The sequence below is a fragment of the Primulina tabacum genome, chromosome 2 (genome assembly GCF_025594145.1).
Source record: "Primulina tabacum isolate GXHZ01 chromosome 2, ASM2559414v2, whole genome shotgun sequence".
NCBI lineage: Eukaryota > Viridiplantae > Streptophyta > Magnoliopsida > Lamiales > Gesneriaceae > Primulina > Primulina tabacum.
Genome location: NC_134551.1, coordinates 6,339,169 through 6,411,257, shown reverse-complemented (window position 1 = coordinate 6,411,257; position 72,089 = coordinate 6,339,169). Strand labels below are relative to the sequence as shown.

The following is a 72,089-nucleotide window of genomic DNA, read 5'->3' as shown; positions in this document are numbered from 1 at the left end:
AATTCCTTTTATTTCTCTCTCGTGCCAGTTTTTGTGACATATGGCTGTGGAAATCTATATTATAACTGTGTCTGAAAAATAGGTGCTGTGTCTGATAAACAGGTGCTGCTTCACATGCTTTATGCTTATATTCGTAAATTGTGTTTTATATGATACTGAAGCCATTTTTGGGGGAAAAGAGTCATTAAAGGAAGCAAGTTTTACAAGTTTGTGTTTGGCTGTCTCTTCTTAGACGAGACAACTCATGTATCCCCCTTGTAACTTGTGAAGATTGGAGGTTGGTTGGTAGGTTTTGTTTGCCTGCATGATTTTTTTGGTTTCTTCTCTAATTTTTGCTGTCATCATCAGGGACTACATGGTCTCTGTTGCATTAAAGGATCAACAAGTTCGATACCATATTTTTACTCAAACGTATTCATACGAGACCAACTCCAATTAGGGAACCCGAAACACAATTATCAAAAATATCAACTCGCATAATTCGGCGTATCAACGTATAACATTTGATCCAAAAAACAACGAAAATTTATCCAATGATTCACCAAGTGATACGAACGATCGCCCCTAAGTTCAAGTAGGGGAATCTTACAGGCTGTTTTCGTCAGGAGATGCATACCGCGAGGTAGAACTCCTGTCTGCGGACATTTTCTAGAGGATTTTCCCTTTCAATATAATCCTCTAGCGAGTTCATAGTTTGTCACAGTGGCGCTTTGCCTGTGAGAAAATTAGGATTACGAAGCAAAAACTTTACTGTTAACTCTCAGTATGTTCACGCGTTTCTAGACAATTATATCGAAAAGCAAATCGAAGTTGAAAGTTACGTTTCCACTTAGTGAATGTGACTGAGGGTGAGTGTTGTGTGTATTAGAATGTACGTGTTATGCGTAGGTGTTGTAACACCCACGACAACATGCAGCGAAAATTATAGTTTAGCACACTAACACGCAACTTGAATGATAACAATACGAGATACGAGAGATGAATTATGCACAAGTATAAAATACTTGTGCGGTGCCTCAGGGCAAAATAATTCACTAGAAAAACTTGTAAGTTTACAAAAACCAATACTAGTGAAAGAATAAAACAACTCCCTTATTAAGGCGAGTAACAAATTGCATCCTAAACCTCTAACAAATCGTATAACCAAAATACATAGGATGCATCAACTGAGAAGTGAAAAAGTCTTCAAAAATCAGCGCACTAATCAAAACAGTGATTAGGTGTTGTCTTCAGATGTTGTCAGCACTTCACAGCAACACTTTATCAACGACGCGAGATTGCTTCAATCAGAAAATATTTTCTTCGTACAAATGCATCTCTGTCTCTCCGAAAGTTTTATGCTCTATATCGTCCCTCTCTATCGTTTCTTCTCCTTTAAAATCTATTGGATTTTTATGAAGGAAAAATTCATGATACCTTTTTAAAGCCCGTGAACACTTTATATGATTGAACCTAATATTGCAAATCAATTATTTAAAATTTCCTACCTCCTCTCACAATCCCGTCGGGCTGGGGGTGAGGGGCGCCTAAGGTGAGCGATTTCACCTTTTTGGAGCAATGATTTAAAATTTCCATGTATTATTGTTGTTCTTGCAAGTTGCAAAGGTAGAGCCTCTTATAATTAAATTTGTAACTAAAACCTCCATCACTATAAATTGTTGCATGATTTTTCAAGCGTTTATACATTGAATTACATCGAAAAAAAATCTTATAATTGAAAAAAAAAAAAAACTATATCTTGGATTAAATAAAATTATATTTCTTTAATTACTCAATTTTGACATATTTTTTTACCTAATTTTGACAAATTTCATTGCAGAACATACTTGAAACTTTTATTGGGCTACACAATCAAAGAAGTAAAGATCATTATGTATACTAACACAGTTATCGACTATATAGATGATTTTAACTTCGATATAATTTTATATATAAATGGCTAAAATCATAGTTTACCACGAAATTACGACAAAATTGGTAGGTAGGATGTGTGTGTTTGAAGGATTAAAAATTGGCTAATCGCATCAATATCCCTGATAAAAAGAATTAAAAAATTAATAATACTATATAAAATAAATAGTATTTTTGACCATGTGATTTAAATCAGTCATAAAACCGTCTACAATGACATAAATGTGCCTAAAATTTTATAACATATGGGTGAAATATGTTTAATTTTTAAAAAATGAACGATTTATTAGCTTATTTTCAAAGAAGTTTATATTTTTTAGACTTTTCACAAAGGGTTTGATGCAACAGCCCGATTAAAGACGAATTTATATATCTAATATGATTATATTAAAGTTGAGACATCTATTGGTTCACGATATGACCATCTCATATCATCCCTATCGATTTTTATGACTACCATATTACCTCTATTTTTATTTAAACTACATAATTATTTTTATTCTATAATCTAATTACAAAAATTGATTCTATAACCTAATCTAAAAAGTTGATGATGACAAAAATAAATTAGAAACAAAATCAAGATTGAATAGAATAGTCTTATGACTTAAACTTGAATTTACTATCCTCATTAATTCATATAAAAAAACACACAAAAACTCTTGTGAGACGATCTCACGGATCAATTTCGTGGGTCGAATATCTTATTTGGGTCATCCATGAAAAAGTATTACATTTTATGCTAAAAGTATTACTTTTTATTGTGAATATCGATAGGGTTGACACGTTTCACAGATAAAAATTCGTGAGATCGTCTCACAAGAGACTTACTCTAAAAAAAGATTAAAAGATAGAATTTTTCAATCAGGGGTTTGGTTAAACTCCACTAACATGGTAAAGGTAGTTCAAGTTTGATTAATTGGCTGATCCTAATTTTTGAAATTTGCTACACTAATCAATAAAATTCAACAGAATTAGTTATTGGCACTTATAAATGTGAATGAGAAATATCATTGTATGATATATATGTCTACAAGTCTCTTCGATGAGATTAATTTTTATAAATTAAATTTGTAAAACAGGGTGAAAACGAAGTAAATCGAGCCAAACAATAGACATTTCTTGTAATCAAGATCGATCTCAAAAATTTAAAGCTGGTTCGAAGCTCGAAAAATGAACTTAACTAGGCTAAACTCGTCTCCGCCTAAAGTTCTACTTTGAGTCAACTTGATTTGTTTGGTGCAAACTTAATGTTGAACTTTTATTAAGCATACGTTAAAATCCAAGTTTGAATATGTGGTTAACATAGTTTTTGGTATATTCATAACATAATAATTAAAATATCAAAATATTTGATGAGATATCGATCAAAATAATTTAAGTTTAAATTTATCTAAAAGGGTTTTTATTGGAGTCTAAACATCAAGAAACTATATAAAAGTAATTTTTTAAGAAAATATTATCAATTTATAAAAGATTGGAATTACGGTTCATGGTCCTTACACATCAATTTAATTACTTCAAGCCATTAAAAAAAAAAACCAAAGAAAAGGCACTATAAAAAGTATTAACAAATAAATATTTTGATAAATCACTTTGAATCCAACCAACTCATATTTACAATAATAAATTTTTTCTATATAAAAGTAATAATTTTTCATGAATGATCAAATAAAAGATTTGTCTCACAAAATTTACTTGCGAGACCGTCCAACAAAAATTTTTGTGAATATAATAATGGCTTTATGTTATAATATTATTTTTTAAAAAATAGCTTCTACATGTAAGTAAATCATTTTTATAGGTGAGTAGGTTTTTTTTGAGACGGTCTCACGAATCTTTATCTGTGAGACGGTTCAACCCTACCGATATTCAGCATAAAAAATAATACTCTTAGCATAAAAACTAATATTTTTTATGGATGACTCAAATAAGATATACGTCTCACAAAATACGACTCGTAAGATCGTCTCACAGAAGTTTTTGACTTGATATATTTGATTTTAATTTTTAAATCTCAGTTGCCGGATGAGATATCTGGATTAATGGGGCCATACGTTATCTGGATGGATCAACAAGAATCAAAAGTTAGCATGAAAATTTTCAATAACGAAGAAATATACATCCAATTATTATTTACAATCTTGAAATTTCGGACATCAATACTTTTTAAAATATAATACATATTAATGCCCGATTTTTCAAGATCGTAATATGTGTGTGTGTGTATATATATATACATATATATACATATATATATATATATCTGATACACAAATACTCATGTGAGATAATCTTTTGACCCAGTTATATAAGACGGCTCCGGCTTGGCTTGACACATGAAAAATATTAATAATCCAAAAAAAGTTTCACTGCAAAAGTATCGTTTTTTTGTTAATTATGTGACGAAAAAATATTGTGTAAGATATGTTTTAAATGAAAAATATTATTTTTTATGTCAATTTTTTTTGTATGCAATATATTTTCATTTGAGTGAAAAAAATATTATTTTTCACTATAGTTATGATTTGAGTCCACTCGTCTTACGAATATAAATATACAAGACTGCTGCATAAAATACATACTTGTTATTTTTATTATTATTATTAGAGTTCTAGCACACCTACGAGGCTACAACCAGCTTTGCAAGATAACCTAAGACCTCCTCAAGGTAACCGCAGTCCAGAACCTATAAATCAAACTTTGCTGTGAGACCTAGAGTCACATTATTGTCACTTCCAAAGTTAAAATCTTATCACTTTTATAAACCTATTAACATGATCACAAATTTTAAAAAATAACTTTTTATTAGATCTCACTAATTAAAACATCAATATATTTTTTATGGCAAAAATTTGTGTGAAACGGTCTCATGGGTCGTATTTTGTGAGACAGATCTATTATTTGAGTCATCAACGAAAAAGTATTACTTTTTATGATAAGAATATTACTTTTTATTGTGAATATCGGTAGGATGGACCCGTCTCATATGTAAAGATTACAAGAGACCTACTTATCTTTTATTTGGTATCTTTATTTTAATCTTTATTATATAATATAATATCATAAATATACACTCATCTTAATTAATTTACTAATGAAATGTATTATTTTTAATAAATTAATAATACGTTTTAATATAATAATTTTTTATTTTCTGTGTAGTTTTGTGTACGGAAAAAATATTTTGATGAAAATATTGCAATAAAAACAAACTAACCATTACACCATATAAAAATTAAAATAAAAAATAAAAAAAACTAAAAATTAATAGCATAAAATTTTATTAAAAAAATAAAATAGCTCTTAGGAAGAATAAGTAAAATTGTAGGAAACAACAATAAAACAAAAAAGGGAAAAAAAATCGAACAAACAAAATAAAATTAAAGTTTGATGTGTGGGCTTGAGTCCCACGCGCTCGTTCACTGTAACGTCTCAACAAGAGCCAATGCTTGGTTCAAAATTTGACCTTGCTAAATGCTAACTGTCTTTTTACAAATATTAGGGAATTTCGCAAAATAATTTTGATGAACTATTTATTTAAAAAAATAGTCTCTTTAAATATATTTGATGGAGTAATTTTTTTAAATAAACAGTTGACTAAGATTAAAAAACAAAATACCCCATTAACAATCATATTTTACATAAAAATACATTATTAAATTCGAAAATTATATTATAGTCCATACGAAATTTTACAAACTATTTAATAATTTTAAAATAAGTTGTTATTTGCACAAAATTTTACAAACTATTTAATAATTTTAAAAGAAGTTGTTATTTAGTGAAGGAGAAACTAAGCTAAGATTATAATAAAATAACAAAACAATTGCACATATATTTGTAATTCAAGGAAGAATATTATTGTTAAATCAAACTATTATCACTAGGTCACTCTTAGTAAGAACTCGACTTTATTTCTTACATTGTGACAGTACTCGTGTTAAATAACACGTGGACATGAGAAGCTACATCTACCTGAGTGTCAATGGGTTGTACTGTTAAGCTGTAGACGATGCAACACACCTGCTTACAAACGCACAGAAGATTTACTTTGTGCGACAATAAACACACCAACAATTTTACTATGCTAATGTAGGTGATACCCCTGTCAAGGTCCGGGTTAATGGTGACCCATTTCCGGGTTAATGATGACCCGGGTTATCGGTTGAATAGCCCGGATCAGAAGCCAGCTGCCCGGGCACTTCTTCTCCACCCGGTTTCTCATACAGGTACCCAGGTAACCAACTACCCAGGCCACCTCGATAATTGCACCACACTCGAGTGTGATCGATACAGGCAGTCTAATCCGTCAGAACCACTTGGGTTTGGAGTGTCCGAGAAGTCATCAGAAGCTAGTATGATAAACCGACTTAGTAGGTGATGTGGTAATCAAGGTAACTACCCATTCTTCCACTATAAATAGCAGGTATTAAAGTCATTTAATGATTCTGAAATCTTTGAACTAAAAGCACTTACATATTTCCTCTCAAATATTGCTTGTGTTCATCAAAAAGCCTGCTGACTTAAGCATCGGAGTGGCCACGCCGGACATCCCTCCGGCGCCCATTCACGAATTACTTTCTTGTTTACAGGTGTTGATCCAAGCCCTTATCTTCACTCAAATTCCCAAACATTATAAATTATTGATTTGGTCCGTTGGAGCCCCGTACCCGGCTCACCCATTTTAACGCGATCACATCATTGGCGCCGTCTGTGGGAAAACACTGAGTTCGAGACGTTGATATGGCTCGTACGAGAAGAACCAACCAGGGTAATTCTCACGCCCAGGGTGATGGGGGGCAAACTTCAAGACAAGCTGATGTTAATAACATTGGAACAAACCTCATTACCCTGACCCCGGAAGAGTTAAAGAAAATGATGGCCGATGCCGTTGTGCTAGCTATGGACAGGAAGGAGGTCTCTCACCCTGTCACACCACCCGGTGATAAGCAGGGACGTGATCATGGATTTGAGCAGGAGCAGGAGCAGGGGCAGGGAAGGAGGGATAACGAGATGGTAGGAGAAGACGAGGGATCCAGCGCTGGGTCCAAATCTCCTACCGTGGCAGAGGAATTGATGGAATTAAGGCAGAAGATGAAGGTCTTGGAAGGACAGTTGGAAAGACGGAGCGTTGCCCGGGCAGTCCCGAGAGGATGCCCGTTTTCTGATATCATCGTCCGGGAGCCTCTTCCTGGAAATTTCAAATCTGCGAAGGTGAAAGACTATGATGGCAATGCAGACCCGGAGGAACACCTGGCCAGGTTTGAAAATATGGCCATGTTGCACTGTTACACTGATAGAATCAAGTGCAAGGTGTTCTTAACAACACTGGTGGATTCAGCTCAGAGGTGGTTCGAAGGCTTGACTTCCCAAAGTATCAGTTCCTTTGGAGACTTCCAGAAGGTGTTTTTACACCATTTTAGCAGCAGTAAAAAGTACAAAAAAACTGCTTTTAGTCTTTTTGAAGTTAAGCAGAACCCAGAAGAGAGTTTAAGGGCCTATATCAGAAGATTCAACAGAGTGGCCCTAGACGTCCCTACTTGTGCCACCGAAACAAAGACTACTGCATTCACCCAGGGTTTGAGAGAGGGTGAGTTCTTCAAGTCACTGACTAAGAAGGTGCCGGGAGATTTCGAGGATCTATTGTCGCGAGCAGAAAAATATATCAATATGGAGGAGGCCCAGAAACAAAAGAGGGACGCTGTGAGAAAGGAAAAAGGAGACCGGATGTCTAAGCCCGAGGAGAGGGGACAGAAAAGAGGCAATACAGGGCACTTTTCTCACCACGTGCCTCTGAAAATTGCTCGGGAGAGGGAAGTGCAGGAGTGCAGCAGAGATTTGGCCCCGGATCATCAGTTATCCCGGCCAGAAAAGAGTGGATTTTGCTCTTTTCACAAAGTATGCCACCATAACACTGAAAAATGCAAGGCACTAAAGGGGAATTATGCCTCACCCTTCATCCCAGGACCCAGTAACAATAGCCAGAGGCCGAGAGTGCCACCTTGGACATCTCGGCCACCAGGATCCAGCGCCCGAGGAGGAAGTGTGAGGAATATCCCGAGGATTGAGCCCAATAGAAGAAGGGAGCCTGAGCCCGAGAGAAAAAAGAATTCGCTCCCTGCCACAGGAATGATCAAAATGATATTAGGAGGCTCTACTGATGGAGATTCTAACCGGGCGAGGAAGGGGAGAAGCAGGAGGGAATGTTTGGAGGTAGAAGGAGCAAGAAGGAATGAGGCGATCATTAGTTTTGGCCCGGAAGATTTGAGAGGGGTGAATCTGCCCCACAACGACGCCCTGGTGATCCAAGCCCGAGTGGCGAATTATGATATTCTACGGGTCTTTGTAGACTCAGGCAGCTCTGTAAATGTAATTTTTAAAGATGCCTTTGTACAGATGGATTTGCAGGGCTATCACCTAGAGGCTATGGAGACTGCCCTCTTTGGTTTTGCTGGCCATATGGTTTACCCGGAAGGGGAGATCATGTTGCCATTAACCTTGGGTTCTCAGGATCTTAAGAGGACGGTGATGACTTCATTCACCATAGTGGATTCCCCGTCATCATATAATATCATTTTGGGGAGACCGGCTATGAACGAATTGAGAGCCGTAGCATCCACATACTACCAAAAGATAAAATTTCCAGTAGGAGCTCGGGTGGGAGAAGTCCGAGGAGATCAACCATCCTCTCGGAAATGCTATGTGGAGGCAGTCCGGGCGGATCAGAGTAGAACAAGGAAGGAGGGGAAGAAAGCAAGGGTGGACGGGGAAAGAACGATGGGGAGAGGAGAGGTGCATTTTGTGGCAGAAGAAGAACAAGAAGAGTTGACAGGGATTTCTCCCTTGATAGCAGAACATCAATTGAACATCCTCCCGGGATCTCACCCAGTAAAACAAAAAAAAAAGAGGCACTTTGGCCCTGAAAAGGACAAAGTAATTGATGCGCAAATTAAGGAGCTTCTGAAAGCTGGCCACATTCGGGAAATTCAATTCCCCACATGGCTTTCGAATGTGGTCTTGGTACCCAAAACCACCGGGAGGTGGCACATGTGTGTAGACTTCCGCGATCTCAACAAGGCGTGCCCCAAAGATCATTATCCTCTGCCCAGGATTGATCAGCTGGTGGATTCCACCTCGGGCTATGAATTGCTAAGTTTCATGGACGCATACCAGGGGTACCATCAAATCCCTCTGCCTAAAAAGGATCAAGACAAAGCCAGCTTCATCACCTCGGGAGTTACATTTTGTTATATTGTAATGCCTTTCGGGTTGAAGAATGCAGGGGCTACTTACCAGCGTCTGATGGATAAAGTCTTTGAGAAGCAGCTGGGACGGAATGTGAAAGTCTATGTGGATGATATTCTATCCAAATCCCGAGAGGGTGCCAACTTTATTAGTGATCTAGAAGAAAATTTTGCGACTCTCATGCATTATGGAATCAAGCTTAACCCTGCCAAGTGTATTTTTGGCGTGAAGAGTGGCAAATTCTTGGGATTCATTGTGACAGAACGAGGGATCGAGGTGAATCAAGAGAAAGTCAAATCTGTGCTAAGCATGCCATCTCCCCGATCTGTCAAGGAGGTACAAAAGCTAACTGGGAGAATTGCTTCCCTTTCCAGATTTATTTTCCGATCAGCACATCGGAGTTATCCTTTTTTTCAAGTCTTAAGGAAGGCCCAACAATTCGGATGGGATGAGAAATGTGAACAGGCCTTCCAGGACTTGAAAATTCATCTTGCCGGGCTCCCGGTGTTGGTGAAACCAAAACCTGGAGAAAAATTATATGTCTACATGTCCGCTACAGAGTATGCTGTCAGCTCTGTTATAATAAAAGAGGAAGGAACTGATCAAAAACATGTCTATTATGTCAGCCATGCTCTGAGGGGGCCCGAGCTCCGGTATAGCGAAATGGAGAAAATTGCTTTGGCCCTGGTCATGACCCCCCGGAAGCTAAGACCTTACTTTCTGTCACATCAAGTTATTGTTCTTACCAATAGTCCTCTGGGTAGGATCATGACTCACTCTGAAGTATCCGGGCGAATGATAAAATGGACAGTAGAGTTGGGTGAATATGACATCGAGTACAAGCCCCGAGTGGCCATTAAAGCGCAGGCTTTGTCAGATTTCTTATCCGAAATGATCCAGCCAAGCGAGGAGGAGGTATGGAAAGTATCAGTAGATGGGGCATCTAGCCTGGTGGGGTGCGGAGTAGGGGTGGTGTTAGTGTCTCCCCTGGGAGAAAAGGTCAAATTAGCATTAAGAATTGATTCCCGGATAACCAACAATGAAGCTGAGTATGAGGCTGTTCTTGCAGGTATTCGAGCTGCCCGGGAAGTTGGAGCTTCTCGTATTATTCTATATCTTGATTCACAACTCATCACTCAACAAATAAAAGGCATTTGTGAGGCTAAGGATGACAGGATGCTTAAATATTTACGGCTCATTCGAGCCCAAGCAGAAAGCTTCATGGATTGGAGTATTGAACAAGTACCCCGGGAAGAAAACAGTGAGGCAGACGCTTTAGCTAAAATGGCTGCTTCCTTATCAGAAGTTAATACCCGGGAGGTGCTGCATATTACTCGGCTGGTTCTCTCTACGGAGGAAGAAGCATCACCCATGCCTGAATATTCATGGATGACACCGCTGATCGCGTACATTACGAACCATGAGCTCCCTGAGGATAAAGCCCGAGCTCAGAAGATCAAAAGACAAGCTCCCAGGTTTGTTCTCTTAAATAAAATTTTGTACAGAAGATCATTCCAAGGACCGCTTTTGAAGTGTTTAAATGAAAAAGAGGTGGATTATGTTCTCCGAGAGATTCATGAGGGGTGTTGTGCCGAGCACCTCGGAGGAATGTCTTTAACTCGAAAAACAATGCTTGCTGGATTTTGGTGGCCCACCTTAAAACAAGATTCTGCTCGTTTGGTCCAGATTTGTGAGGGCTGTCAGCATCATTCGAATTTCAGCTACAGCCCGGCCACTCTCATGAGGCCTATTTGGGCATCCTGCCCTTTTGATCAATGGGGCATGGACATCGTGGGTCTTTTTCCGGTTGCCCGGGCTCAGAAAAAATTCTTACTAGTAGCTGTTGACTACTTTTCCAAGTGGGTTGAAGCTGAGCCTTTAGCAAAGATCACCGAGCAGGAAGTATTGAAATTTTTGTGGAAGAACATTATGTGCCGGTTCGAAGTGCCCAGGAGAATAATCTCGGACAATGGAAAACAATTTCAAGGCAAAGGAATTACATCATGGTGCCAAGAAATGAAAATCACTCAATCTTTTACCTCTGTTGCATATCCCCAAGCCAATGGTCAAACAGAAGTTGTCAATGAGTCATTGTGCAAGCATTAAAGGCAAGACTTCAGGGTAAAGGAAAGAATTGGGTGGAGGAGTTACCTAGTGTCATATGGGCTTACAGAACTACTCCCCGGGCACCTACTCAAGAAACTCCCTTCAGTTTGGTATATGGTTCTGAAGCAGTTCTTCCAATAGAGATCGGGCAAACTTCTTCCCGGGTAGAATCTTACCCGGAGGACAATGATCAGAGCAGGGCCATGGAATTGGACTTAATAGAAGAAAAAAGGAACATGGCATTTATTCGAATGGAGGCATACATAAATCGGGTGATGAAATCATATAACAAGAAGGTCCGCATTCGAGACTTCCAAGTTGGGGATTTAGTCATGAAAAAAGTCAACCCTGCTGGGGAAGTTGGGAAGTTGGAAGCCCGATGGGAAGGACCTTACAAAATCACTCGGAGAGTCAACTCGGGATCCTTTTATTTAGAAGATGCGCAGGGACGTCCCCTCAAAAGGCCTTGGAATGTGTTTAACTTAAAGAAGTACTATGCATAATAGATGTAATTGTTTGATGGAAGAAATCAATAAAAATATATATTTTCTCAGAGTATTGCGTTTGTTATTATATCTTGGGAGCTGCTATGACCTGGTTCTTAAAAAGCCCAGGGCACTACACCCTGGCTCGAGGCACCACACCTTGACCATTCTCAAGTCCCGGGACATGATTCCCGGCCCAAGGCTCCGTACCTTGGTTTTTAAAAAGCCCAGGGCACTACACCTTGGCTCGGGGCACCACACCTCGACCATTCCCAAGTCCCGGGACATGATCCCCGGCCCAAGGCTCCGTACCTTGGTTCTTAAAAAGCCCAGGGCACTACACCCTGGCTCGGGCACCACACCTCGACCATTCCCAAGTCCCGGGACATGATCCCCGGCCCAAGGCTCCGTACCTTGGTTCTTAAAAAGCCCAGGGCACTACACCCTGGCTCGGGGCACCACACCTCGACCATTCCCAAGTCCCGGGACATGATCCCCGGCCCAAGGCTCCGTACCTTGGTTCTTAAAAAGCCCAGGGCACTACACCCTGGCTCGGGGCACCACACCTCGACCATTCCCAAGTCCCGGGACATGATCGCCGGCCCAAGGCTCCGTACCTTGGTTCTTAAAAGCTCAGGGCACTACACCCTGGTTTGTGAAATCCAAGAAATACTCCTTTTAAGTTCAAGTTTAAATCCCTACATCTGGAGTATTAGTTAAGCTACTTATTTAACGTATGGACCGGGACCCCGGGTATTCGATTGAAATTACCGTTTTCTCCTACTAAGAAATACTCATAAGTTATTGCATTACCCGGGTTGCGGAAAAATTGTCAAAAATCATATTGAAAAAAGCACAGCGACGGAAATAAATCAACATTTCCTTACAAAGTTCAAAGGCAAGAAATACAAAGGAAAAAATACAGAGTAAATTACAGGCCTATTCTAAAGTCTGCTGCCCTGATGGTTCTCCGGATTCCCCGGGAGTCTTCTCAGCCTCTTTCTCGATAGCATCATCTTTGGGAAGGGAAGCAATGGCCTTATCAATATCAGGAAAGCCCTCCTTATCTGTCGGAATCAGACCTATCTCCTCAAATTGCTCCTGGCATTTCTCAAAGCCAATCGAAAAGTCTTTGTAGGCCCTATCTTCAACAGCTGCTTGGAATTCCGCCGATTGAAGGAAAATAGTCCTCCATTCTTCATGGGTCAGCTGAAGAAGTCTGAGCTTATCTTCAGCAACTTCGGCTCGATGTTGCTGGGCACTGGCTTCATCCTCGAGATAGCTAATCCGAGATGCCAGGAACGCAGTTTGCCTCTGAGAAGCCTCCTCCCGGGATATGCTCTCATCACGAGAAAGTTGAGCCGCGGCCAGCTCTTGATTAGCTGCTTCCAAGGAAGCTTGGAGACTGGCAGTTGTCTCCTCGTGAAGCTTCTGAGCCCGGGCCATCTCTCCTTGGAGATGGTCATGAATATCCTGAGCCGCCCGGGCTTGCTTACCCTTCTTGGTTGCCACCGCTGCCACCTCTTCAAAGGCCGAAACTAGCATCTGGGCAGCCTAGACAAGAAGGAATCTTAAAAAAGAAAAGGGGGGAGGGAGAGAGAGGGAAAAGAAATAAAAAAATAAAGCTTACAGACAGAAGACGGTTGGACCCCTCCAAAAACCTCACACTAGAAGGAGTGCTTTTCAGGATAGATATCTCAGCAGGGCTGAGCACCTTCTTGAAACGCTTAACACCAACAGCGGAAGCTCCCTCGAAGAAGATGTTAGCCAGAGAAAGCTGGTCGGTTGGAGGGAGCTCTTGGCGAGGTTCTTCATTAGACTGGGTGGGGAGAGGAGGAGGTGGAGCAGATCGAAAGGCGCCTTGGTCACCCTCGGAAGGGTCTTCGAGAATAACCAGCTCGGGTTCTGCAGTAGCATTTCGTTTTCTCTGAGTGAGGGGAATGAGATCTTCAGATTCCTCCGAGTTCTCAGTCATCGCCCGGGAAGCGCCATCCTGGGGAGGTTCTTCCCGGGACACCTCAGCTCTCACGGCTGCCGCTTCTGCATCCCATTGTTTCTTTTCTTCCGCAGCTGCCCGGCGAGCCGCCATTTCCTTCTCTCGGGCTGCCTTCTCAGCTGCACGCCTTTTAGCAAAAACTGCTTGCATCTTAAAGTTATCTGCATAGAGGAGTGACAGGGTTATGATACATTAAATAAACAGGATAAAGGAATAAGGAAGCAGAGAAGATAAAGTATGTACCGAGTTGAGAGCCCGAGCCAGCCACCTCATCAATTACCCGGTCTATGGGGTCCTCAGCCCGGGCACTCAACCCGTAGGCCACTAAGTTCTCTTCTGAGATAAGAATGGAAGAGGAGTACTTGTGTCCCTCCACGAGGGTTTGACTCATGAGGAAAGGCTCCTCAAATTTATATGATGGAGGAAGGAAAGGTTGTTGGGGAAGGGAAGGGAGAAACCGGGTTAGACAGGGTAAAGGACCCGGGAGTTGGATGTAAAAAAATCTTCCTTTCCATCCCTTTTGAGAAGAAGGGATGTCATCAAGGAATCGGGCGTTTAACCGGGATTTAAGGGAAAATGCATTATCCCCGAAATGGCAAGAAAAATAATAGTGAAGGATGAGGGGGGTGATGAGAAGATTATTCATTTTAAAAAGGACATAGGCCGAGGCCATAATCCTGAAAGAATTGGGATGAAATTGATTGACAGGTACACCAAAAAATTTGGCAACATCAATATAAAAGGGATGAACGGGAAACCGAAGACCATTCCTAACCTGGTCCCGAAAGAAAGTTGTGTACCTAGGAGGAGGGTTATCGGCCCTATCAGAGGGCCCAGGTATCAAGATAGAAATGGAAGAAGGAATATTGCCCAGCGCTCGGAGTTCCTCATCTGCCCCCAAGCGTAAGGCGCTTCGCATAGAGGAGAACCAGGGAGTTCCCGGGATCTCGACCGCCCGAGGACTCGAGACCTTGGCTTTACCCTTACCCTTGTTCTTCGCAAGAGCTCGGGCCCGGGAGTGGCCAGAAGATAAAGGTTTAGAAAAAAAAGGTTTGGTTGGAAGTGCCACTGGTTTTTTAGAAGGTTGGGTGATGGAGCGACGTGAGGGAGAGGGAGGAGAATCGGAACGAAGTGCCGAAGACTCAACGCTAGGAGAGCCTCGCGCATTCGCTCCTGAGGTGGAAGAAGTGGAGTAAGACATTTTAAAAGAAGAAAACTTACGACGATATATGTGGTGGAAGGTTGCCGGAAATGATCTCGCACAAATAGAGTCTCTAGAAGAGAATTCGCAAGAGCTTCGCTGCAATTTCGAATTTGAGAGTAATTTTTGGAAAACCTGTTAGTTAGTATATATAGGCGGTGGGGGAAGATCTCAGCCGTTTATTTAAAAAGCACGCGTGGAAGACCACGATTTGCCTAGAAAATTGTACCAGGCTTACGACGGGACACACGCAATAATTAAAAATGCCAGACTTATCGGCTCCTCGAAATACGAAACGTTCCTGATCGTTGATAGAAAGGGCACGCGTTATCATGGCACCCCGTGGGTTACCCAAGATCTCATCTTAAGCCCGGGAGGTCTGAGGCCCCGGCATCTTATTTTAATCCCGGGAAAAGTAAGGCCCCGGTACTTCATTTTGAGCCCTGGGAATTTTAGGGCCCGGTTTTTTCAGTTGATCACTTATCAGTTCTGGATATTTATTCTGACTCATTTTATGGTACATATATCATGCGGTGTCAATGAAATACGGACAATAAGAGTAACTAGATAAGCATTTTTTTTTATTATTATTCCGGGAATTCTTTACCCGTTACATTAAAAAATTCCTCTTCTACAGAGGCTATCCACTTAATCACAAAACTCTTTATAGAGCTACCAGTGAACGCTTTCATAAAGCTAGCGGAGTCGGCAATCTTCTGCAGCGTCCTCCTCTCTTTATGAAGCAATAGTTGGAGGATAAAGTCGTCCTCAAAGAGGTCCTCCGTATCAGAAATCTGCAAGCGTTCCCGATACTTTGCAAGCTTGGCCACCAGTTCATGAGTGATAGCCTCCTCCCACTCGTGAAGAAGCTGAAGTCCTTGCAGCTCCTCCCAGTAATGGAGGATCTTTTGGAAGACTTCATCTTCCAATTCAGATTTCCGTTTCTCAAAAGCTGCTTGCATAAACTCTGCTGCCATGTCGGGAGCTTTCGAACCACTGGAACCCGCCATTGCACTTCTTGAGGACTGAATTGATGGAATGTTGGAGAATAGGTAAGCAGGTTACTGTACATATATATAGGAAGGAATCAGTCTCCATCGTCGATCCGAATCCAATCGGACGATCAGAGGGAATCTAGGAAATTGAGCAGGCAGATGAAAAGACGTGTACGGGTATCGAGGAAACAGGCTCATTATTACCTCGGAATACGAACAATTTTCGACGGTGTCACTGTTAACGCATGCAACATAATGACATTCATTGGATTTCCCGAGAGTACTAAACGATGAATGTTCAAAACCTGAGAGATATGGAAGCCTGACCCCTCATCACTTCTGCAGGATATTTAGAGACCCAAGGCTCTTATTCACTCTGGGATATGTTTTGGAGTAAACATGCATGACTGATCGGGACAGCGAGTCAAGCTCTAGCCCGACTATTTTTAGGATGTGTGGTGATACCCCTGTAAAGGTCCGGGTTAATGGTGACCCATTTCCGGGTTAATGATGACCCGGGTTATCGGTTGAATAGCCCGGATCAGAAGCCAGCTGCCCGAGCACTTCTTCTCCACCCGGTTTCTCATTCAGGTACCCAGGTAACCAACTACCCAGGTCACCTCGATAATTGCACCACACTCGAGTGTGATCGATAGAGGCAGTCTAATCCGTCAGAACCACTTGGGTTTGGAGTGTCCGAGAAGTCATCAGAAGCTAGTATGATAAACCGACTTAGTAGGTGATGTGGTAATCAAGGTAACTACCCATTCTTCCACTATAAATAGCAGGTATTAAATTCATTTAATGATTCTGAAATCTTTGAACTAAAAGCACTTACATACTTCCTCTCAAATATTGCTTGTGTTCATCAAAAAGCTTGCTGACTTAAGCATCGGAGTGGCCACGCCGGACATCCCTCCGGCGCACATTCACGAGTTACTTTCTTGTTTACAGGTGTTGATCCAAGCCATTATCTTCACTCAAATTCCCAAACATTATAAATTATTGATTTGGTCCGTTGGAGCCCCGTACCCGGCTCACCCATTTTAACGCGATCAGATCAGTAGGTATAGGTATAATGTATGTGTTTATAGTAAATAATCTTATCGTCCATAATATTTTATAGATTTTATCATTTTCAGAATTGGAATGTAAATCATATCATTGTTCAACCACGAGATTCTTCCTATTTATGGAAGAAACGAAGGCTAAAATTTGTCACTAATTGCTACTTTTTCAGACACACGTGTGAAAATTTGCGAAGCTTCACGTGTCTTGCGACAATTTTCTACTTCTCTATAAGCTCTCTAATTGTCTGGAACAATTAAAAATCTTCCCGCGTGAGGAAACACGTAGCTGGGAAATGCATATTTAATTAATTTGGACGTGAATATGATTTTGTTAATAAAAAAATTGTTATCAAAATCAATTTGTATCTTCTATTTTTTTTTTATTTTTATCAAAACTAAATTTTTATGGTTGGATTTCAGTTTATAGGAAATATGAAATCAAAATCGAAATTTAAGCCCTAATGAATCCTTTATTCATCAAATTGAACTTTAAAGTTATAGTGTTTTCAAAACTCTTCGACTCCCGAATTTTGAGTATCCTACTTACACGTAATTTGCATGGTTCAACAAGCAATCCATATACACGGATAACTTGATTTGCATAGTTTAAAGTACTTGGTTTGTATAATTTAAACTCAAATTCCAGTTCCATTTTCTTTTGTTTTAATAGAAAATAAATAATTATAATATTTTGTAACACAATTATAGAACTTTTTAATTTAATGATAACCGTGATGTTATTTTATTGTGACGGGTAGATTTCCGAGGAACGAAACTTCGTTCAGCCTAGAACATCACAGTTTGATTTCGATCCAATCTTTTATTATATAATAATAATAATAATAATAATAATAATAATAATTTCTTATGATTCATGAGTTAAATATAACATGAAAAATAATATTATTATATGATATAAGATTAAAAGAATATTATATTTGCTTATTTATACATGGTTAAACATGGTTTTGGGAAAAACCTACCAATTTTTTTAAAAAAAAAACCTGCCCCACACATGCAAGAAAGTCAAGAGAGATGTTCCCCATTATTATTTTTTCTTTCTCTATTTTATTTACTTCCGGCCATACGTATTCACAACATACAATTTGATCTAATATTATATTAATTAATGTGCTAGGTGGACGAGCATACACACACAAGTAATAGCTTTTATGTTACATGGCGTGTTGAATGGATAAATTCAGCGTACAATTAGGTTTAACACATCACGACTAGCGACAGTATTATAATTTCATTTCTTGAAAATGAATACTATACAGATCGATAAATTTCAGAAAATTGTAGCTTTGATTTTATATGTTCGGTTTTATTTTATATCATATGACAGAGAACTGATCTGTCGTATCAGAAAAAGATTAAAATTATAAAATACGTCTCTTGTGAGACGGTCTCACGAATCTTTATCTGTAAGACATGTTAATCCTACCGATATTCACAATAAAAAGTAATACTCTTAGCATACAAAGTAATATTTTTTCATGGAAGATCCAAATAAGATATTCGTCTCACAAAATACGATCCGCGAGACCGTCTCACACAATCTTTTGTCAAAATTAAATTAGAAAAATGTGGGAATAAGATTGCAAACAAACATTTATATGAGATAAAAATATAACTTTTCGATCATATTTATGTACATACGTGTGTATATATCAGATAAATTCTAGAATATTCATACTTTCGTATAAAGTATTATAAGAAGGAGATGCAAATATTTATATCCGTGTCCTAAAGAGAGAGAGATTAATAATTAATCTAATTTTTATTCGTGTAATGTGATGTATCTCAGTTCTTGATTTCTTCTCTCCATGTCGATTGATTTTCCGAAAACGATACACATTCTCATGATCAAGAAATAATAATAATAAAAACCCATCGTTATTTTTTCGTTTCCAGTTCAAGATCGATCCTTTCTCAATCTCACGATAACTGTGTATTAATGGCGGTTAAGAAGAAGGTGAAATGGCAAGACTATTTCCCCATCTGTTTCAAGTCCGAGGGCTCGAAGCCGGATCCGAAGAAATCAGTGCTGAAACAGCAATCTTCGTTCCTAAGGATATCGCTATCGGATTTAAGCAGTTCTACGGTTTTATCGGAGGATCTGTCGGCCTCGTTGGTGGGATCCAATCTTCATGCGTTCACTCTTCAGGAGCTGAAGGTGATCACGCAGAACTTCTCGCCCAGTAATTTTCTTGGCGAAGGCGGGTTCGGGCCTGTGCACAAGGGCTTCATTGATGATAAGATAAGGTCCGGCTTGAAAGCTCAGCCCGTTGCCGTCAAGCTCCTGGATTTGGATGGTTCTCAAGGCCATAGAGAATGGCTGGTATATATTCATTTCATCATAAGTACTGCATGAAATATTCTAATGTATACGTATAATTATAAGACATTTTTTCCCCATCAAATTTGTTTCAATTATTAGCTTTAAGTTGGTTTGAATCTACGGACTGATTTTGTTGCTCGATGAATACTGAGAATCGTCAGACCGAAGTGATTTATCTCGGGCAATTGAGACATCCGAATTTGGTAAAGTTGATTGGATATTGTTGCGAAGAAGAACACAGGCTTCTTGTCTACGAATACATGGCACGAGGAAGCCTAGAAAATCAACTATTCAGAAGTAAGTAGTTACCCACTTTTACGTTCTTTAACTTCAATAATTTACTGTTTCAATTTTATATATTATAATTTTCTTTGTGATTCTAATTCTGAAACACAACTGCATGAAAGTAGCTGTAATTGGCAGGCCATTTTAAGTCAACGACGATTGGTATTTTGAAAATGTCAATGGTGATGATGCGTTGGAAGTTGACATTTGATCTGATTAAATTGTCAATAATTTACCCAAATAAATCCACAGAACTTTCTCTTTTTTATTGACAATACAAACTTCATGGTTTTATTTATCACTTTGAATAAATCAAAGCTTTCTTCATGAACCATCGCCACTTTAGATTAATGGAGACGAGCCATACTTTTTTTTGGTCAAACAACATAATTTACATTTAAAAATCTCATTGTTTATCTTGCATTCTGGTTTAGTGTTGGTATGATTAATTGATCAAGCATATGACACTGGTAGGCGTCGAAGGGGTGAGTTGGGACGATTGTTCCATTTTTTCGACCTTGTTTTAATAAAAAAAATCATGTATAATCCGGGGACGGAGCTTTATTAGGGGCAAGAGATTGTTTACTTGAATCTGAAATCTTGGTTATACCAGGGTGATATAAGATATTTTGAGAGATCATTAATTTTTGGAATTTAGGGTTTGTTTTTTTAAAATTAAAATTTTTTTCAATTGATTCTATTGGTTTATTGGTGTTTAGTGATAGTAACAGCTCATTGGGTCTAAATGAACAGCTTAATTCTTTGATGTGATGTACATATAATTGGTTTAATCCTAAAGAACTTTATATTTCTTTGGACTGCATGTGTTCTATCTATAGTTATAATGGAAAATTTTACATTTTCTATTTTCCAAAAAAATTTGAACCAGGATTTTCAGTTTCACTTCCATGGCCAACAAGAATGAAAATTGCTATTGGCGCTGCTAGAGGACTTGCCTTTCTCCATGAAGCCGAAAAACCCGTCATATTCCGCGATTTTAAGGCTTCAAATATTCTGCTACACTCCGTAAGTGCATGTTATATATATATATGTGTGTGTGTGTATATATAGTGCCAATATATACACAAACATTTTCACGTTCATATACATCTTACAAAATCTTTAAATCCTTTTTTCAGGATTTTACTGCGAAACTCTCGGATTTCGGACTTGCAAAAGACGGTCCTGAAGGTGATGATACGCATGTTTCCACCCGAGTAATGGGCACACAAGGTTATGCTGCGCCAGAATACATCATGACAGGTGATTTAACTGCGAAATTATGGTTAATTTCTTACTTGTAACCTTTTACAAGTTGCATTTTGAATCTAATCAAGTAAAGTTTTGCAGGTCATTTGACAGCTGCTAGTGATGTATATAGTTTCGGGGTACTTCTCTTGGAGCTTCTGACAGGTCGGAAATCGTTGGACAAATCCCGTCCTCAAAGAGAACAAAATCTTGCAGAATGGGCAAGGCCTATGTTGAAAAGTCCCCGAAAATTCAGCCGCATAATCGATCCAAGACTCGAGGGGCAGTACTCGGAACTCGGGGTTCAAAAGGCAGCAGAGATTGCTTATCATTGCTTAAGCCATCGGCCAAAACTTAGGCCGATTATAAGTGAAGTGATCAAAGTTTTGGAGCCGTTGAAAGATCTTGAAGACTTGCAAATTGGTACTTTCGTTTTTGCAGTTTCCACCGATAGTGATCATTCGTCTAAAGAAATTGCTAAGAAGAAGGAGAATTCTCCGTTGTATCATCACAGGAACAGACCAAATGAAGGGTGTGAAAATGGGGCAAAATCGCCCGTTTCGTTCATTGAAAATGCACGACGACATGATCGGAGGAAAGGGTCGAATTCGCCCCTTTCGTTCACTGAAAATGCACGACAACATGATAGGAGAAAAGGGTCGAATTCGCCTGCAAATTACAGTTCAAAGAGATCATGAATTGTGGAACTATGGATCAAGAAATTGTATATATAAATATTCATCAAGAATGTTCTTGGTTTCGTGGAGTACTGACTACTCCTTATATTTAGTTTATTAGGGCAAATGTTGAACATGTGAGCATTTTTTGTCTTTCTTTTTTCTCAAATGTAATTGGAATTACACACACATTTCTCGGTTTCATTCATATATACAAACTTTGTTCTTCTGTTTGATAATCATAATAAAATTTTACCATTTTTCGCAAAACCAAAGTGCTTTTAATTTAAAAATTTTCTAAACAACTCAATTTATTGTGTTTCGAAATAACAAAACTTTATATAAAATACAAACTACATATGGCATATAAAATTCCTAAGATCATATTAGTCTCTCCGCTAAGGATCTCTTGGTCTAATGATAATGAGACGGTCTCTTGTGAGACGGTCTCACGAATCTTTATCTGGTCAACCCTACCGATATTCATGATAAAAAGTAATACTCTTAGCATAAAAAGTAATAATTTTTCATGGATGACCCAAATAAGAGATCTGTCTCACAAAATACGACCCGTGAAACCGTCTCACACAAATTTTTGCCAATAGTAATTAAGGATAAGGCTAAAAATTCATATGATCTTAGATTCAAATCCAACAGTAATTAGATTACATAAAAAATTACCCCAACTCATTATATAAAAAGAATCGACAATATTCCAGAACAACAAAATCAAATTAAATTAATATTAAGATCCCATAAAGATATCCTTTATTATTTATTGTTTCCATTTTCCTATACATGCTAGCTGGATTTTAAATAAATAATTTTCAAAATGACACCGTTGATTTTTATATATATATAAAATTGAATTCAAATCCCTCGTTTTTTTTTTAATTATTGTTTGACTTGGCTGGGTCACAATCAGCTTACCAACCCCAAAAGAATTAATATCACATATCCAAAATATTATCAAACTAATACATATTGAGTTGGAAGTGAGGTATGTTTGGTGAACAAGAAATCAGACCTTGAGAAAGAAGCAACAATCGTCTAATGATAACCACCTTTAATTTATAAAAAAAACAATTATTCGAATTCCATTTTAATTAAAATGTATAAATTTGAATAATTTACACCAAATTTAGTTTCGAGACTTTAATTTAGATAGGAAATGAAACACACACACACACACACACACACACTATATATATATATATATATATATATATATATAAACTCATCGAATGAAAAAATTCTTGCTTTGACTATGAAAAACTTGGTAAGCATATGAAGAAAACTTCGTTTCAATAAGTTTGGTGAAGTGTAATCAATTTTCTCGGGGATGGAAAAAATGACCAAAGATCGGACTTAAGTAAGGAAATGGGTATTTTTATTTTATTATTTTCATTTCTTATGGTATAAATTACAAGATTTCAATTTTTTTTAAAATTTTGAATTTATGTATTAAAATTTTGAATAAGACTGTCACAACTAAAGTTAATTTACTTCAAGAAAGAATGGAAAAATCTGATTATATTAGATTTAAGTGGCACTGATCCTATTTTTATCGAAGTTTCAAACAGGCTGATGGCCAATTCTGTCGTTAGGCCGAGGTGTGAAAATAATAAATTAAACATTATAAAACTAATCCAAAATTATGATTATTGACATGGGAAAATTTGAACCACAGAAAAATCCAGTTTTTCAAATCGCGACACTAAAAAACAATATAAATTATTCGTCCCGCCACACTTTTTTTTAAAAAAATATTTTATACTTCAAAAAAGTTTATTACAATTAAAAAACATACTCTTGATTTAAAGAAAATATGATCAAAATTTTATCTTCCGTTCGATTTGGTTAGCAAGTTTTCAAATCCCCAAGCTTTTGGGGTCGAGTCGGTGCTGAAGGATCTGCAAATACAAAATAGGGTCAGATGCTGAAGTCAATGTTCTGTTTATGAGTGCAAAGAGCAAAGAGTGCGGAATAAGCAACAAAGTGAATACTTGTTATATATATAGAAGCATGAGGGACTAATTACTTTTTTTAAATATGATTCCTAAGTACGTAGAATTCTACTTGAGAGGGCTCGATAATCATGATGGCTAGAACTCTTACCTTATCTCTCTGTAGATTTGACCAAATCGCATGTTTATCTAGATTTTTTATATATCACCGAAGATCTTGATAAATTCTCGCGATTGACCCTTTTCAGGGCCATCGTTTATCAAAAGGGCTCGGCCCTTCTGTAATGATATTAATCCAAACACGATAATCTTAAGGGCATCAAAATCAAATAATTGTTGCTAATCATGTGCATTGAATGTATAACAAATTTATGTAATATGATATAAAATTATAGAGTACAATATAAAAAATGCATCAAATTAAATGCACACTAAAATGCTGATGCCACATGGTATGACACCATAATTATTAGCATATTGATAATAATTGTACTACTAATATATGTAATTAATGTTATATCAATAATAATTTGAACCAAAATAGCCAATTGGAAATTTAAGATTCGTTGGCAACTGTACATGCATCGAATCCTATATAGCCATGTAGAAGGATGCTTTGTATCATTAACCTAATAAATAAATTATGAAATTTAAAAACCTAAACTCCTGATCTTTATTTTCACAAACATCAACTCATGTACATAAAAAATGAACCTCGGTGTGAGAATCTCACACAACCTGGTTAAGATTAAGATCGTGCAAGAAAGAATAGATCTCTTATGAGATAAATCTTACAAATCTTTATCTGTCAGACGGATCAACTCTACCGATATTCACAATAAAAAATAATACTTTTAACATAAAAAATAATATTTTTTAATAGATGACCCAAATAAGATATTTGTCTCACAAAACACGACCATTGAGATCATCTCACATACATTTCTGCCTATAAAAAATATACAAAACTGAGCTTTTTTCACTGTCTAACTTTCTCTTTGTGGCTATTTTTTGCTAAAAAAAAAAAAATTTCTTCTCTTTCGTTTTTTTAGCTGTCTTGAATTTGAAACGTTGTCCCAAACGCGAGACTTTTAATTTGTTTCGAATTTATCGAATGTGAAAAAAAAATAAAAGTGGAGATAGACTACGGATGTGGAGAATGGAGATCCAGGAAATTTAAATATGTCTATATTATCATATAATTCTAAAAACAAAAGAAGCAAGGGTAGCAGCAGTTTTTGTCACAATATGAACATACATTTACCTTGGGACATTTGGGATATCTACACTTAAACTTAATGCTCGGACAAGAGCACGGGATAGAGCAAGGGTTCACACAAGAACAAGAGCAGGTTAAGCACGAAGGCCAAGACAAATACGAGAAACATGAAGGCCAACTTAAGTACGAAGTGAACTCGGGAATGCAGCAGCAGCTAGGCAGTCTACATGTACAGTTGTCAAAACATCGGCTATTCCAGCAAGAAAAACATTGACATTTTGGGATTCGGCAGCTCGCGCATTTGCTTCTGCAACGGCATGTATTGCATTCAGGGCAGTGTGGCATCTCGAGATCGCACGTGCAGTGGTGACAGCAACAGAAAATCCATGATAAACTGAAGCATGAAAATCCACTGCAAAAAATGGGATTTACACTCAGATTATAAATGAAAATATTTAAGCGGGGAAGTAAGAAAATTTTTTATGAAGATATGTAGAGTTGTGCATTTTTCAACTTTGCGATGACAGTTTAGAAACTCATACCAGAGCCATTTCCAGAGGCGGTGTGATTTGCTGATCTTCTTGGTTCTGCTTTCAAAGACCAAGATTTCAAGATTCCGAAAAAAAAAAAAAACAAGAATTATGCAATTTGAAAAGACAACCAATGTATGTTCTCACGTAGGTATTAGAGGATCTACATTTGCTGCCACGAAATCTGCAAGCCTGTCAATGAAATTCAACATCAACATGGGTATATGATTTGTATCATTTGATGAAAGACAAAACCATATTTTAAAAAATTAGCCGTGTTCTTTCGAATTCATCCTTGAAATTAAAAGTAGATGCATTCCAGAAACCAACATACTCTTTACAAGATCTTGAAGCGGGTGGAAGGCCTTCAACAGCTTTCAATTCTTCCTGATTAAACAAAATGCAGTTTCACTATACACCGAGACGTATATTCCTTACAAGCAAAAATAATTTTTACTCCACTGCCATTTCAGCGGTTTACAATCTACCCAACTTAGTTACAAACCCTTTCTTGAAAAATTTAAGTTTCATCATTGGATACTACGTGAAATGAGATGATCGAAAGATGTCGACGTGTAACATGATTAACTGGTGTGGACTGAGCAATCAATTATCATCCCAACACCAAATAGCTGGTGTGGTCTAGATAATATTAGATTCTTTTTTTGATTAGAACTATTTGAGTCCATCTTGAATCGTCAATCTTCCAAAACACAGATAAAATTGAAGTGGTCCATACATTTCCAAAATAAGCATTCATATTAAAGTTTTGCAAACAAATAATTCATTTTTGGGTTCCTTATGCTATGTCATGACACACACCACAAATTATGAGGCCCTCTATATTTCCCCACACAATTAACAGTCACTGTCATCACCATACTACCTTACTGAAGTCTCATTCAAATTTCTACCCCACCTAACTACTCTTACAAATTGAGAAAGGAATAAAAAACACATAAGATCCTCAGTGCAAGAGTAAAAAATTACCATCACTAATAATAAACATAAAAAGTACCCTAAAAAAGAGTAAAAAAAATACAAAAGTACACTTAAAAAAGTAGTTTAGAGTTGAAGTTTTAAGGTGAATTTACAGATGGCACTAAACAAAAATGACCAAATCACATTAAAGTTTTTGGGAGTTGGTCCAAAATCAACCCAACTGAGATCTAGAAGAATTTAAGCATGAAAATGAAGTCAACTAGCATCTCAAATCGGCCATTAAAGTAACAAAAAACAGAGCAATTTGCATATATAAATATTTACAAAAATCACCTCAAGAAAACCAATCTCCCTCTCCAAAATCTGAATCTTGGCCAACTCCCGGCGCTTCCCGTACAAATCAGGGTACTTGGGCGGCGACTTAGGCCACGGCAGCGGCAGCGGCAGCGGCAGCGTTGACACGGAGCCATTCCCCCTTAAACCAGACATTTCGCCAAGAAAATCCAAACACTTGATATTATTTTTTTAATCTCAATTTTCACACACTAAAAACCCCATTAAAAACTGGAACGAAATCAAAGTCCCAAAGATCGAAACTTTCAAATGCGAGTGTCGCAAGAAGATAGATCCCAAGACACCCGCACACAGTGCCTGCAGAAGGAGAGATGGGAGAAAATGAGGTTAACGTTGGGGAATGGAAGGGAAAATAGACAGGAAATAATGACTAAATTCTGACTCGTTGGTTTAATTTCAGGGGTCCCCAGAGCCCCAAACGCTCTGCTACACAACTACTATGGGCAGAACCAGTTACAGAACAAAGCTATACAGTTTATATACACGCAGAAATACTATACTATATAAGCATTTATTTCACTCACACCTGTCCGCGTCTGCTCGGTTATAAAATAAAAAGAAGCGTAAAAAACTAAAAACAACCAATTATCTTTTGTCACTGTTGGAGGGGATAGAAATTAAAAAGTTGCGTGATAATGGTAAGTACCTGTTTGACAGAGACTGTTCTGTTTCTTTCTCCTTCGAACAATGATGGGTTGAGGTAGGAAAAGACGGTGAAAAAAGCTGCAGATTATTTGTGAATGCGGATAGATTGAGGTAGGAAAAGAAATATTTTCCAATCAAATTTAAGATATCAAGAAAAATTTATTGGCGAAATATATAAAACTTTGATGAAATCTCATTAAAAATTTTATCAAAATAAAGGTCATTTCGATAAATCAGAATACTACTTTTATCAGATTTTTTTTCTTGAAAACCATTTTTCATTTCGAAAAAAAGAAAGCAGGATGAAGTCACACAGTGAGTGTCTGTGATCTGGGTGGAGTGGCAGAGCAGAGTTGTACATGGAAAGAGATGACAGAAAGCACACGTGACAGGCTGCAGCGCTGCGTGATATGATTCAGAAACTGTGGAATTCATTCTCTTTTTTACGGCATCGGGTAAAACAAATATAAATATCTCAGATTTCATGATAGCAGGGTAGGAGCATGGGTTAATGAGATCTTACTTATTTGGGCATTACCTTCAATTCATTTTAACGGATAAGATCTTGCCACACATATAATTTTAAAATAAAAGTGGTTCTTATATATGCATGGGCAAATCTTAGCCATCCATCCTATCATGAAGACAATGCTCATATGGATAAGATGAAATAAACCGAAGTACGGTGAAATTTTCAAAGCCCACATCTGTGTATTTTTTGGGAGACCGAGGAATCTCTTCCGCTGTAGATTTGAGGATGTTATATTTTAAGATTTGTAGATTGGCAGTTTGATGGCATTTCTGAGCTGTGGTTCTGTGCAATTGGTCGGCTCTATCATGTACGACATCATATTTATTCTTCTATTCTTACATAACAGTTTTATATAAAATATTTGTCCAAACACCACTAAATATTATCATGATACAGTATTTCTCTTGTATGATTGTAAGACGTTACAATCTTATTCATATTTTTAATAATAAATAATATATACGATAAAAAAAATATTTTTTATGGATATTTCAAATAAAAAATCAATATCATAAAATTGAATTATGAGTTCATCTGACAGGAATGTTTGTTAGCATGATTCTAGTGATGATGTCGTCTCATACAATATGAGTGTCTCTTCTTATACATATATACAGGTGCGGAGGCACATGTATTTATATCCGGGCTGGTCCAATTTTTTTAAAAAAAATTTATATGTAAATTTTGTATAATTTTGGAATAATATGATATTAGTTCGGACAGATCAATTTAAAATATTAAAAGATTATAGAGTTTAAAATTTTAGTCCGAGCAGAGTCATATTTCTAGCTCCGTCACTGCATATATAGATACATTCACACTCGAGCTAATAAAACATAACAATACAAGTATTCTTCTCCGGTGAGTAAGTCGTATGTCCTTCGAAAATTGCTCATCTAATTAATGTCCATTATATATGTTTCCGATGACATCATAATATACCTACGAAACTTATTAAATATAAATATATCATTAGTACAATAAAAAAATATTATTACTTAAAAACATAGTCAAGAGTTATCTTGTCAGAACCCTAATTTAATAGCACTCTCCAATCCATGAATAACCGTGAGTAGTAATGAATTTTCAGTTCCATTGAGCCTTGTGTTGGTTTGAATTATTTATATTTGTTGTTCAATTCCTGTACTCGAAAAGGAAGAATCAAAATATATTTATCTAACATATAATTGTATAATATAAATAAAATACTAAAATCCATTAACAACTAGCGTTTTTTAGATGTTAACATCTTGAGTTATAATCTCTCTATAGTCGAAATGACGACCTAGAAAAAAGTCAATATCAAATCATTAACGATAAGTGGAAAAAATTTATGTTAGGTTAAGGTGCATGATGCATGCACTGAATATTGGAAAATGCGTAAAATTAGTTTAGAATGCGTCGTCCCGGACGTCGACTTCTCAAGATATCTGTAATATCTCATATCCGACATTAAAACTGATAAAAAGTAATTATAACCCATAGATGTTATAGAACAAAAAAGACAAACATTTTGGGTTGAAACATCTTTTGAGTTTATAATCTGACGGTGTTTTGAATAAAAGAATCTAGATTTGAATTCGAGTCCAGAAAAAAGTTTAAGTTTGACTTGAATTAAATAACATCAAATACAAACATAACATTTTTCAAACCAGCTTAACAAATGAGGGACTACTCTTGTTTGTGTCCATTATTGGAGACCAAAGCAGACGACTGTAAAAGGTCAATTTTTTGAAGGCGTTAACAAATGAACTTCGAGATTTTGGGATTTGATGTGTTGAATTCACTTCACAAAATTTTCTTGGGTCCAAGACTCTTAGGTACATATAATATATGAGTGTCAAGAATCCCCACCTAATATATTAATGGGATTTTATAAAATTTAATCTCTTCGTTGTATTGCTGGGTATAAAGACTTGGGGTGTAATAATATTTAATTTGTGGGATTGGTTTATTGTGATTGATAATTTTTTTTAAAAAATGGAGAAATATATTAGCATATTAATATTTGTAAGTGTGGTTGTTTTGAACAGGAGAGCTTGATGCAATTAGCGTGGATTTTCTTCTATATTTATGCAAGTCCTTGAGCTCATTATAGCTGGGGATGACAATTTTTTCCAAACTCAATCGAAAATCCGATACCTGGTATGAATGGAGGAAGCTATAGAAGAAGATTTTTTTATCCGATTAAATAAATGAGTAATCAGGTATGATGATTTTCGCGTGTGGGGATGAAACGAATCTTAAAAATCATACATATATGCGACCTGATCAATATCCGATCAAATATATATGTATAATATATATAATATATATATATATATATATATATATTATTAAGTGTGAGACTTTTAGAGTAACTATCTTAGAGGACACCAAAATATTTAACTTCATAATTATCCTACTAAAAATCTACTCAAGTCACTCCATATTTTATATAGAAAAAATATAACAAAACTTCTATTATAAATCGAACAACTCTTCTAAATTGAAAATAATTTCGTGTTAATTGTTTAGTATTATTTGATCAAATTGAAAATAATAATAACACATGCAACGCGTGTACGTATTTTATTAGTATATATTATTTTTGTTAGATAATGATGTTATGATAAATTGTTTATAATTTTTTTGAATTTTTAATTTGCTAATTTTTTATTTTTTTCTTTATTTTTTCTCGACAATGTAGTAAATTTCATAGCTAACTTGAAATAATTAAAATCCAAGAAAATGAACTTATAAGTGGTGATAAGATATTTGAGTAGGGTATCAATATTCAATCCCCGGACGGGTAGTAAATGATTATGAATATAATAAATAGGAATGAAGACGGATGATATGAAATCCAACCAAATCCGACTCACTGTCATCCCTAACTATACCCGTCAAAAAATGTAAAATTAAAATTAAAACAATCATTAATGAAATAATCATGTGGAACGTACGAGGTGTTTCACTTTTGAAAACTTTCATCTTAATCGCTCGGTCTGATAAAACTCGAACTAAAAAAAAAAACATTTTGATCAGTTTAAATGAGACATGTCACAAGTCATTATCAATTTAAATTCTTTGAAATGCAACACTTGTGAATGGCGTTACGTTACCTCACACGTTATTGTCATAGCGTCTCTTTTTATTTATTATTTTTCTATATATTAGTTTATATTATATTTTAATGGACAATGGTTACTACATCAAAGGACGAGGATGATTTAAGGAACAAAAAGAATATTTTTTTTAAATGAAAGTAATTGAAATGGGCTTTTTCAAACAATACTTTATTGTGTAGGTTTTACCGACATGAAATTTTTTTAAATGATTTTCCTTCTATAATTTTTACTATGTTTTTATGAGACGAGATTATATTATGAATCAACTGATTAAACCGAATATATTATGGTGAAATTCGGTCAAGATATAAATCATTTGTAATTCATCTATCAGAGACATGTCATTTATAACTCGTCTCTCAAATCATTCTGTAAATTAGATCCCTCTCTTCAAATCAAATCGATCAATCCAAACGTAATCGGAGTGATTGACCCATTCATGCACAATGTTATAATTTTCTAGATTTTTGCCGAATAACCGACATATGTTATATAACATCAGTTAATGACAACTCGTGAAGGTTTATTTAATGTTCCGGTCTCACGAATCTTTATATGTGAGACGGGTCAACCCTAACGATATTAACAATGAAAAGTAATACTCTTAGCATAAAAAATAATATTTTTTCATTGATGACCCAAATAAGATATATATCTCACAAAATACGACTCGTGAGACAGTTTCACACAAATTTTTGTCATAATTTTTTTAGATCAATTTGGACAAGTTACCTTAACTAAAGGTCAATTCATTAAAGTGGAAGCCTAATTCAAGATTTTCCGTGTCCCACTCCCAATGAACCCTATGTTTCTAACAACCGGAGACTTAATTTACTTCAAATATTCCCCCTAAAGTTCTTAGGCAGCCAAATTTCAAAAGCTCACGAACTCTTTTTGAATTACATCAAAAAGCAATTCAATAATACCATGGTGTACATTTTTTCAACCAAAATCCCTTTGAATTTCACACTAGATTACACATTTTTTTAGTGTGTGTTTATCATAGTCAAGAAAGCTTGCCAAACTTTTGAATTCATAAGTAATACACAATAATTACAAAATCCCTTTACAATAATTTGTATAGTCTATAAATTGGATTGTTCTTTTAAGCCAAACAATACCAGAAATATATATATTTTGAGTACAATAGACCAATAATCAATGGCTGCTAAACCAGGTGGTGGAATGATGATGATGATGCCAATAGTAAGCAAGGAGTATTGTTCGCCTGATGAGGTGGTTCGTGCGGTTAGGAGGCGGCCGAACGTGCCGAATGGCGGTGGATTCGTGGTGGCGGATTGCGGCCAACGGGTTGTTTTTAAAGTGGATGGATGTGGGATTCTTGGCAAGAAAGAAAAGATGATTCTTAAAGATGGGGAAGGAAATGATTTGCTACTTCTAAGGCGAAAGGTGAGTAATGTATCAATTTGGTCCATGTTTGAATCCACGTAGTTAGAAGGTTGAAATTGAATAATAAGATTGGTGAAAAAGAAGAGTTTTTTTATTATAAATTTGGTGGCTACAGGGAGCAATAATCGAAGCACTAAGCATCACGAGACAATGGAAAGGCTTCACTCGCGACTTCTTGGGATCGCGCAAGCTTGTTTTCACCTTGAAAGAACCAAATTCATGTTTTTCGAAGAATACTCCCATCAGGATCTCCGCTGAATCAACGGAGTTCAGCACTTACAGAAACCTTGAAATTATGGGTGATTTCCAGCAAAGATCTTGCACCATTGTCGGTTCCAAGGGAGATGTAATAGCACAGGTAAACTATATTGCTCCGACCCACTGCGTGTATCCATAAGGAATGACTATTTTTTTAAAAGAAACACCATAGTCTTTTTTTTTTTTGCTAACGCTGAACGGCGAGAATTTCTTGTTTATGGCTGCATGTAGGTTGGAGTAAAGGAAGAGGTGGAGCAAGTGATGTCAAGCAGGGACTTGTACCATGTAAGAATAAAGGCTGGAATTGATCAAGCCTTTGTTTTTGGAGTGATTGCGGTTCTCGATTACATATACGATGGATCCACCAGATGCTGAAATCGTTAGATGGATTATCGATCAATTGACTTTGAAGATATTGAAAATTTATTATATATGTCAGAATATTCAACTTTATCAACATAATTAAAAGGCCAACATCTTAGAATCACGTATGAATTATGCGCATATGACATGCAGATATATACATGAACTTATTGCCATATAAGATTTCGATTCCCTCCTTTGACAAAAGCAAGAAAAAGTTGAAAAGCAGCATGCATGCACGCAAGTTGCCACATCGCTTGTAAGCAGGAGTTTAGAATAAAGTGACATATATAATATGTGTGTTTGTGCAATTAGTGAATGCGGTTAAGCAGAACCTTGCATGTCTATATATCATGATAAAGAACCAAAGGGAAGCCAAACCTGATCTTAATCCTGAGTCCAAGTCGATGGGATAAAATAATATAATGTCGCTATAATGAGAAAATATAGTGTATGTAACACATAAAAACGTCTCCGGCCACATGCGCTTTACGGTCATGATCATATGCCATCCTCTGGAACAAAATCGAATAGATCATTTGGGGTCACAATTCCAGAAATCCGAATCTGATATACCATCTGGTTTTGGTAACACAATTCTAGCATAATTTATAGTTGCAATTCTTATTTGCCATAATTTTCATTATTGGAACTCTAACAAAGACATCGAGTTTACAATTTATAAAATCGTAGCACTAGTAGCCTAAACAAATATATGTATTATTTTTCATCCTGGAAATCAAAATGCAACCGACAAGTTGAGTTTTCCACTGTCTCGATATCAACTATTGCATAATCTGCAATCAAATTTCCCTACTTGGGTTTGTAAGTGTTCTTGAAGGGGAGTGGATTATCGAAGATGTTCTTTTCATACATATTTTACTTGGCAGTCACCAATCAAATAGATAACGTTGATGCAAAATTTTGTAAAGTACGATTATGTGTACGTCTACTCGGCGTAGATCATATGTGGACAATGATCATATCGATCATTCAGATCAATTATATATATTTATAAAAGTGTGTATAATTGACATTGTTTTTCGATTGTGCATTGACAAAAATATCCTTCGTGCAAACTTGAACAAAACTATAAAAGTGTGTATAATTGACATTGTTTTCCGATTGTGCATTGACAAAAATACCCTTCGTTCAAACTTGAACAAAATAAAACTTATTATTATTGTAATATAAAGATAAAAATAATAGGACATAAATGTCTTATCATTACTAATAATTAATTGACTTTAGAGCCTTATTGTAATGTATCTATATACCTATAAATCTATATCTATCTATACACATATAAAAGTATAAGTGAGCAAAGTTTTTGTATTGTGATTTTACTACATTGTCCAAAAACTTAATTGCATGGGCATTGGTGGAAAATCTATATCTATATATCTATAAAAGTATGGATGATGAGCAAAGTTTCTGCATTGTGATTTTAGTATATTGCCCAAAAACTATGCATTGTTTGTATTAATTTGCATTGGCATTAGTGAAAAAAGTATATAAAATTTAGGGACAAATTTGAAATATTGAATTTGCAATGTATTCATTATTTATTTAATTGATGCATTTATTTCTTTGAACTCATTAAACACATGAGGATCATAGTGTTTTTATTTTTTTAATAAAAAATTGTAAAATAAGAAATTTTGAAAATAATATTACATAAAAATTGAATAGATATTCGATAATAAAAAATATATTAGAAAAATAATATTTTCTTAATACATAATTCTTACAAAAAATATTAAAAGAAATATATTTTTTAATAAAAAAATATATTTTTCATTAAAAATATTAAAAGAATATATATTTAACTATTATACTTATAAAAGTGTAAAAAGAATAACAAAGTTTTTTATTGTAAATTTTCTATCATTCCTTTAAATTGTGTGTTAGATTAATTGCATGAAAATTTTCTACACAATTTAAGAAAAATCTATGCATTAAAAATGAATATATGTTTGATAATAAAATATATTTTTTTATCTATATATCTACAAAAGTGTAAATAATTGGCCAAGTTTTTCAATTGTCAAAAGATAAAAATGACATCCTCATCAATACAAATCCAAATATTCAATTAAGATATATTTGTAAATTTCTAATTGTTGTAAGTGTAAAAATGAAATATCAAATTTTTTTATTTATTTCACCTAATATATAATTAATTAGTAGCATAATTATTCCACATAATATATAATTAATAGTCTAACAAATGCTAATGAATTATCACTACAATACACATTGATTGTAATAATTTATATCATTTCAAGAATAAAATGTAAATCATATATTAATTTTCTCAAATAATCCATCTTTATATTAACTTTAAATATTTTATCCTTTTAATTTTTTTTCAACATGTTATTTTATAATTTTAATGCAATTTTGTAATTATATTTTAGTGCAGTTTCTAATTAAGTAATAAATTATAGTATGACAAGAAGATAGGAAAAAATAATTATATATGCAATAGTACAATAACATGATAAGTATATAACAATATAATAATATGAAATTTAATAATAATATATTTTATGATTTTTTAACTAAGAATTGAAAGTAAAGAATTTAATAAATTATTTAGTAGAATTTATATCAATAATTATGAATGTTAATATAATAATAATATCATAAAATATGAATCTGATAGAAAAATTAAGAGAGTTAGATATAATAATAAATTTAAATATTTTAGTAGCACTTTTTTTAGAAAAAATTTATATATTAAACAAATTCTTTTAGTGGAATTCTTCCTACAGAGGAAGAAGTGGTAACGTATTTTTTTTCTCCGAACATCCATAAAATTCACGTGTCTTTAATTTTCACAAGTTTTTACATTTCAAACTATATCTTGTTGTTTAGATTGTCAACCGGTTGAAAATATCATTAGAAATATTGAACCGTCTTCCACACTTTTCACGTGATTCATATTTCTAATTGTTTGAGAAAATCTTTCAACCGCCTAAAAATGATTGAAAACAAATTTTAAAAACAATATTTTTTAAAGAGTTTATTTAACCCGTCTAAATATACAATCACTAAACACGTACAAATACATAATATATATATATATATATATATATATATATATATATATATAAAACTTGTTACCCTGCACCCAAGGGCTGCAGGGTAACATGGGCGCCTGCACAGCGCCAGCTGTGCTGGCGCCCAGGTGTTTTTTTTTAATTTTTTTCTTTTTTTTAAATAATTTAAAAAAAAACAAAATTAAAAGAAAATGAAAAATAACCCACCTGCCAGAAAAAATTTGTACGCCCAAATTTATTCACGTCCAAATTTCTTTCCACATACCAGAAGAAAATGAAAGATACAAAGGTAAGAAGCTTCAATTGAGTGTAATTCTGGAGATCTCGTGCGGGCTATTTCAGGTCATCTTAAATCAAAGATTATGCTTCTCGACCGTGCTGTTTCCGATGAACAAACTCAAATATTTCCGAAATCAGAAGGTAAATCGATGTAGTTCTAAATTTTATATTCCGAAGATATTTTCAATTTAGGATTTTGAAGGTAAATCTTGTGTTTGAAAAATCAAACACTCAAGCTGTTGGATATAAAATCCGGGTTCGGTGGCTGTCCTATAAATCTTGAACAACCTACATAAACCTTTTTTATACAATTGTGCCACTGTTTGAAGTTCAAACAAAAATATGAAAGATGAATAAAAAATGCCGATAGAAAAGGTAGATTTACAAATTTTACCGAAAAATGAAACACCTTGCACATCTTGAAAATTTTGCATTCTGTTGTTTGATCTCAATTTATCTACAGTATAGATATAGGATCACTTCTTTCGACAATTTAAGGTTTCCGGTATATTGATATTATTTTTGCAGGATATTCTGAAGCGCATGGTCTTGTTTTGCAAAAATAAAATTAAATATTCTGAAGCGCATGGTCTTGTTTTTAAATTATTTTAAAAAAAAATAAAAAAATTAAAAAAAACACCTGGGCGCCTGCACAGCGCCCATGTTAGGTAACAAGTCTCATATATATATATATATATATATATATATATATATATATATATATATATATATATATGATTCGTAATTGATGGCTTAATGAAAAATATAAATTATATACTTTTTAAAAAATTATTCATTAAGTAATGTATATGAAAATTAATTTATTTATGATATATAATTCTAAAGCAAAAGGTAAAAAACTTTTGTCGGAGGTTAAATAATATTTAAATTGAATATTATAGGTTATATTTTATTATCAATATTATTATTTCATTAGTTTTTATAATATTTTGATGAGTTAGTCACAAATATTTTAAATTGATAATTATTTATCCTTAGTGTGCTTCACTTATATAAATTATGATTTATGCATTTATAAAATCCATAATTTGGTTGATTTTTAAGTTATTATACCTTATACGTGGTGCTTAGTTATATATTTTTTCAAAATTTGTTTCAGTTCAATTCGTTCTATATATTATACTAATTATAATTTATTATATAACATAAAATTAACGTCTTGAATTTTAATTTGAGAAACAATTTTGAAAGTAAGGTATATAAGTTGTTAATTAATTTATTAATCTAATGTGACAAAAGACTAAACCAATATAAATAAAAAAATGATTCAAATTATTTTTTTAAAAAAACTGAATTTTAATTTTTATTAAATAATTAATATTTACGTGCATCGCACGTGCTTCTTGCTAGTTTACAAAAAGTGCATATCTATTTCAAACAAACACATTCTTTGATAGACAATCACATCTGATGTTTCAACATTATGAATATAATTTCATTTCTCAATTTCTCTAATATGTTTTGGGAAAATTTTGAAGTTCCTAAAAGAAAATTGACATTACCCCAACAACAATACAGTGAAAACAATATTTCTTTAAAAAAAAATATTGTGATCAGAACTAATTAACATCCTGAAAACTTTTTTTTTTAACAATCTAAATAAATGTAATTATTATACTGGATGAAGATCACTGATGAGTGCATTTTGTGCACTTAAATTATCTTTATAATTCATATAGATTGTTGGTTTTCTTGAGCGAAATTATGCGTTTTTGTTATTTTTTGTGTGATTGCAGGAATCTAGGTAAGGCTACTACATGAGTGTGAAAAAGAGTGAAAATGGCGCTTAGAAGAAATTTGTGCGCATGCCCCAGCGTAGAGGCAGAAAGATCCGCGCATATGCGCGAGTCATGGGCGCGCATATGCACGCAAGAAAGGAAATCAGATGCATAAACCAGACAATCTCGCGCATATGCGCGGAGCTTGGGCGCGCATATGCGCGAGAGAAGAAGCTCATACATAGAAGGACTCGCGCATATGTGCGAGTTTAGGGCGCGTATATGCGCGCGACGCGAATGCCAGATTCTTTAGGTTTCATCATGAGCTTTATAAAGAAAGAAAAGAAGGAATTAAGAGGACAACCGACATAACACACACTTAAAAAGGAGAGTAAAAGTGAGAGCGGAGGACGGAACGCGAAGAACAGAGACAAAAGACGCTTAATCCGGACACGGAGACACTTTCATTTCTCTTCAACACGTTTCTAATTTGATTCTTTACTTTTACGTTTTTAATGATTACAAACATGTTTTGTATTGATTTAGATTCGAGTATGAACTAATTTTATTTTCTAGAGATTGACGTAGTCGTGGTCGAACCTATGTTATTGACGTTTTGAATTTTCATTGAATTAATTCATCGTGTTTATTTGTGATTTCTTGTCTTTAATGCTTTCGGATTACTGGCCATAATTCGATTGATCCAATAATTAAGATCTAACACTCGAGATAGGGGATTGAAATTAGGACAGGGGAAATCACATCGTCAGATGTTTATAACGTGCAAAAGACGTATAACTCTGGTGGATCCATAAAAAGAACCATGTTTGAGATATATTATGTGTTACTTGATTTTGAATAGACATATTAAAATCAGTAATAGATAATACATATCTATTTATCATTTGAAAAAGAGAATAAGAAAATTGCGAGTTCTTGGTTAGTAGACATGATGCAATTTAATAATATGTTAGTCAATTTTAACTTAGCATAGGGGAGACCAGACGAAATCATATCTCTAGATTGATCTACTCACTGAATTTCAACTATTTGCTAAGAATTAATAGAATTCGTTATTTGCTTTGAATTGATTATAAACTATCTCTTGATTTTTCTAAATAAAGTTGAAATATGTCAATTATGGTACTTAATATATAATTTTAAATAATTACTCTTCGTGAGATCGATATATGTACTCAACCCAGTACTAAAATTTGACACCTGTATATTTGCGGTATTGAAAACACGCAACAATCACCCCCACGCAATATGGCATTTTTTTTAAATTTTATTTTAACTTGTAATTCCAACGTGTGGACTTGAATGGATGGATGTGTGCTTTAAAGCTGAAAGAACTTATTTCCGTGCCCCACACACAATGGAACCAGATTCTCTGGCGTTTAATACGGACCACCCATCGGTAAAAGTTATTTGTTTTTAGATGTATTATTTCATTTTCAAGTTATGCATCTGTTCATTTTGAGGAAAATATAATCAAACACGGCTCAAACCCAATCTTAAAAGTAACGCACGATTCGATAGATTTCTAATTAATTGGTTGGTTTGTCAATCGATGTCGAATTACCCGAAGATTTATTATATTGTTCACCAATCATGTCAATCTATGTATCCGCTAACTTATTGAATATCAAGAAACACTATAACACAGAAATTGACACAATTGATAGTCAACATAACAAAATTATATATACATACAGTTTACATCACATTTAGAAGACAACGTGAAATATCATACATCACCCTTGGCTGTAGCCCCTCAGCTACAATCAACGCCAAACATATGGAGTAAGTCCATTCCTACCCCATGTCCTATTTTTTTGAAACTCAACAATGCTTCTTCAAAAAGGTCAATCCAGAATATCGAAATCATACAAACATATGACGTCATACAACAAATAATCGACCTTCTGAGAACCGTATATGTACAAATTTACACTTTCATACAACATGAGAAACAATTCACTAACTTCTAGTCATCCTGGCTCGCTCTACACAATCACCACGCCACAATTATAATCGATAGTGAAGTAGCTAACTCGAACCATTGAGCATTCCGTTACTGATAGCAATGCTTGCTCTAAGAGTTAAAAAGCTCACGTAGATGATCATCAGGCCGGCTCCCAATAATTTTCTAGGCCGCATACCATTTCGTGAAAACATAACAAGAGACCAAACGAGCCCCAACACTAAAAACCCGATGGTATAATACAAGGTGACATCTCGCGGAATGATGTACACAGATGATTTTTTGGACCAAGCTGCAATGACTAGAGAAATGCCCAGACCGACGAGGGTGTTGAACATTGGTCCTGCAAAGCATCCGGAAATAGCGACCTGCACACCATCTCCACCATTCATCGCAATGGCCACATTCGCCATGAGGTCGCCCAATGAGTTTCCCCATGCCAAGATAGTAAGAGCGAGAAGGGACGATTTAATTCCTAGGATAATACCGAATGCCACAAGCAGTGCAACGAGCTCGTTGGCAATCACGTAGAACCAGATTACACTCATGAAAAATCCACCTAGAACCCATGGAAGTAAGAACTTCCGAGGTGGGTGTTCTGTTTTTGTGTATGAGAGTGCCAGGACTCCAAGTATACTACCAACAACAAAACCGACTACATATATAATTCCTTTAGCTAGTTGACCCAAATGGTCTTGAGTGTTCCAAAGGACTGCCAGTACCACGGGTGCAAAAAAGGCACTAGCCACAGCATAAAACTTCGACCACCGCTCCTCCTCGACTATGGGTATCGTCAGCCGTCTAGGGAGCACTAAGGAAACTCTAGCAATGACCACAACTTAGAACATGAAAACGAGGACTGATCATTACCTGAATCCTCATCATTCCACCCCCACAATTTCTCATAATTACTCGTAGTCTCATTTGAAGGCCACACACAATGAGGAACGTGAGACTCGAGATGCGGCACACTCTCATCCGAATCGTTCTTAACCGGGGAAGTATAAACAGATTCATCTTTGGCATTTTCACAGGACGAAGCACTTCCAGTAACAGGTAGCAACGGGGCAACCGACCCCAACTTCAGCCTCTCACCATACTTTGTCAATATCTCCTTAGCAGCAACACACAGGCCGTAAACCAAATATATCGAAACGAATGCAATGGCACCTCCAACACTCACCTTACCGACCAGCAAAATACATAGAAGCGATAAGAGAGTGAAAATAAAGAACCCCACGTCCCGAAAGAAGCACTTCTTATCAATACTCACGGTTTGCCCGGATATGCTAAATGACACAGCCCCCAGAACAACACAAGTAACAAAAACAGCTGCACCCAAAACACTGTTCAGACCCAAGTCACCAGAATCCCGACCCACGAACGAAGCAATACTAGCAAACACATCAGGAGCACCGTTCCCTAAAGGAAGCAGAGTCACCCCTGAAACCGTAGGGGGTAACCTCAACAAATTGGAAAGTATTTCCAGGGAACAACAGAAGTAATCAGCCGCTGTATTCCCAAGTAAATAAAACAAAACAAGCAACCAAATTACAAGAACTACATATCCCAAAGCCTTGAAATTTTTGCAGTCACAGTAAAAGAACTTGAGGTAACCGAGAAATCCCCCGGCATTACATTTGGGGTTGCTTCTCAAGTATTCACATTTGGTATTATAACCCTTGTGCTGATAAATTCCTGCGCACGTAGTTGGGTATTTACTTCCCAGTACGAAATTTTGATTCTCCGACTCCCTGTTTTGGGCACCATCTTCACTGGAAGAATTAAGGCTATGCTCGAAAACTTTCCTCCGAAACACAGAGGTTTCAAGAAAATCATTTTTCAAGCGGGAATTTTGGGCAAGATTTTTAAAAGGCTTCTTCGAGAAAAGACACTGAAAAATCTGTTCTTGACAAGCGAACATAAAAAGCAAAACCAAAACACAAATCCCATTGAAAATACCACGAAATTTCGAACGTCTACGACAATAAATACGACTCGAAAATTCCATTTTTTCAACTCGTGTAATTTAGACTAATCCACAAGACAGACAGAAAAAAACTTTAGCAATTCACGGATTCTCAACAAAAAATCAACGAATAGCGGTTGCTGGTGTGTACCTGAGAGTGAACCTTATAGAAATTTCTGAGAAGGTAATGCAACGACGACGCGTATATATAATTGAGAACCATTTTCAGACAATGATAATTTAACTCAACCACTCTCAAAATATTCGAGAAATAACAATAATAAAATAATAATAATTCTCAGCGTCCGATCGCGTCTGAAGAATGCTGCGTTGTGCATACGATGCATGAAATCCGACAGGTGGTTCCTTGATCGACAAGAGCAGCCGAAGAAATTTTGGATAAGAGTACAGTGGGCCACGTGGAATTTTACACTTTCCTGACCATACAATACAATAATTAATATTCCAAGAAATAATTTTATAATATGTGCAATTAAATTAGGACACGTTTTAATTGGACTTGTCTGATTTCTCTCCCACCTTTCGGTTCGTGCATGCCTCGGATGTCAACTTTGATTTCGATTGTCACTTCTTGTACGTATATACGTATATACATAATAAATATTAGTGACGACAAAAACAATATTTTTTTATTGTTTCAAAAATAAGGATTAAATTTGTATAATTAAACTTTCAATTCAAATATTTTGAGTTTTATTAATATTGATATCTCATGGATGGACCCACTACCTCTGACCCATTTCTAGCCCAAATGGAAGACAGGTCCATCAAAGGCTCGTGTATTCTCCTTTAAATACCAGGTTTGAGCATGATATTTCATTCACTATATTATTTTTCAAGCAGCACCTCTAGCTGCTCTTCATTCATATCCTCAGTCTCTGACTTGAGCATCGGAAGGGTTACGCCAGGACATCCTCCTGGCCCCCTTCTAACGGTCTTATTCGTGATTTCAAACTCAAGACAATTCCAAAACATGCGTCTCGATCAAGTATGGTAATTTGTCGATATTTGTTTTTTTTTTTATCTATTAAATTTTATTTTACTTGTCAATATAAGTGGTATCTAGAGATTGAAAAATTCACGATTACATTAAATTTTAACATTTTCAGATTTTATTAAGTGTTTTTTTAAAATTATATAAAGTTAATCGTCATGCCAAAAAAAATAATATATAAATATACACGTAGGTACTCGATAGATAAGAATAATTTTCAATAATAAAATATAAAATTTTAAATAATATAGAATTAAAATAGATTGACAAATGTAAAAGAGGCAAGTTTAATAATGAAATTTATTGGTCAAGGGTGGGTGCACCTGCTTCTGCTTCAGCTTCTGTTGCCTCGTATTTGGACCAATTTATCGCGAATATGCTTGGATCCTATCTTTGGTATCATAATTTAATATGACTGGTTGATTGATTATTTTTTGTAATAAAAATATCGTGGCTTTAAATAATATAATTATTCAATTAAATCACGAATATTTCAATCAAGAATCTGATATAAATACCCCAAAATCTAAATTAAATCAATCCAGCTTTCAAAAAAAATATTTTTCTTGATGATAAATAATATCTATAGTGTCAAATTTTTTTCCATCAAGGATTTGATATAAATACCCTAATATAATTTTTCTATTGAGTTGATCTGCCTTACGAAAATAAATATGTCATACCATAACGCAAGAAACCTATTAAAAATTATTTATCGTATTATAAAATAACAAAATTATTAAAGGCCACACAACAATGATGAATGCTGATGATCCAAAAATTCATGCTTAGCCTCTCCATCTCTTTATTAAAGTCATGATTTATAGAAGCATCTCATGCTTTGTATTTGGAATATATTCTTATCACAATTCATGTCGATTTAATTTTTTTTATGTAGTTTTCAAAAAAAAATAATTACTTTGTTACATTATATTCAGTTTATTTAAATTTTGATGTTAATATATTTTATTTTAAAGTGAATAAAAAAATTAATTTACTTAGCTATATATTGTTGGAGGATGAAATTAATACAAACTTGTGATTCATGAATGATATTACTCATTCTTTATATTTGTAAAGATATATATTTATATAAAATAAATGTATTTTTTACTAATTTAATTTGATTGACCAGTTTGCGTTTTAATTTTTAATTAATATTCATTTTTTTAATATCAAAAAATATTAAATAATACGAATTTTCTATTTCTCCAGCAATATGGTTAATTTATAAGTATTCTATTGTTTTTTGTAACTATATTTGTCTACAAATTTATCCGAATTTGGGTTTAAAATCTTAGTTTTGATGTATTACTTATATGACATTTTCGATAAAATAAGATTGAAAATAATAAAAAATAATTATAATAAAATCAATATTTGAAAATTTACTGAATTAAAATAAAAATAAGAAAATTTAATGGAGATTGATGTGGCCTCGTATCGATTTGATTCCATCCTTTTTCTATTCTCACCTTACCCGATCTTTTTAATTGAAAGGCAATCTTTCGAGCACACGGACGCATTTCGATAGCTTGACGTCATTTTTCCTCAGCTATTTGTGCTTGTCTACTGTAATGTTGCCTCATAATGAATGCTGAATCTGCTTTGGATTTGATTCATCCGAGTTTAAAGATTCCCAGTTATGGTAATCCCTTTTGTGTTTGTTTGCATTTGATGTTGTTTTTGGGTGTGTTTTGATCCCGAATTTCTTTGTCATGAATTTGTGCTGCAAGTGTTTGTTGGGTCCAAGTGTAATGGAGTAATCTATCGGACTTCACGTTTTTTCATGAAATTGAAATGAGCAGACAGTAGGTAGGAAATGGAATATCTTTGATTTTTGCGAGTTCGAATCTTTTGTGTGAATTGTTCGGGTTAATTTAAATTGAAGATGAATGTATGTCGTATCGTTTCATTTTGTGCATGCCTGATATTGTGGCAGAATTATATTTTGGGATAAACTGAACTGAGCTGAGGGGCATTACTTGTTGTTTTAAGGATATTGCTTTTTTGACACACGTTAAAATCTACACAACTTTCCTCCCATTCTAAAGTATTGATGGTCGTTTTGTTTTTTTTCCTTGTTTTTTTATCAGGTAAATTTAATGTATATAATATATACTTTATTCTTGTCACATCTGCTGCGCAGGAGATATTTGGTGCCAAATAAAACAATATTTGATGGATTTAGTGTTTCAGACAAAAAAAAAAAAGACCAAAACCCAAAAAATCAAAGTCGCTGGATAAAAACCAAACTTTGATAAGTTACGTGATTGAAATCCAAAATAGGCAAAGTTACATGACTACAATCACAAATTTTCCCTATTTTCTTATAATAGACGGATTTAAGTATATAGCAATGGCAATACTGAACCATGAAGTTGTTCATTCTTTGAGTGGTGAAATGGCAGAGTTATTTTTATGTACATCAGACCTGTTAATTGAAGAAATAACACGAGGGTAAGATTACATAACCCTACAATATTTTTGGTTCGATCCTACAATTTTGAAATCAGCCTGATCCGTGTAATTCTTCTGGATAGGTTATGATCCCTACCTGAGCCTCTGAGGTCATTATTTTTCAAGGAACAGTCCTACATAATTAATCATTTGTTGACAAAAATTTATAATCTTAAACTTTAAAACTACTTTTCCCATTGAATGTTACTATTTTTTCTTGATTAGTCGGGTGAGGAATTCGGACTTGGCACCTTCCCATTTGTCTCAATACAAGAAAATATGTCTTCATCAACACATGAAAGACGACGGTTTGTAAAACCGTTGTCTATCAACATGTTTTTGTGGACAAACGACAACAATTTTCTAAAACCGTTGTCGATTAGCGTGTGTTTTGGACAAAAAACAACAGTTATCTTAAACTGTTGTTATAGACGGTTTTATCAAAACCGTCGCAGTTTTTAAATTAGCGACAGTTTATGTTGCTCATAGCGAAGGTTTTAGCATAAAAACCGTCGCTAAAAGCGACGATTTACCCAAAAATCGTCGCAAATTGTCTATAAATATCCGCGTTTTCGGTCCATTTTCTTTACACTATAAATTTTTCTCTTATACGATTTTAATTTCAAAATAAGATAAGTTTTTTCGTTTCAATTTTTGGTAAATTTCTAAGTTTTAGTTAAGATCATGAATATTATTAGCATAGTCAGATTGTAAGTTTTTTTTTGATAGATTTATTAAATTATAAAAGTAAATTTTTTTATTTTACGTAAAAAAACATCGACGGATTTAGTCAAAAACCGTCGCTAATTTGCGACGATTTAGTAAAAAACCGTCGCTTCAAAAACTGTCGCTAAAAAAAAACCGTTGCAATATGATAGCTATTACAACGGTTTTAAACCGTTGTCGTACAACGCACTTTCAACAACACCCTCAGTTTACAACAATTTTAAATGAATTTGGTGCCAATAAGCCAAGAGAGGCTGTTGGCACTATTATATTAGTGCCTTCAGAAATTTGGCTATGATTGTTATTCACTTGCTGCATGTTGCATTTCTTTAACTTGTTGATGTAATACTTGAATGCTTCTCCTGTGCGCAGAATGAGAAATAAAACTCTGGCTTTTGTCGGGGACTCACTAGGTCGACAACAGTTCCAGTCGCTCATGTGCATGGTGACAAGTGGAGAAAAAAGACCTGATATTCTCAATGTTGGGTACGAATATGGTCTTGTAAAAGCCTGTGGTGCCATCAGACCAGATGGGTGGGTTTACCGATTCTCCAGTACAAATACCACCATCCTTTACTACTGGTCAGCATGTCTTTGTGACCTAGAACCCATCGACATATCCAACTACCACTGATATCGCAATGCATCTGGATCGACCCCCCAGCATTTTTGCACAATTGTCCTCACAAATTTGACGTTCTTGTTCTGAATACCGGACACCATTGGAATAAAGACAAGCTGAAGACTAATCGCTGGATCATGCACATTGGGGGCATCACCATGACAGACACAAATAACGGAATCACAGATATTGTGGACGCGAAAATTTTTACTGTGTGTAGTATTGTCAAATGGGTGAATACCCAGCTCCCGAAATATCCAGGTTTGAAAGTATATTTCCTTTCTAATCACCCAGGCAATATTTTTTCAATGGAGACTGGAACAGTACTGGTGGAACTTGTGATAATATCACTCCACTTTCCCGTGGAAAGGAGGTTTTACAAGATTATTCAAGTGATGGTATCGCAGCAGGGGAAGTAAATGGAACAAATGTTAAGCTTCTGGACATCACGGCTCTATCCCAGCTGAGAGACGAAGGTCACATATCTCGTTACAGCATTAGACCGACAACTGAAATATACAATATAACAAAGCTGGCATCTGGACTAGGTTTAAAGAGTCATTTCAGTCTCGAATATAGAAATCTCAAAACAGATTGATAGGATTACAGATTTTGAAGGATACATGAGTAGAATCTAGCGTTTTTCGTTTTATTAAAAATTATGACTTGTGATGATGGTGCAACTCAAATCTTTCAAATAATATAATAGTTCAAACATAATGTTTTGATTGTTTTTTTAGTAAAGACGTCCCAATAGTTGTATACATGTATTATTGTCATTTTGTAATTAAAAAAAGAGTAGGTCTTTTCTGAGATGGCCTCACGAATTTTTATATGTAAGACGGGTCAATCTTACCGAGATTCACAATAAAAGTAATACTCTTAGCATAAAAGTAATATTTTTTTCTGGATGACCCAGATAAGATATTCGTATCACAAAATACGATCCGTGAGACTGTATCACACAAATTTTTGTCTTAAGAATGGAAATATCCATAACCAAAATGGTTAGATTTTGAAATAGTACATATCTTGCAATTTATTTCTTTTATAGACCAATTCTTTATTCATTGTAAACATTTTGCAAATAGTTGTATATATCCTCGTAAGAAACAACCAACTACTATGCATGAAACATTGGTGTCATCGGATTATCCATCAAGCTGTATCACATTACTTTTACACAACAATAACAAGAATATAATGGAAACTCGTATTTTTTTGTAATATTTATTTCGTTGAATTAAAAATAAAATTGACACGCTCTGAAATTAAAATGAATGCCGTGGACAAAGCAAAAAAGGCCGGCCAACGTTGATATTCCAACAATAGAACATTATCCCAGATGGAAGCTGTATAATTTTTTTTATATATATATGCGAGAAATAAATAAATGTACAACAAAATAAATATATTAATTCATACATAAATTATTAGTTTTTGAACACAAATTTTTTATCACTATAAAATATTAATTTCTATGGCAGAATTACGGGTATTTGAAGAGAGTAACTTTTCTAAATAAATAATAATAATTTGTTTCATTTGAAATCAGATTTTCTAAAATCTATTATTGTTTTAGCAGTGTGGATTATTTAATAAATGAAGATTTCAAATTTCATGAAGATTTTCCATATTAGTCGAATTGTTAAAAAATATAGTTGTCTTTCTAAGTGATTGTGAAACCCTCGTATCCACGAGTGATTAATTGGTGATAATAGAGATTTATGATTAATTATGGTGATTAATGGTGATAATTGAGGTTTATGGATTATTATGCACATTTATGAAGATCAATATTGTAGTTGTAACTCCCGGATTTCTAACCTTATAAATATCAGCCTGAGACTCATTGTTGAGCAAACCCAAATAAGTTGGGAAAATTTCGTATAAACAAGTTGCTTACAGCAGACAAGGTGATTTTCGAGAAGTTTTTGCGTTCTAGATAACTTCGAATCCTTTATAATATACTAGCAATAATAGTAAGTGGGAAATTTTGTTTCCAAATGCATCTTTTATGTCAAAGTCAAAACATATTTACATGCATATTTTAAAAGTATGGTTTTTCAGAACATATGATTATTGAATTGTGTGCATAATATTGAGTAATTATGAACCAAATGGTAGGGATATGTATAATTCTGAATATAAGTGATTATTGTTTATCGATTACTTGTTTCGCCCTTTAGAAGAGTAATATATAGTGGCTGATATTAGTTAGTCAAGAGTAACATAGTTATTTCAGTGCACTTGTGTAATTACATGATTATTGTTATATCGATAACTAAATTTCTCATTACTGTTGTTCGAAAATTATTTTATTTTGTGTAAAAAATACTATCATGTATGTAATGTTTCCGAAATTGGGAGGATTCCCGCCTCCACTTGCTAAATGACGATCATATTATTCACTCTCTTCTATTTAAGAATGAAGAGGATGAAGAAAACGAGATTGAATAGAAACGCATTTTGGGAAGAGTTGATAGTTGATTATGTGGATTTGATATTAATGTAATGGAAGAATTATGTTGCTAATTTTATTAAGTGATGTGTTGTTTCTTTTGTTTCCGATGTTATTAATATCTAAGAATTTCGGAATGTAACGGTAGCATTTTATTGTTTTTATGGAATTAAAGACTGGTTTTGGAATTATGTACTATCGAGACTTGTTGTCTTCAAATTTTATTTGGAGACAACACTAATATCACCGGATCCGGGTGCGAGTCATGATAGTGAACCTATCGTGGTTTGTTATTTTTCGAATATAAACTATGTTTCAAAAACTAATTACTCAATATAATTAATTGAAGCTTATAAAAAAAAGTAGTTCTCTTGTGAGACGGTATCACGAATCTTTATCTGTGAGACGGGTCAACCACACCGAGATTCACAATAAAAAATAATACTCTTAGCATAAAAATAATACTTTTTCATGGATGACTCAAATAAGATATATGTATCACAAAATACGACTCATGAGACATTCCTCACACAATTTTTTGCCCAAAAAAATTAGTTATCCGAACCTTAAGAATGGACGTCTTGAATTGTCTTCTTCCTTGACAATCTCTCTCACATAATTTATGTATTCATCCTCATTATGTGGATTACCTAAGAACAAATTATTCAGTACACTCATGCATTCAGTCACTAAATCTTCCTCAATGGTAACTACAAAAACTTTCATAACAATAAATAATAAATATACATGCAGATATGATGTCATAACCGAAGGAAAAATAAATAACATAAACCAGATCATAATCTCTATCATGTTGACTACATGGATCAAAAAGGTGGCCCACATGCATTCCAAACGTGTAGCATGTTGACATGTAGGAACCAAGAGGTGGCTCTCAGACATAACAGAACAAAACACCATCCACAACAGGAATCTTATCATACAACACATTGAATTAAGGGAAGCAAGAGATGACCCACGTGTCCATGTATGCAAGACTTTGACATGCAGCAACCAATGGACGGTTGTCACATATCAACTAAAACACCACCAAACACAATAGAATACCGAATTCCAACAGATAAATAACTAATAAAGCACCAATAATAATATTATGCATCCAAATTAACAGTTTTTGCGAAATAATTTCTAATGAAAGAGTGTACATACTTGAAATATTTAAGTTGATTGTTATCACTAAATCAGAACCTCGAAAAATATAAAAATATATAAACCAAAAATATTCATCCTAATATATCCAAGAGTATGATATCTCGTGAAACAGTCTCGCGGATATTTATTCATGGGACCGATCAACCATACTCATATTTACAATAAAAAGTAATAGTTTCAGTATAAAAAAATATTACGTTTTCTTGGGTAACCTAAATAAATATATACATCACAAAATTGACATGTGAGATCGTCTCACATGAGTATTTTATATGAAAAATTGATATTTTTATTCATTTCATTTTCTAGGATATGTATATTGAATGATAGAATCCAATATTTCTGATTTATAGCTTCCTATTTTTCAATAAATCAACTTTAATACAAAACATTCCCTAGACATTTAGTATTATGTGTAACGTGCATGTTCATATTTAACTAGTTTCAAGTCTAATTCGTAATGCTAATTAGATCATAAACTAGGAACTTGAATTGATTAACAATTTAATACAAATAGTACAAATCAGGTTTGAGTAGGTCTCTTGTGAGATGATCTCACGAATCTTTATCTGTGAGACATGTCAACACTACCAATATTCACAATATGGCTCCATTTGGTATATGTGATGGGATAAGTAAATGATTAGTAATTAGAATGATTAAAAAATAAGAGATATTGATTAATTGTATGGAGGGATAAATAACATGGTGTTTGGTATGGTTTTAAAATGATGGATTAATTTTGTAAATTTTATTGTAATGACTAAATGTCTCAAGTGCTAATTAAATATATATTCTTAAAATAATTGGATAGATAATTAAATATTTATAATTATAATTTATATTTATTAAAATTAATGTAAATATATTTATTAGAAATAAATTTATAAATATGCATTTACTTTAATAAAATAGCAATAATATTTTGAATGTTAATGTTAAATAATATTTAGTAATAATTACAATATTATTGTTTTTTTAAAATAATTATAAATATTTTTAAAATAATTTGATAGATAATTAAATATTTATAATTATAATTTACATTTATAAAAATTAATTTAAATCAATAAATAAAATAAATTAGAATTTAATAAATATTATTTTCATAAAAAAAATTAATTAACAAGATTAAAAATTTATAAAAATTTATTAAGATAGATTTGCATTACAATTTATTTTCTTTAAAATGATTGAAAATAATAAAAATATATGAAATTAATTTTTAAAAAATATAATAAAAATTTAAATATTATATTAATTATTAAATTTTCACTAATTTTAATTTTCATATTATATTGAAGAAGACAATTCAAGGGTATTATAATCAATATACAATCTTATCATGATCACTATTCAAAAATTATACATTATCACACTTTTAGGAGGGATATTTAATAACACAAATAACATGAATAGTGCGGGCTTTCAATCATAATCAAGGACATGTGGACTAAATAAAAAATGAACCAAACGCGAGATAAGGGATGATTATTTAATAATCATTCCCTTATTATGGCTACCAAACATAATCTTAGCATAAAAAGTAATATTTTTTCATGAATGACCCAAATAAGATATCCTTCTAATAAAATACGAACCGTGAGACCGTTTCACATAAGTTTTTGCCATCAGATTTATATTATAATCAATTTAACTATATTCCCGGAAATCTCCATATTAAAAACTAGTAATATTTATTATTCCTTGCCCACTTCCAAACATGTTCAAAGCAAGAATAAATACGAATCATTCGTTTCTTGTAAAAAGAAATAGGCTACGGCTTCGGTTGCCACGCCTTCAACCAAATTGAAGATTCAGTTTTACCTTCATGTTTAATTCTTTGAATCGAGTCAAAATTTCGAACTACCGAAATCTGAAAGTTCGAAGAAATAATTTCAAGTAATAGTTAAACTACAATTCAAAACCTTGAAATCATTGCTCAACTATAAATTGATCGTCCCATTTTAAAATAAAATTAATACGTATAACATAAATGGAAAATCGAATTTAATATCTTTCTCATAAAATTGATTCGCTAAGACTGTCCTACATAAATTTGTGTATTATTAATCATAAATGAGAAAAGGTTTTATATATTTGATGTATGTTTTTGGGTAGTATCACTGAGTCCAAGCCCAAGAAAACTAAAATAATCCAATTATACTTTAAAAAAGCACTGATATTTATTTATCTAGAAAAATGAACCATATAAAAAAACTGTAAATTCAAATATGTTGTTTCATCCCTGAAATAAAAATAGCCACATTTGTGACTGGGTATTTGGAGATTAACTTTAGTCAAATTTTTATTTTTAAAATTTTTTTTTTTTAAATATGTTTGAATATTTTCAAATATACATGAGAATATTATTTTTTAAAAAAATATATTTAACTATTGCGTGATGAAAAACTTGTGTGAGACGGTCTCACATATTATATTTTGTGAGACATATCTATTATTTGAGTCATTCATGAAAAATATTCTTTTTTATGCTAAGAGTATTAATTTTTTTATTGTAAATATCGGTAAGGTTGAGATGTCTCACGGATAAAGATTCGTAAAATCGTATCAGATACCTGCTGTGCGCGATTTGGTTGTAAATTTGGTCAACTTTTATTTTTATGTTACTAAAAGAAAGAAATACCATATTTTGTTGATAATTACGAATTTATATGTATATATTTTTAATGACTTGAACGGGGTCCCACTTCAACGTTCCAATGCCCGTCTCTCTCCCCTAAATCTTGTTGTTTCTTTTATGCTCACAAAATTGGAGGCTACTGTACTCAAGAAAAACTCCGAATATTCGTGCCCCTCCTTTAGCTCTATGGCCGAGGATTTCGAGGCCGCTGTTGAGGATGGTCTGCGCCTCTCCAAGAGGATATACTTTGGCAAGGACAGGGCGGTGGCGCCGCCCAAACAACCCACTGCCATGGAGAGGGCGTCGGGATGCTCCTACCTCCCTGTATCTCCCATGATTTATGCCGTGATCAGCGATCCCGCGATTGTTGATAATCCCGATATGCCGAGCTATCAGCCTCACGTGCACGGGAGGTGCGATCCCCTGGCTTTAATTCCGTTGCAGATGAGTGGGGTTTCGCTTGAGGTGGATTCTTATCTAGACACGGCTTTTGTGACGGTGACGGGCTCGTGGCGCGTCCATTGCGTCATGGGCAACCGCAGCTGTGATTGCCGCATCGCTGTCCCAATGGGCGAACAGGTAGCTTTCAGTCGAAGGTTTCTTTTCTTGTTTTTTTTTTCTTTTAACAAAAGTGTCTTTTTCTTGCTTGGTTCTTTTTTTATGAAAGTGAACATGAAGAATGGTCTGACCTTTTTTTCTCGACTGAAAAATGTTTGTTTTGTTCTCAAGAGGTATATTAATTTGGCTAACAGGGTTCAATTCTAGGTGTTGAGGTTGAGGTACCAAGGAAATCATATAGTACTCAACTGATTGCAATAGACAATGAAAGTGATACAGAAAACGTAGCCAAGATTGAAGATGGAGGCTTTCTGAAACCTCATATATTTACTCTTAAAATCCCACAGGCAAGAGTTTCATCTAATTTTGTTCTCAAGCTGCGTTTTTATTGTTTTGTAGTTTATGTGCCGTAATGAACAAACTCTTTATGCGATTTACCGTTTATCAGATAGATGGAGGAACCAATCTTTCGGTTAAACTTAGATGGTCCCAAAAATTATTGTATCATGATGGCCAATTTACCTTGAACATTCCATTTAGCTTTCCCGAATATGTAACACCCGCTGGTAAGAAGATTTCTAAGCGTGAAAAGATACAGCTTAATGTTAATTCTGGTTTGGGAACCCAAGTTTTGTGTAAAACTACGAGTCATCCGCTGAAGGTACCATTTTCTTCTTGTTCTTGTTGATCACACGAAATAACTTGGTATCATTTGATTTTCAGTTTCTTTGGGAAATTTCAGGGGCGGTTACGGCAAGCAGGAAAGTTGGGTTTCTTGTATGACTCTGAAGTTCTTACGTGGTCAAGAAATGACTTTGTGTTCACATATGCAGTAAGATTTCTTTGGCATATAGTTTGTAATTGGTGATGAATCAGAAAAGGAAAGGAGAAACAGAAATATTCCAATACCCACTGAGTTCAAATTATTCAAATTCTAACAAAAAAATGAATAAATTGCTTCATGAGTGCATTTTTTAAGTTGACTGGTATTTAAGTAATTATATTGCTCAACTTTCATTGCACTCTTGTCAGATATCTTCAAGCCATACTTTTGGTGGTGTGCTTTTGAGTCCACCGTCATTGCACGATGTTGATCCTAGAGAAATGTTTTGCTGCTATCTATATCCCGGAGTGCAGCAGAATGAAAAGGTGAATTGTGGATCTAGTTTGTTCGTGTTTAGTGCAAATAGAATTTTTCTCATAGCTAGTGGCTAGTGTAATGATTGAGAGAGAAAAAATAATTCCCCTGAAGGTGCTCTTACCCTTCTGCATTCAAATTGATGCATCGTAACATTATACTGGATGATTTTCAATGAATCTGCTAATCTTGTTTGCATTATGATACTGGTTATTCGAAATGAGGAGAAACGCTTGAACAGATTCGATTGAATGTGGTGAATAGAGACATATCATTATAGGGATTAAACATTTAAATCTAAATATAAAGTATAAAGCTCAGATAGAAATGATGAGCGGATTTTAACAGAGCACATGCCCTTCTCTCAAAGTGATATTCACTGAATATTGTTTATGTTATGCAGGTTTTCAGGAGAGATGTGGTATTTGTTGTAGATATAAGTGGGAGCATGAAGGGAAAACTGCTTGATGATACAAAAAATGCACTCTTTGCTGCACTTTCAAAGCTCAACCCTGGAGATTTGTTTAATATAATTGCTTTCAATGGTGAAATGTACCTATTTTCCTCATCTTTGGAGTCAGCTACCACAGGAGCTATTGAGAAAGCCACTCAGTGGGTTAATTTAAATTTTGTGGCTGGTGGAGGGACAAACATTTTGCTTCCTTTAAATCAGGTATTTTTTTCATTCTTCTGTAACTTTGTGTGAATCATCCTTATTCCACGTATTTTTTAATCATCGACTATCTGGTTTCATTTCTGTTTGCGGTTTTACTTGAAGAAGAGATATTATGTGGTTCAGTTTCGGTTCATTCAACATATTAGAACCTTGACACCAAACACAATTTTTCTGTGTGCGCGCGCTATTCTCTTTTCTTTTTTAAGGTTTTGGCTTCTGTAATTTCAGTTTTGGATTGATTTTATGATTTTCGATTTCTTATGTACAACTTTAATCCATATGACTTGTGTCTAGTGACTTTAGGAAAGATGACAGATGATTAATATATGTACTCATGCTTAATAAATTGTTTCTGTTTTGATGATCATCAATGTTTTTTTCTTTTTTTTTTAAAAAAAAATAATAATAATATGTATGGAATTTGTGGAAATTTTTTTTATGGTATCTAACAGAAACTCATTTACTTGTCAGGCGATTGAGATGTTGTCAGATAGTCAAAATTGTATTCCTATCATTTTCCTCGTAACGGATGGGGCTATTGAAGATGAGAGACATATTTGTGATGCATTGAAAAGCCAGTTAACAAATCAAAAAAATGTTTGCCCCCGAGTTTCCACATTCGGCATAGGTATAGTTTTCATTCAGTAATTTTTTTGTTATGTTTGATATTCATTGAAAAGGATTGAAATTAACCCAGATATGTACAAACAATTTCAAGTTACTATGGAAATTTTTGGAAAAATTTTTGGAGAAATATTTTGTAGGAATGATTTGGGAATTAAATATGTGTTTGGTTTGTTTTGGGGATGAAATTGTTATGGTAGATGTTATGAAATCATGAGAGAAACATTGTCAAAAAAAATGAGAAGCATTGTCAAAAAAAATCATGCGAGAAACAGTTGCGTAAATTTACTTTAAAGTTTTAAAATAATATGGTTTAGATTGAAATGTATCATAATAATGGATTATTTTTGGAATGATGAAAAGTTTAGCTAAAAGTAGCGGCTATGTTGGAACTTGAAGATATGAAAGAGAAGGAAAACTAGTTTTGGGGAAAGAAAATAAAATTAAATTGATAGTATTTATTTGAATTTTTGAAGATGAGAAACTGATTCTGGAAAATAAAAACAAACACTGCATAAATAGATCTTAATAAAAAAATGATCAATTAAGTTCTAAAATACGTTTAGTCAGCTGTTAATTCTACTGGTAGCGTTGTCAGAACATATGTATATTCAAAAGGTTCCATATAAATTATAATGTACACAATATACTCATATCTATAAAGCAATTAACCTCTGTACATGTAGAATAATTAACCAACATTTTCATTTATTTTTAAAACAAAATGTGCAAGTATGGACGTAAACCATTCTGTTCTGCAGATTTGGATTATGTATGGCATTTTATTCTGTACTACATAACATAAATTACATGGTATAGATTGATTACAATTTCTTAAATTCTAATTACCAAAGATTTCCACAATAAAGTTTGAGATGGTTAAAAGTGCTCAACTCTTAGGTTGCAGACTCCTAAGGTCATTTCTGATGGCTAAATATCATTTCTATATTTTATAAAATTTGAGCAACCTTTTTCCCATTGCATGCTTGAGATACTTGCCTGGTTAGTTGTCTCAACTGTAATATAAATATATTTAGGTGATTTCTGTAATCATTACTTCCTTTGGATGCTTGCAACAATTGGGCGTGGGCAATATGATTCTGCTATTGACCTGGGTAAGTTCTAGCCTTCTTTTTGTAGCGCTCTGGTGCATCAAAATATTGTGCCTGAATTTCCAGTTTTTTCCTTCAAATGTTTGGTAAAATAAAACAAATCTTCATGATTCACAAGCAATTGTTTCACGATAAAAGAAATTTAAATTTGTTCTGCTCTCTCATTATTTCGATAATGGCCATATATTCCTATTTAATTTTTACTTGAGTTACACTTCTGTAATTTTGATATTCCCTGTGGCCTGATCTCAACATTTTTTAATGAGGCACAAACTACCTCTTTCTGAAGAATAAGAGAGTTGCTCCCAAGCAATACAAGGTCATTTTCTGATTTGTTTTACAAAATTTGACAGGTTCAATTGAGGTTCGAATGAAAGGACTATTTGCCAGAACCTCATCTATTTTGCTTGCAAATATTTCTTTTGAGAATGTTGATGAACTTGATGATCTTGAGGTGCATTCTTTCATTCCTTTGTGGTTTAAGAAGTGGTTATTATATTACTGGTTACCATATGGAACACTACTGAAATTTTTTTCATGTCAGCTGTCTTAATTTTCTGAACGCACAGAAATTGCATTGATTTCGATTTTTCCTTTTCCCAGTTATCTATGACATCCTATTCCCAGACAAAGTATTAAGTCTTGTGGGGACTACATCCATTTAGTACTGTCGCTTGTGAATTATGCATGTTTTTAACAAGAGTCGACGTTTTATGTTAGGTGTTTCCTTCCCGAATTCCAGACCTTTCAACCAAAAGTCCCTTGATCGTGTCCGGCAGATACAGCGGAACATTTCCAGAGATCCTTAAAGTTAAAGGTATCCTACCTGATTCGACCAATTTCTCTCTAGAACTGAAAACACAAGAGGCAAAGGAGATACCTATTGACAAGGTGCGAGTCATTTGGTGCTTTGATGTGACTGACAATGTAAAATTAGCCTTTTGTTCATCTTACAATATTTTATTTCTTCTTTCTAAGTCAAATTGCCAAAAATCGATGCTTTTTCTGTATAGGGATTATTTGACTTTATATTTAACATCTTATTCTAGGGATTACTGGAATTTATATTTAGCATCATTTTCTATGAATCTATTTCATTGCATGAACAGTGTATTGGTTTGTTTAAATTTTCCTTTACCAATGCAGTTTTGGGTTAGATTTTTCGACCAACTTCATCTAGTTGCTCGTTTTATGGCATCTTTTGATTATGTTAATTAATGTTATATCATTACAGATAGTAGCCAAGCAACATATTGAACTCCTTACAGCTCAGGCCTGGTATTCAGAAAGTAGGGAGCTTGAGGAAAAGGTATCAACAGTTTGATTTATTGCTGTCAACACATAGTCCGTGATATTTTGATTTTGATACTCGATCTACAAGACAAATAGTGAGTTTGATTTCAAGAGAAAATCTGGCAAAAGTCACTAAAATACAAAGTATTAAATATCTCTATCACTTCTTGGAAAGCGATGGCATGGTGGCTGTATGAAAGTCCTTTCTCGATTTACAAAAGTTTTTTAAAAAGATCATGGTTCAAACTTTCAAATGAAATTTGAGTGTTTTCAATTATGCACAATTTTCCATACTTTAAATGAAGATCTTTGTTTGTGAGATGTTTGTGGGGTTGTTTTATTGCACAACATAATTGAAAGTTACATCATTCAATTTAAAGTACTGAAAGTAACCATGTTTTAAAGGTAAACGAATGATTATATGACTTGGCTAAGACAAAGTGTGCACGGTATCGGTATAATACCTTGTTCGATATCCCATGGAGCCATCAAACATGATATTATTGGTTCTTCTAGGATATTCTAGACTTTTGGTAGAAATTGACAAAACTAAACAGAGTGGAATTTCGTTTCAGTTGGGTAGGAAACCCGAATTTTTTGTCGAACAATGTAGGTTTCCGAGGAAATTAACTAGTTGTACCAACTCTTATAACTTTCCCACCATTATGTACTCGTTGTGATGCCTGTCATTATTCTCATGTATCCAAAAAAAGAAAAATTTGTCTACTAATTAACGATATGACTTTTGTGTCTTGTTATGGAAAGTTGGTGTGTTTGTACTGTCTAACTGCTCTCTTCCTTATTCACTTGCATTTATAAGTATGAAGATATTGGTTCATTGGCAGAGTGTAGCCCTTGGTGAGCTGTAATTTGTATTGACAGGTAGCAAAAATGAGTGTCCAAAATGCCATTTTTTCTGAGTATACTCGCATGGTTTTGCTCGAGACAGTGAAAGGGAAAACAAGCGCAAATTCAAAGAATTTGAAACAGGTGCATTGACTTGAACCTTTGAAAATGTCACTAAGTTTTTTATTCTTTTTTTTTAATTTAAATGTCACTTTTATCTTTCATTTGCGGATTACTTTGTGTTTTGTTTCTTTAGATTTTGCAAAGTCCATTGTAATAAAACAACACACACAGTTTGAACATTATCAGAACCATGGCAAACTTATTGAAGGAATCAAATACATAGAGAGGGGTATAAAAGCACAAAACATTGGACCCTCTAACAAGATCTAAAAGCTGGAAAAATAAATTGATGAAAGACAGGCCTGTACTCTATATGTCACGACTCACGCATTCCAACCATTTAAGGTCATTTGCTACCTTTACAGTCTGCCATTGCAAATACGGGCAAAACAGCCTCTTAAGAGTTTGAGAGTCTGAAATTTTTGACTCAGATAGTATTTTCAAGTTCTCCCGCTTCATCTCAACTTCGGCATTCACGTGGTCTTAGTTGCTAGTGTTAGCAGGGCGAGGTCCAGGGAAAAGGCCGCATGACAAGTGTGTCAATCGAGAACCTTCCTACATATTGCATTTAGTCAAAAAATGTAATATGTGATTTTTGAGAAATGTCTTCCATTTGTGTTGTATTTCCAAGAATAAACATGAATGCCTCAAATCGTATAACATGAATTGAGAACTTTAATCATATTGCATATTTTGCAGATCTCCAACAAAATCGATCATAAAATGACTGAAGACTCCAAACCACAAATAATAACTGTTTTGAACAACATTGGACTGGGTTTTGGCAACATAGATGCTACGAAGGAGAACATACCTCCAGGATCTAGCAACACCAAACTCCCCGAAGCTGCAGCATTTTTTATCAAAGCAACTTCCAGCTGCTGTGGAAAACTTTGCAGCCACTGCTGTTGCCCGTGCTGTATCCAAATGTGCTCCCAAATGAATGATCAATGTGCAATCGTGCTCACTCAGTTGTGCGGTGCCTTGGCGTGTTTAGGTTGCTATGCATGCTGCGAGGCATGCTGTGGCGGACATGACTCGTAAAAACAGTACTTGGTCAGATATATATATATATATCAAAATTCTTGTTGTATCATGTGAAATAATTTTATTTTTTTCCCGAAAAAGTGGCATAAAATGTTTAGATTTTAGGGGGTCATTTGAATGGTCGGTTAAGGCTATGAGTCTCATATTTTACATGTAAATGAAACTGGTTATAGATGAGCTTTGATATAGTAAGATTTTATTATTTGTGTATGTCTTGGAAGATTATAAAATTCCAATAAGAAACCTTTGTTCTATATAATGTTTGTATAATTTATTTCTTCGTCGTGATATTTGCAGTGTAGATTCAAACGATTTTGGACTCTACTGGAATTTAATCATTTGAACCAAAATCATTCACAAACTAAGTTCACAGGTGGTTTCAACTAATGTTCCACACTAGTGAGCAGGCAAGCAATCCAACAGTTAAATAATTTGTAATGTTGTTAAATTAAAAATCCATATTTTAGCTTATTTTCTAATCCAATATCTCAATATTATGGAAGAAGTGATTATTTATATTATACTATATTATTAATGTTGAGATGTTTAAAGTAACTACTTTAAGGTCATTGTATGTTTTTTATATATAGAGAAAATAACGTTTTTGGTCTATTAAATTTGCTTCTTTTGGATTTTAATACATTAAATTTTCAAATTTTGATTTTGATCGACAAATTTTGAATTATTTATCTTATGAGTTTTGACGTTACACTGAGAAAAGCTAGCGGAATACCACAAAATATGTTATGACACCGAAAAATGTTAGTAAAAATAGTCAAAAATTAAAAATTAATATATCAAAATCAAAATTTAAAAACTTAATATATCAAAACAGAACATTCAACTATTTAATGGATCAAAAATATTATTTTCTCAATTACTTACATATTCCTTTTTTATTTGATAAAAAATCATAAAAACCTATTTTTTTTTTTTTTAGAAAATTTATATGACATTTATGAAGTGTATCAATCATATCTCAATAAAGTCTTCATCTTTATCTATACTTTTGATTTTATTTGATCGTATCTAACATAAAATAAAAGGTTATTATGAAAAAAAAATTAAATGTTTTAATTTTTATATAATCTTTATCTTTTTGCATAAAAATTATTTAATAAAAAAATAGTGTGCATTACACACGTGTCAAAGCCACTTAGAATTGGTCATGTCAGATGAGATTTAAATGGACCAATAAGAATTGAAACAAAATGTAATATTCAGGCAGTGAAGTACGACAAAGAATTTAGAAAATAAACAAGAAAGGAGGAGGACAGGGGAAAACGATCTGCATAGCGACACGTAACCCACACCTCGAACAAAACTCGCAAAATTACACGGAATATTATTTAATGTGGTTATTTATTAAAATGATTAAAACAAGAGCGATAGATTTTAATCATTTGAAATTATTAATATTATGTAATGAATATATATAACGTTTTAAAAATATTAAAAAAACTTTATATCAAAAAAATTATACCGTTGGAGATAATGAAGATGATTATCTTCTGTAATAAAATTGATTTCTTTATCATTGTATCTCGTATATTAGATTAGTGAAACTGTTATTAAAAATATAGAAAAATATATTTACAAAATAATAAATTATTTTTTCTGTCAAAATTTTTAAAGAATAAATAAAAAAAATTTAAAAAATTTATATTGTTTATTATATGAATATATTTTGGTTGAAAACTTAATTAAAAACAATAAAACCAACAAAAAGGAGATTAAAAGTTAAATTTAATATGATATTTTCTTTAACATTCAAAAAATGATTTTTTTTTTTAAGGGCATAATTCATGCAAAAACCGAGTTGTCTGCTGTTAAATTTGTTTGGGAATCAGTTTTAAAGATTTACAAACATTAAAAAAGTGTAAATTTTATCTGATTTTTCCTTTTTTATAATTTAATATGATGTTTTCTCGTTAATACATTGGGTACATATATTTAATATGGCGTTTCTTTCATTTATGCATTAAATACGTATATTCAAATTTCAATATGATGTTTCATATACTATTTTTAGTAATAAAGTTTAGATGGGAAACTTTGTATTATATTTTTAGTAGATTTATATATAGAAATAGATGACATAGAACATGTGTTGAAACAGAAAATGAATACTTTAATATGTTTTGTAATAAATGTACATAGTTATATTTTGTTATCATCAAACACTTCTATTAAATAAAGATATTCTTGTTAGTCAAGACCTAATTTTATTTCATTATACTCGTTGTAGCGTAGAGTATACCTAGTTGTAGGCTAATGAGTCGGGATGTTAGGCTCATGAGTTTGAAGAGATTCGTCTCTATTTGCTGGTGCTATCTTATATCTCTTAGATATCATTTTCACAATTTCTCTAACGTTAATCATGTCTCTAACAGTGATAGTTTTACCCGTTAAGATTTGATGTCATTTGTCAACCAGATCAAGCGACACAATATTAGCAGCTTAACACAGGAGAACTTCTTAGGAGATCACTTATCATAGTAATAGTCTCACTTATGCACGCTTAACTCAGCATATTTATTTGAAAAAAATTATACAACCCGAAATAATTAAATGTTAAGGGTTTTAAAAGTATATTTTTGTTCGATTTATGAAGCAAAATATTTATACATGTTTTTTAGTTGAATTTTAATGTCCTTAAATCTTTAAATATCTCTAAGCCTTAAAAATATGTATTAAATGGTAAGGCTTATGAAAAATAATTTAATCGAATTTTAAATAAATTTTAATTTTTTTTGTTTTTTATTTGGTATTGATTAAATTTATATTTATGCTAAAGATTCTATTAAGTTGGCATATTTCTAGATTTTGATTAAGTGTCTCTACATATTAACGCTCCAACATTTGTTATATTAGATGTGTAAAAAAGTTTGAAACTTAAAATTTTTTTGGATGTCTAAAAATTTTTAATGATATATTAGAATCTCATATTTCAAATTATTTTAGTAAATTAATTATTTAAAGATGTTGTATATTGAAGTTTGGCTTCGTTATTTATGGTAGTTGCATATTTTTGAATTTTTATTATTTACAACTTCATTTATTCTAAACTTTTCGTGTAAAATTATTCAAGAGAATTTTAAAGTTTGTTTAATTTTGAAAAGCTATAATGATATCTTTGGATTCAAATTTCGAAACTCTAATAATCTTAGTTATTTAATTTTAAATGGTTGTTTATTGAAGTTTGAGAAATTATAAAATCCGACTTTTAAGTTTTATTATCAGTATAAACGTATCATTTTATGTTGTGTATTGATGATTTTTTATAAAAAATTAAAATAAATTTCAAAGCCGAAATACTTTTGGAATGTCTTAAATTTAGGAATCCCTTGTGATTATTACTAAAATCATGGAAACTTGAAAATAATTTTCAGATATATTGATTTAATTTCCATCGGAAATGCACAATTTTGCCAAATAAATTTTATTAATGAATCAACGATTTTTTATTTCAATAAAATCATACAAAACAAATTTCTCTTTCTTTTTTTAGCCAATCATTTTGGCGAGAATTTTCCATATTCGGCAAAAACTGAGTTTTTATATATAGATAGATATTTTGAAAATTTTGCAATTTTCGTTATGTGTGTTTAGTCATCTATGTTATAAAAAAATAAATCTTAATCATGCATATTTCCGTTTTTAATATTTTTAATCATTTTTTATCGTGAGTCGTAATATTGTGCAATTGAGCACTAAGTCGAGATCAGATCAACGCTAGTAAAGAATGATCAATTTTTTTAAAAGAATATTAAAATCGAATATTGATTAATAAATTATCAGAATCACAAATAGATAAATATACATATCAAAAGTGCAATTTTTTTCATAATATTAATCTTGGATAGTAACGTGATCCTCTTGTTTTCCTTCCGTCTATTATTGAGACCACTCATATTGACAAATTAAGATAAGCTGGCACAATGTAATGACTCGAGCTTATTCAAATTAACATATGTGATATATCATTGGTTAGTTACTATGTCATGACTTTCACTTCAAATTTAGATGGAACATTGTTGGGTGTAATAATTGTTTTTACTTGAAAGAGCGATCGAATCGTGATGCTTGAGCTGCTATGCGGTTTAAAAGATTTGAGTTGCACCATTACCACCAGCTATAAATTTTGGTAAAGCGGCAAGCATTCGTTCCTACAATTAGCATCATACCCAAGATCATGAGTTCGATTCTCATTGATTGCAAGAAGTGTCGTTATTGGAGGAAGATTGTTGGGTGCAATAATTTTCTTTGCTCGGTAGAGCGATCGAACCGTGGTGCATAAGCTGCTGTACGGTTTAAAATATTTGAGTTGCACCATTACCATCAGCTATAGCTTTTGGTAAAGCGGCAAGCGTTCGATCTTACAAACATATATATGAAATATTGATGTTAAAATGAGCAATAATAACAGCGTTTTTATATATAGATAGATATTTTGAAAAATTTGCAATTTTCGTTAGGTGTGTTTAGTCATCTATGTTATAAAAAAATAAGTCTTAATCATGCATATTTCAGTTTTTAATATTTTTAGTCATTTTTTATAGCGAGTCATTGTAATATTGTGCACATAAATAGATAAATATACATATCAAAATTGCATTTTTTTCATAATATTAATCTTGGATAGTAACGTGTCCTCTTGTTTTCCTTTCGTCTATTATTGAGACCACTCATATTAACAAATTAAGATAAGCTGGCATAATGTAATGACTCGAGCTTATTTTTATTGGCATATGTGATATATCATTGGTTGGTTACTATGTCATGACTTTCACTTCAAATTTAGATGGAACATTGTTGGGTGTAATAATTGTTTTTGCTTGAAAGAACGATCGAATCGTGGTGCTTGAGCTGCTGTGCGGTTTAAGATATTTGAGTTGCACCATTACCACCAGCTATAACTTTTGGTAAAGCGAAAAGCGCTCGTTCCTACAATTAGTATCACAGTCAAGATCATGAGTTCGATTCTCATTGATTGCAAGAAGTGTCATTATTAAGAGGAGGATTGTTGGGTGCAAGCTATAGCTTTACCAGTGCGGTTTAAAAGATTTGAGTTGCACTATTACCACCAGCTATAGCTTTTGGTAAAGCGATAAGCGTTCGGTCCTACAAACACATTTATGAAATATTGATGTTAAAAAGAGCAATAATAACAGCGTTATTAATAGAATCGATTGAAAAATAATTGTTGAGCTATAATAGTTTGGTTCTTGAAATATTGAATATTAATGAGTTAAACCGAGTTTTATTTTTAAATCAAATGGAAGACACTCCGAATAATCATTCGTAGAATCCGAATAACCATTTTACCAAATATTTGATAAAAAAATATTTTGGTATTTGAAATACACATAAAATCATTCAACAATACACCTTAAAACGTAGCAATAATAAGTAAAGACGATAATAAATATACATGATTTGTTTATTGATGTTCGTAGTTTAACAAATCATATGTCACCCATTATTCCCTTAGAGAGGATCTAATAGAAGACTTTGATTTATACAACTCTTTGTATGAACTCGTTTTAATTTAGGACTTATCATTTTTTTTAATTGAACTCCTAGCACACTCTCAATTTTAGACCACAACCTCACAATTCGCATAATTTTTTATATTTCTTATGACAATACTACAATACAATCTTTAATGTCTTTGTGTGAAGGCTCACTCAATTAAACTTCGAAACTCAACTCTAATGTATATGTGTGAATGATTGTGTGTGATGATTTTTACAGTGTGTATATATCAAATGTATCCTCATACTTGGATTTACACTCATTCTAGCTAATTTATTTATGTAGCATTCCCATACTTTGAATCCCCTTAAAAGAACTTTTATTTATCAATCTTCAAAATGTTGTATATATAGGCTATATCATCAAAGAGTGATTTATATTTTAAACACAAGAATATGACTGTTTGGAAAGTTTCTGTACTGTTTCTGATATGTAAACAATCATTTCCGTCTTGCTGGTCACCTTTCCCAAGCCTGGCTCCTCATCTAGACTGATCATTTAGTTGGGCTCGTCAGCTAGACTAAACCAAACTGATGAGACTGATTTCAGTCTGTGCAGAACTAGTACCTTCATCATCATTTATCGTCATCTTAAACTCTGATTCATACTTTTACTTGTGAAGATGATATGTAGATCATCGTCTTAGCTTCGTAAATCATATTGAATCGTTTCATTTTGATAACTATGCTGATCATACTGACCAAAATATCGTAACTGATCATGCCAACAGATTGTTATTTTGGTTGCAATCATGTTGGTCTTACAACCATCATTTTGCCCAAATAACATTCGATTTAGCTCAATTGACATAAGATGCAACTTGTCCAAAATAAAAAAATTTATGTTCAGTGTTTTTGATGACTTGTCATTTGGATCACCAATATGTAACATATTATTGAAACAATGCAGGTCGTCAGATTTTCAGTTTGACTAAATTCGAGTTTCAGTTTTTATATTGAGTTGACAACTTCATACTTGAGTAATATGTTAAAAACACAAAACAAATTTTGTTATCATCAAAATCAAGATTGCTAGAATTACTAATACAACAAATACTACTATTACAAGAATATTTACTATCTATTATATATTATTTATCCTCCATTTCATGAAAAAATAAATAAACTTATAAAGTCATGAAATACACAATAACACAAAATCGAGAACAACAAATATTGATGTAAAGATTAAAAGAAATTGTAAGGTCAACATATTATCATAATACTTTTAGTAAAATAAAAGATTGATGTATATCTATATTATATATTAAGCAATAATCCCTTATTAATATGACCAAATTATCTTCATAACTACCGTTCTTTTTTAAATAAAAAAGAACATAATAAATTAGTTTAAAGAAAAGAAAATTTTTAAATGAAATACTCTGATATAATTATATTTTTAATTATATATAAACATAAAACTATATTTTAAATATAAAGATTTAATTTAAATGGACAAATCGTGTGAGTATGTTTATTAATTACTAATAAATTAATAATAAATATAATAAAAAAAATAACTCCGGTTAATTATAAAAATATATATCGTCAAATCCACCTCTAAAACATGTGTAGGATGGAAATAATTAATGGAAAAAATTAGGTTTTGTGGAAACTGCGTAGAATATGGAGCGGGTCAAGTAGTTGGACTTTTTTATTACACCATATATTCCTCGTGCTTTTTTTCTCTCTCTCTGCCCCAAATGGCCAGCAAACTCCATTTGTATATATATATAAACCACCTTCTCTTTCCCATTTTCATCGCATATTTAATGCTAAATGTGAAACCACTTGATAACTTCTTGACGCCACCGGAGGGGAAATGGGTACGACGGAGATTGTGGATTCCGGGAGGTTTTCGAGAAGAAGATCTACCAGCTTCTCGCAGACATGTAGCCTTCTGAGTCAGTACCTGAAGGAGAAGGGCACTTTGGGGGAGCTTGCTCAGTGCTTGAATCCTAACTTCGAGTCCAAAGGTATGAAATCTGATTCCAAGTGGCCTGATCTATGACTTGTTGGATTTGGTTTTAAATTCTACTGTATCTTTTTTTTTTTTGGCTTTGCTTTCCATTTTTGTTTGTTTCTTGATTGGATCTGTGGCGGCGGTCGTTTCAGGGACTATGAATTTGTTGCCGATGATTGAGAAATCTGATGCCAAAGAAGAGAATCTGAAGAAACGTGAGGTGGAGACAGCGCAGATGACCATCTTCTACGCCGGTCAGGTGATTGTGTTCAACGATTTCCCGGCGGACAAGGCCAAGGACGTTATGGTGTTAGCGAGCAACTCATGCGCCACCAAGAACCGCCACTCCGCCTCGGTTCCTCCGCCGCATACCGCCCAGTACCCGGCTGAGTCTGCCACCAGATTTCCGAATATAGTTCGCAGCTTCGGGATACCGGAGCGGACTCAGCACACTCCAGATCCACCTCTTGGTTCAGGTAAGCTACTACATAACTACACATCTTCAAAAAAAAAAACCCGTCAATTTAATGAAATGTTTTCATCATTATCTGCTGGAAGATGACCATTTAATCTGGCTTGCAGATTTACCAATTGCGAGGAAGAATTCACTGGCCCGCTTCTTGGAGAAGAGAAAGGATAGGTATGCTGCTAATTTAACTTTTTATCTAGCTGCCACGGTTAATTTTCTTGAAACCAAAAAATTGTTGGGCTTCTCCATTTCCATGATTGCATTACAGAATCACAGAAAATGCACCATATCAAGCTGCAGCAATCAAACCGGGGGCGGCGGCGACTGCAAAGCCACCTACGGCGGAAGCATGGCTGGGATTGGGAAATTTCGAATTTCAGTGCGATTAATTATCTTCATAACAATAATTTAAATGATTAATTGTCGTTTGGCTTCGCTGGTTACTATCTTATTTTCCCGTCGATGCATGCCACTTCGTGTGAACATTTACAAGAATAGCCAAGATTATTAATTTTAGAGATAATGTAATATATATAGTCCTTTCAATAATTGTTTGGATCAGATTTGTTGTGATAATTATATTTCCTTGTGTGTTTGTGATCTTATATTTTGATGACTTTTATACATTTTTATATAACATGTTGAATATATAGTTGTCAATTTCTTATGAAGTATATACACGAGTCAAGTATCATATTTATCGAGCTCGAAGCAATTTAAATTATGATTGTTTGAGCTCGACTCGAATTCGATCGAGTAATTAATTAAAGTTAAAAAGAAACGACCCAAACTCATCTTGAGTAATGACCCCGAGGTTGATAAATTCAAGTTCGAGTCGATTTTTTTATTGAGCCGAGCTTCTCATCATTAGGTTGGTTCACTTCCTAATTTCTATATATTAATTACTGAATTGTTTCGTTGGCAAAGCCATTTCAACTATTGTTTTATTTTTTTTGAGAATTTTCTAAGTATTTCAATTTTTTTTTTGGAAATTTTCTGAGCATTTCAATTATTATTGGTGGACTAAGTGGTCGTAGAATGTTTAAATGATTTTTTATTATGATGACTAGAGAAGCTCGTTCGAGATCATAGTTTATACCAAAGTGTCTTAAAATTTCAATATGATTCTTAATTATGATGATATTAAAATTTTTAGGCATTTCAATATTATTCTTAATTATTGTTTAATTCTGCTCGACTCAGTTTACATTTCTATTGACATTATTCTACTTTTAATGGATTGTATAAATTCATATCTTTTGTGTACTTCATTGTATTTAGTTGAAAATAATCATATCATTAATGATCACACAAAGTGTATTTAGTTGAAAATAATCATACTATTAATGATTGATGCGATCCTAGTGAATTGGGTGACCAGGGTCGGGATAATCCACCGGATCTGATAAGAGTTTCGTTTGGGAATATGAGCAAGTAGATATATCTTGTGGTAAATATATATTTCTGTATAATATGACTTCAACTGTGACCTGCAAACAAGGAAAAAAAACTCGTGAATGGGCGTCGGAGGGGTGTCCGGCGTGGCCACTCCGATTCTTAAGTCAGCAGGTGAAAGATGATGAAGATAACTAGTGTAGTTTTATAGAGAAATAAATGCTATTGTTGTAAATATATGTGTGAATATATACAGATGAATGTAGAATGAACCTGATATTTATAGGAAATAAGATAATAATGACCTCGTTTTCAGTGTCCACCTACCATTTACAGACATTTCACATCTACTTCATGTCCTTTCCATCACGCCACATCAGTATGATTCTGTCAGGTACGTTTATCGAGGTAAGATTTTACGTGTTCTCGCACTCGAGTACGGTACTGTTATCGAGGTAGCCCGAGTAGAATGTCTCCCGGGAGCTTGTATGAAAGACCGGGCTTATGACAACCCGGGGAGAAGATATCTCAGGCACTCACCTGCCCGACTTCTGACGAACTCTTCTTGCAGGTTTACCCTGATTTGGGCTATCTATATAATATCCCGGGTAATCCATGACTCGGACTTCGGGAGTATCACCAATGATCATACTCATTCATTTGCAATCACAAATACTTTTACGGAATCTATGCTGAGGTGAATTCTATGTATAAATGAATTAACTTGAGTCACCGGGAAAGAATGTTGAAACGGGAAGAATGTTGAATATTTTGAATATATGATAAATATACATTATGAGTTATTGTCAAAAAATATTCCATAAAAATTATACTTTTGGTCCTATAACATGCAAGGTTTTCGGTCATGTTGACGGTCAACTTATTATCTCGATCCACTAGCTTCTATTGTTTTTCAATTGATGATGTGATGCAAGGCACATCAACAATGTCATATGTCATATCTGCAATTTTCGATGAAAAATCGCTATTTTCTCGTGTTATGTCATTATTTTCTGGTGTTCGTTAACATTAAGTTTAAGACACATCAACAATATCATATGTCATATCTACCATTATAGATGAAACTTTGTTATTTTTTTTGGTGTTACAACATCATTTTCCGGTGAACGTTATCATTAAGATGAAAATAACTAAAATTGATGGAATGCAAATTAGTGAACAAAATCATACATTGACCAACAACTATAATAAAAAATGAAAAATTTACATTTTATACGAGGAAAAATACGATTTTCCCAAATTATTGCTATTTCTATCAAAAGGTGTATGCATGGTTACATCAAATACAAATTCGATTGATAAAACTTAGTTATTATAATCTATACTTCTATACTATTTTATTAAATTTGAGACACTTAGAGTAACTAACTTTGGTGTCATGGTCTGTTTTAATAATTATATATATTAATAAAATGTTAAAATTTTAATGTAAGTTATATGTAGTTCAGCGGATAGAACGTTGTTTCTTGGGGTTTAGGTTCTAGATTCAATTCTTACTAAGGTCATTTTTTTATTTTTTTATTTTTCAATTTATTTTTTAATTTATATATAAAAATTACAGTGTAGTCCATCACGATTTGTTCTAATTATATTTTGATTCTCATTTAAATATAAATCAAATGAATTATAAAAAATATTATACAAGCACGCAACACGTGCGTCGGTTCACTAGTATTAATTAATGGACAACATAGTGCTAAATTCAGCAGTTAATCACGTTATATTGGTGTAGGTTTTTTTTAGTGTAATGCTAAATATATAATAAATATACGTACAATAACGATATTTATAATAATTATATCATGAAATTTTATTATTATATCATGAGAATTTTAATATTATCACATGAGATTTTATATTGAATTTATCATGAAATTTTGATAAATGAAATTTTTGTATTGAATTTTTTGTGTGGTAAGAATTGTATATATAACATTACTTTTTGTATCAGCAAAAAACGTTATATTGAATAACACATTAAATTCAATGTTGTTTTTTTAAATTTATTCAATCTACAATGTGACATCTATTTTTTTGTTTTTAGTATGAAGAACTTTAATTTTTGTTGCTTTTAATAGGCATGCAAGCAATAGGCATGCAAGCATGCCGGGTAAGATTTCACCGTCCAAAATGAACAGATTTACTAAATATATATTGTTGAAACCAACATAGTTTCCAACTTTATAATAATTTCCAACAAAGGGATAGATAATAAAAGTCTCTGATGTTTTAAATCCAATTGGATGGT

General features: G+C 33.6%; 6 protein-coding genes, 1 long non-coding RNA gene and 2 pseudogenes across 9 annotated transcripts; 6 read left to right on the top strand and 3 right to left on the bottom strand.

The window, feature by feature from the left end:
- The first annotated feature begins 6,657 nt into the window (after positions 1-6,657).
- LOC142537429 (uncharacterized) lies at positions 6,658-11,265 on the top strand. The gene is made up of 3 exons (XM_075642949.1): positions 6,658-8,214; positions 8,311-9,036; positions 9,190-11,265. Exons 1-3 carry the CDS (start codon positions 6,658-6,660, stop codon positions 11,263-11,265), a joined length of 4,359 nt encoding a protein of 1,452 aa, XP_075499064.1.
- Positions 11,266-18,749: 7,484 nt separating this feature from the next.
- Positions 18,750-21,796, top strand: LOC142528319 (serine/threonine-protein kinase RIPK-like). Its single transcript, XM_075633362.1, has 5 exons — positions 18,750-19,356; positions 19,518-19,653; positions 20,531-20,667; positions 20,781-20,904; positions 20,992-21,796. The coding sequence occupies exons 1-5, from the start codon at positions 18,973-18,975 to the stop codon at positions 21,585-21,587; spliced, it is 1,377 nt and encodes a 458-aa protein (XP_075489477.1). The 5' UTR covers positions 18,750-18,972; the 3' UTR covers positions 21,588-21,796.
- Positions 21,797-24,704: 2,908 nt separating this feature from the next.
- Positions 24,705-27,716, bottom strand: LOC142528306 (uncharacterized). Of its 3 annotated transcripts, none has more exons than XM_075633349.1 (6): positions 27,225-27,716; positions 26,558-26,875; positions 25,617-25,669; positions 25,430-25,474; positions 25,295-25,339; positions 24,705-25,164 (listed from the first exon to the last, which is right to left on the bottom strand). In XM_075633349.1, the coding sequence occupies exons 2-6, from the start codon at positions 26,711-26,713 to the stop codon at positions 24,738-24,740; spliced, it is 726 nt and encodes a 241-aa protein (XP_075489464.1). In that variant the 5' UTR covers positions 26,714-26,875; positions 27,225-27,716; the 3' UTR covers positions 24,705-24,737. The 3 variants fall into 3 exon arrangements, with proteins under 3 accessions (XP_075489464.1, XP_075489467.1, XP_075489472.1); XM_075633352.1 differs by lacking the exon at positions 27,225-27,716 and adding an exon at positions 26,961-27,086; XM_075633357.1 differs by lacking the exons at positions 25,617-25,669; positions 27,225-27,716 and having other exon boundaries at positions 26,558-27,078.
- Positions 27,717-31,883: 4,167 nt separating this feature from the next.
- LOC142537344 (protein LURP-one-related 6-like) lies at positions 31,884-33,147 on the top strand. Its single transcript, XM_075642882.1, has 3 exons — positions 31,884-32,275; positions 32,391-32,633; positions 32,765-33,147. The coding sequence occupies exons 1-3, from the start codon at positions 32,027-32,029 to the stop codon at positions 32,906-32,908; spliced, it is 636 nt and encodes a 211-aa protein (XP_075498997.1). The 5' UTR covers positions 31,884-32,026; the 3' UTR covers positions 32,909-33,147.
- Positions 33,148-39,640: 6,493 nt separating this feature from the next.
- LOC142528303 (cation/calcium exchanger 4-like) lies at positions 39,641-42,346 on the bottom strand (annotated as a pseudogene).
- Positions 42,347-46,509: 4,163 nt separating this feature from the next.
- On the top strand, positions 46,510-47,478 carry LOC142537343 (protein trichome birefringence-like 14; annotated as a pseudogene).
- Positions 47,479-53,141: 5,663 nt separating this feature from the next.
- On the top strand, positions 53,142-60,462 carry LOC142528299 (uncharacterized). The gene is made up of 13 exons (XM_075633344.1): positions 53,142-53,615; positions 53,789-53,941; positions 54,043-54,255; positions 54,337-54,426; positions 54,627-54,743; positions 55,136-55,405; positions 55,880-56,036; positions 57,070-57,147; positions 57,498-57,598; positions 57,865-58,035; positions 58,379-58,453; positions 59,320-59,427; positions 60,106-60,462. The coding sequence occupies exons 1-13, from the start codon at positions 53,154-53,156 to the stop codon at positions 60,448-60,450; spliced, it is 2,340 nt and encodes a 779-aa protein (XP_075489459.1). The 5' UTR covers positions 53,142-53,153; the 3' UTR covers positions 60,451-60,462.
- A 7,274-nt stretch (positions 60,463-67,736) lies between these two features.
- Positions 67,737-69,030, top strand: LOC142528286 (protein TIFY 10b-like). The gene is made up of 4 exons (XM_075633333.1): positions 67,737-67,969; positions 68,109-68,432; positions 68,539-68,596; positions 68,694-69,030. The coding sequence occupies exons 1-4, from the start codon at positions 67,816-67,818 to the stop codon at positions 68,812-68,814; spliced, it is 657 nt and encodes a 218-aa protein (XP_075489448.1). The 5' UTR covers positions 67,737-67,815; the 3' UTR covers positions 68,815-69,030.
- LOC142528295 (uncharacterized) lies at positions 68,615-71,071 on the bottom strand. The gene is made up of 2 exons (XR_012815681.1): positions 69,736-71,071; positions 68,615-69,691 (listed from the first exon to the last, which is right to left on the bottom strand). It is a non-coding gene; the product is annotated as an uncharacterized LOC142528295 (long non-coding RNA).
- Between the last annotated feature and the right edge of the window lie 1,018 nt (positions 71,072-72,089).

Bases quoted from the DNA above. Each gene is read 5' to 3' on its own strand.
- LOC142537429 (XM_075642949.1), top strand. From the start codon at position 6,658: ATGGCTCGTACGAGAAGAACCAACCAGGGTAATTCTCACGCCCAGGGT. The intron at 8,215-8,310 runs GTGATCCAAGCC...GCCTTTGTACAG, and splicing joins TGCCCCACAACGACGCCCTG to ATGGATTTGCAGGGCTATCA. The intron at 9,037-9,189 runs GTGGATTCCACC...TTCGGGTTGAAG, and splicing joins TGCCCAGGATTGATCAGCTG to AATGCAGGGGCTACTTACCA.
- LOC142528319 (XM_075633362.1), top strand. From the start codon at position 18,973: ATGGCGGTTAAGAAGAAGGTGAAATGGCAAGACTATTTCCCCATCTGT. The intron at 20,668-20,780 runs GTAAGTGCATGT...TCCTTTTTTCAG, and splicing joins CAAATATTCTGCTACACTCC to GATTTTACTGCGAAACTCTC. The intron at 20,905-20,991 runs GTGATTTAACTG...AAAGTTTTGCAG, and splicing joins GCCAGAATACATCATGACAG to GTCATTTGACAGCTGCTAGT.
- LOC142528306 (XM_075633349.1), bottom strand. From the start codon at position 26,713: ATGTCTGGTTTAAGGGGGAATGGCTCCGTGTCAACGCTGCCGCTGCCG. The intron at 25,475-25,616 runs GTATGTTGGTTT...TTTCATTGACAG, and splicing joins GCTTCAAGATCTTGTAAAGA to GCTTGCAGATTTCGTGGCAG. The intron at 25,165-25,294 runs GTATGAGTTTCT...CATTTTTTGCAG, and splicing joins CGCCTCTGGAAATGGCTCTG to TGGATTTTCATGCTTCAGTT.
- LOC142537344 (XM_075642882.1), top strand. From the start codon at position 32,027: ATGGCTGCTAAACCAGGTGGTGGAATGATGATGATGATGCCAATAGTA. The intron at 32,276-32,390 runs GTGAGTAATGTA...TGGTGGCTACAG, and splicing joins TGCTACTTCTAAGGCGAAAG to GGAGCAATAATCGAAGCACT. The intron at 32,634-32,764 runs GTAAACTATATT...GGCTGCATGTAG, and splicing joins AGGGAGATGTAATAGCACAG to GTTGGAGTAAAGGAAGAGGT.
- LOC142528299 (XM_075633344.1), top strand. From the start codon at position 53,154: ATGCTCACAAAATTGGAGGCTACTGTACTCAAGAAAAACTCCGAATAT. The intron at 53,942-54,042 runs GCAAGAGTTTCA...ACCGTTTATCAG, and splicing joins TTACTCTTAAAATCCCACAG to ATAGATGGAGGAACCAATCT. The intron at 57,148-57,497 runs GTAAGTTCTAGC...AAAATTTGACAG, and splicing joins TGATTCTGCTATTGACCTGG to GTTCAATTGAGGTTCGAATG.
- LOC142528286 (XM_075633333.1), top strand. From the start codon at position 67,816: ATGGGTACGACGGAGATTGTGGATTCCGGGAGGTTTTCGAGAAGAAGA. The intron at 68,433-68,538 runs GTAAGCTACTAC...TCTGGCTTGCAG, and splicing joins AGATCCACCTCTTGGTTCAG to ATTTACCAATTGCGAGGAAG. The intron at 68,597-68,693 runs GTATGCTGCTAA...ATTGCATTACAG, and splicing joins TTGGAGAAGAGAAAGGATAG to AATCACAGAAAATGCACCAT.